Below are 72,089 nucleotides of genomic sequence, written 5' to 3'. Positions count from 1 at the left end.
AAATAGTTTCCAAATTACAGAACGTTGCATTTTGCTGATCACCTGCCCTGATAGCTACGGGGCTGGTTCCCTTTGGTCATTAAAATTTGAGCTTAAACATCACCACTTTGAGACACCTGTCACTCTTAACTACTTCACCTTATTTTAATTCTCACTATCTGATATTTTCCTTTCTCACTTAAAAAAAAATACGTTTATGGTCTATTTTATTCTGTCCTATACAGGGCTTGTACATAGTAGCTGCTCAATAGAGATTTAATGAATTTTGTTAAGTGAATGAGTGTGCTGACTTCAATTCTGTTCAGGTCAGTATTTGTTGGTTCATGGTCCTAGCTTTCTTCTTGTTTGGTATGTGTCTTGTCTTTCACATTGCTTTCAGTTTTCTCTTATATATTCTCCACTGTCTTTCTCTCCATTACTGTCCACTTATCTCTTTGTTCTCATTCTTACTAACTTCTTTCTTCTTGATGGGGTCTCTCTCATGCTTCCATGCTTGTTGCCAGTCTCCAACCTTCAGGAGACCTTACTCATATCGTTCAAAGCCAACTTTTCAATGAATAACCCCTGTACTCAGCCCCCTCCCACCCTGTTTGACATCCCCTTGGGCCATGGTCAGTCAGAAGCAGTGTGGATTCTATAAGACAAAGAAGAGCAGACAAAATCATCATTCATTCAAGTCATCTGCCAAGAACCCAAAGAAAGAGTCCTGTGGGTCCATGTCTTTCGTTAGAGGTAATTAACTCCAGAGACAAAAGGTTCCTACTGTCTGGAGCTCATTTAAACTTAGCCCTCCTCACATATCCTGGCAAATTTCACAACACTGATAATGCAATAGCAGCAAAGGGGGGTAAATATGTGTGGAAGATAGAGCCGTATGTCACGCAACAAAGTTTTAAAGGCAAATGAGGAAAAAAATATTACTTCTGTCCTGAAGCTGTGGAAGGAATCAATCTTTTTTTGTAATGCCTTGTCTGAACTAAACTCCCATGTTACATCTATATTGAAAATGCACTCAGAGAAAAATTTGGTTTTCATCGTATGTTTCAAATATTGTTTTTTTAAAAAATGATTGTTGTGTGCTGCATGAGCCTGGCAGATTCACTACATGCTCCTTCCCACCCTCCCTCCTAGAATCTTATTAAAATGACTGCAAAGGTAGTAAAATATAAATAAATAAAAGAATCCAAGAGGACAAAGTGAATTGGATACGAAACAGCATCAGATGAGAGAGATTTCAACACAGTTTTGGGTGATGGAGGATTTGCAAAGAAGGCAGCAGGATGGGAAGCCAAGGGTTCCTCTTCGGACCCACAGAAAGGCTTCCCAAGGTATGCAGTCCCACAAGGCAACACGCTGAGAACGAGGATTTTCTGGAAGTCTGTCTATGGAGCAGTTTGCCGTCCTTCCCATCCTCGTGAAGTCTGGTAACTGCCCTCCCCACCCCTCAGAGTCTGGAGGCTTATTCTCTAGAGAAACTGACCTTAAGAAACTTGGGAGAATCATAGTGAAGTGGGGTGGGGAGAGATAGGATACAAGTTGAAAACAAGGGACTTAAGTGAAAATCTGCCCATTGAACAGTAGGCTCTCATCCCCCACCCCACACTCCGGGGATTCTTCTCTGAAGCCTGTGAATAAACCAAGAAAAAAGATCCCAGGCACCAACACTGGAGGACCTCCCTCCCCCCAAATGAAAACGGGAACTTGCCAATTGATCTCCCGGGGGTGACGCCCCACAAATACTCACAACTGAACTTGCAATTAGCTTCATGCTTAAATGTGAAAGAATAGGCAAGATCACCAGGCATTTTGTGGGTAGCTACAAAATGGAAGAGAGAGAGAGAGAGAGAGAGAGAGAGAGAGAGAGAGAGAGAGAAAGGAAGGAAGAAAGGGAGGGAGGGAGGGAGGGAGGAAGGAAAGAACAAATATAGAGGAAACAGATCATGCTGAAAACAGAAAAAAATAAATTAACATTCTATGGTGGAGGAGGGAAGGTAAGATTTTAAAGGGATAGCACAGGCTGATCTTGGTGGTGATGTATCTTATGTGATAAAATAACATAGACTTATACACACACATTGTACCAATGTCAGTTTCCTGGTTTTGATATTGTGTTACAAGTAAGTTAACGTAAGATATAACCATTTGGGGAAACTGGGTAAAGGGTACTTGGGACCTCCTGGTGTTACATCTTTATGCATCTTTGCAACTTCCCAACCATCTATAATTATTTCAAAATAAAAAGTTAAAAAACGAATATCCTCAGTGTGTTAAGAGAAGGTATTGCATCCCAAACAAGAATAAGATACTATGAAAATAATCAAAAGAAGACAAATTTCTTTGAGGTTAAAAATGATAGTTCCAAAAGAGTAAAGGGCTGAAAAATAATACTGAAAAAGTCTCACATAAAACACAAGTGGGGCTTCCCTGGTGGCGCAGTGGTTGAGAGTCTGCCTGCCGATGCAGGGGACACGGGTTCGTGCCCTGGTCCGGGAAGATCCCACATGACGCGGAGCGGCTGGGGCCGGGAGCCACGGCCACTGAGCCTGCGCGTCCAGAACCTGTGCTCCGCAGCGAGAGAGGCCACAAAAGTGAGAGGCCCGCATAAAAAAAAAAAAAAAACAACAACAGAAGTGAAGGTAAAGAAATGAGCAAAATTAAAAAAAAAAAAAAAAAAAAAAACTCTTGTCCGTAGGACAAGAATAAAGGGACCCACAGAGTATAGATAAGTCGTATTAAAACCACAGCCCAAGAGTGAAAGAATACCACAGCTGCTACTCAGACCCCTAGGGTGTCTGTGGATCCAGAAACCCTCTCCAGATCCAGTCCCGGTAAGAGGACGTGCTTTCAAGTTTGAAAGACAGCCCACCTTCCCTATTACTTTATTCGTGTCCTATATGAAGTCCCTTTATTTGAGTTAGCTTTAAGTCTTGTGTTGCTTGCAACCAAATGAGTCTCACCAGAAGAAACATGAAATACGCCGCTGAGACTTCGTTGTTCACAAAAGAAAGTTTTGTCATGAGTTTCATGCAAATGCAAGAGGAGAGTAAATACAAATGCATATGCAATAACTATGCTGGTACAAACAAGGCACTAAAAGTACTAACAGTATTGATCTTCCCGGACAAGTAAACAGTACACCGTTGGTGTTCTCCTTCTGTATTGCTGATCTCGCGGGAGCTGGAGGGGCTTTGGGCGCAGCCGCTGCCCCGCCTCAGCAAGAGAAGCCGGCAGAGCCATGACAGTGCGCGTGCGCTGAGTCAGGCTCCGCTCGCCCTCGGTCTCCAGCGGGAAGAGAGGCCTGGTGCCGCGTGCAAATGTAACTCCTGTGGTTTCTCTCTACCTGGACACCTACCGGGAAGGAGATGCTGGAAAATGCCGTTTAGCTTAGCCATGTTGACACCTGGAACCACCAGAGGTATGCCACTAGTATTCTAAGTTTGCCCAGGGATTTTCTAAAGTAGCAAACTAAGATGGCGAATTTTGAGTTTGGAAAATGTTTGGTTTTAACAAAATCTCAGAACTGTGAAGGGAGTGGCTGGAGGATGCCAACTCCAATGATGAAGCTCAGGGGATGAGAACTTTCCAAACCCCAAGAAGAGTTGAAGCTGGACTTTGCCCTGGACAGGAAAAGGGCGGGGGTGGGGGGGGCAGAGTTGGCCAACGGAGTCGGGGGTGATCCGATATGTTACCTAACTGAGTACGGACCCTCTTCCGGGTCCTAGCCCCACAGAGGCCCACTGTCTCTGCAGGGGAGGGTTCTTCTTCCACTTGGGTTCAGTAGGTGAATAAGGAAACCGAAGCGGAGATAGCAACACAGCACAAGCTTTATTCAGTGGCCAAAGAATGGAGAAGCGGGAACTAGGTTCACAGATCAGCTTCTCACCTACCTGGGGAGAGTGGTTTAATTTTAAACACTAAAGGCAAAGGGAGGAGGAGCGAGGGGAGGCATGTGCATTAGTCCGCTGGAGAAGGGGCAGGGCTTTTTCAGAGGGAGAGGGGTGCTACCCCCTTTTTATCCTTTTTGGGTCCTTATTCTTAGGTTTTGGCTGCAGGAGGGTGTGTTATTTTATGTGCTAATGTAGTAAAATCAGCGTATAATGAGACTCAGGGTCTGTTGGAGGTCAGATTCCTCAGCATCTTGGTCCCAGCTGGTCCCGTCTGGTTTTGTCTGTTTGTAGCTTCCTTTCTTATCGCTGGACCCTTTAACTTAAAGATTTATGGTATACTCTAATAAAGATGTTAAAAAAGAAAGAAAGAAAGAAAAGAAAAAAAAACCAGAAGAAAAAAAGAGTGTAACTCCCACATCAATGATACATTATTAATAATAATAAAAAATAATAAAATTTAAAAAAAGAAAAAGATTTATGGTAACTACTGCTAAAGGTGGGGGAGTTGGCAGGTTTGGAGCAAGGACACTCCTGCTAAAAATGGAATTTGAAGGGCTGTGAGCAAAGCCCTGGAGCAGTTCTGGAAATAAATACAATATTAGAAAAATGTTGGCCACTTGCTTGAGGAAGTTGTGGGAAAATTAATCATATCTATGGGCACGTGGGGGAAAAAGTCACCCATGAAAAATGAAAACTCTGGGCATGAACCACAAACAGGCATGACTTATCAATGTATCCTGCTTGTATGGATTGTGAAACTCAAGCCAAGAAGTGAACGTACAAACTGATCCAGAGGCATCGAAAGGTCTAGAGTCACGGCCAAAACAAATGAAATAAACATATTTATAGTGACCAAATTTTTAATAAGCTTAGAAATCATAATAACAGCATACGTTCTATGAAAAAGAGAGTTAAGAAAGAATCAAATAGAATTTCTAGAAATAAGTCATTGAAAAAAACTTGTATGAATTAAACAGCATGTTAGGAACAGCTGAAATAGTGGAAGATAAATTTGAAGAAATCGTCTTGAATGCAGTACACCAAAATAAAGAGATGGAAATATAAATGAGAAAAGTTCAAAGACATGGGGAACTAAATAAGAGATTTTAAAAAATTACATCTAGAAGGGAAGCATGGAGGGAAGGAGGGAGAGGCCAATGAAAAGCCAATGGCTAAGAATTTTCTAGAGAGGAGCAGTATGCAGTCTCAGTTTGAAGAAGCATTCTGAATTCCCAAGCATAAAAAATAAAACCAAGTCCACACTAACTATATTAGGGTCAAACTTCAGAATATCAAAGACAACAAGGAAATACTAAACACAATGAGAGGATCCATAGGTTACCTACAAAAGAATAGTAGTCTTTTGTAGAGAACAGAGAGAGAACAGACTTATCAACAATAGGTACAAAAGATAAATGTCACAGTGCTGAAGTGAAATAGTCATCAGCCTGGAACTCTGTACTCGCCTAAATTATTATATGAGAGTGAAGTGAAATAAAGGCGTTTTGTACATCCATGCCTACCATGTAACAGAAAGTCTTCCTGTAGAAATTCTTCCTGTATTTAAAATATAGATTTGTTTCTAAAAATAAGTGTTTCTCATAATACACTTTATAAATGTTACTACTGTTGATTCAATTCCCTGGGCGGAACAAAAAAGCAGAGGAAAAAACGCCAAGTTTACCAAACAAGTTGAAGACAAAAATCATTGATCTTGGACTTCCAGCTCCAGAACTGTGAATAATAAACTTCTGTCGTTTACAAGCTACCCAGTCGGTGTTGTGTTGTCGTAGCAGCCTGAACGGACTACCAGATAGGTAACAAATAGTCTGTGGACTGACAGGGAGCCACAAAACATGCATCGTGTAGCACTGTCCTGCAACACAGTGGTTTCACCCAGAGGATTATTCGATTTTAGAATTTTAGAGCTGGAAGGAATGCTAGACCCCATCCAGTCTAAATCCTTGGTTTTACAGTGTAGGATACTGAGAACCTGAAAGTTTTAGTAAATTGCCTAGAGTCACACAGTGGGTGCAATTCCATATGAAGTCAAGGCCAAATGTCCTAAATCTCCTCACCAGCACCCCCTGAAATTCCCAAAGGAAGATGAATTTCCTCTGAGATTCCTGTTGAATAGTCTTCAGGCTCCATCTGACATGGGATTTAGTGGAAGGGCCAGGGTTGCCCTCCTGGATGTGGAGGATGAAAGGGGTCATGTTCCAGCTGTCTCTTACTAGAAGAATATCTTTGGGAAAATTATTTAGATTCTCAAAACCTCAGTTTCTTATATCGTAAACGTCCCACCTTGACGTTTGCTGTGTGGATTAGAGATACAAAACTAACGTCTCTGGTGTTCCCTCTTGTGGTAGGCAGAATAATGGTCCCCCGAAGATGTCTCGGTCCTAATCCTCGGAACCTGTGACTGTGTCATGTCACATGGCAATGGGAGAATTTAGGTTGGCAGGTGGAGTTAAGGTGTGTTAATCAGATGATCTTGAGATGGAGAGATTATCCTGGATCATCTGGGTGGGACCATTGTCAAGAGGATAAGAATCCTCAAAAGACGGAGAAAGAAGAGGAAATATTAGAGATGACAGCGAGAGACAGAATCATCGCTGGCTTTGAAGATAGAAGGGTGTCATGAGCAAAGGAATGAAGGCAGCCTCTAGAATCTGGAAAAGGCAAGAAAATGGATTCTCCCCTAGAGCCTCCGGAAGAAACGCAGCTTTGCCGACACCGTGACTTAAACCCTAAACCCAGTGAGACCCATTTCAGACATAAATCCTCCAGAACTATACGATAACGAAATTGTGTTGTTTTAAGCCACTCATTTGTGGTAATTTGTTACAGTAGCTCTAGGAAACGAATATACCTTTCATCTGAGCGTGATTCCTGCTTTCCTGGAGCAGCCTTTACTTATCTTCTGGAAGACATAGCTCTTTGGAGGACATATCTCATAGTGGTATTTTGGGGCAGAATATGCTCTAACAAAGCCAGCCAGAGCAGAAAGCCAGCTTCTTTTGAGGGTGTAGCTTCTCTCCTGCTGTTTCTCAGTTGCCTTTAGCTATGTGGGTTAGAAACAGTGATTGCGTTTGGGAGTCATCACACTTGGGAATTCAGATGTATTCTAAAATAGCTAATAATCTGATTTTGTTTTTCTCTTGCCTGATTGTACATTTTAGTTAGAGCTGCCTTCTTGCAATGTGTCAGGCGCTGTTTGCCAGGAAAGGGTTAAGGGAGCAGCAACAATGAGGTTCCGTGGTGCCTGGCAGTGGTGGCCGCAGACGGTTTGTGGTCTCTGCCCCTTGCAACACCCATCATCCTGTTTGATGCAAGCCTTTGATGCAGTGTGAAAGGGCAGCGACCTGCTCTGTTTGACCCACTTCCTTATACTCGAGCACAGGCATTGGGATTTGCATGTTTCATAACTGGGTATTCATTACATTGCATAAAATTCTCAGCGTGTGGAGACACCATAATATGACCGTTGCCAGTGATGAGTTTATATAAAAAAAGGAGAAAATGCAGCGTGAGGCTCAACCCAGTTTGGACACATGCTTGTCTGCTCGCTTCCAATCACATGGGTGTGTCGCCCTCAGCTTCTCTGGTGATACTGATGCTGGTGGGGACCCGCTGGCTGTTGAGAAGAGGAACAAACTTTTTAGTGGTTTCTCAGAGTAAAGAAGCTGTTTCTGTTTCTGAAACAAGCTGTAGAAGTGTGGGATACTTTTAGCTTCCCCCTTTTCTAATTTTTTTAGAATAAAATAGCTAAGTCTGGCTCCAGGTAAAATAGTGAAGCATTTAATCTATTTCCTTAAGATTTATGGCAATCAAATTTATTTAATTTTATTACAAAATTAAACTAGTAGAAAATAGGAAATTTTAAAAAGACAATTCAAATAACCACAATAAGATACCAGTTTCCCCTATCAAATGATTAAAAATTTTAAATGACAGTCCTTAGTGTTTTGGTGAGTGTGTGGTGGAAAAGGTGATGTAGATGGCTGGTGTGTACATGAGTGAGCACACACATTTTCCAGAAAGCAAACTGGCTTTCTGTGTCAAGAGCCTTCAGCGTGTTTATATATGTAACCCTGAAATGATACTGTTCAGAATTCATCCTTTTTAAACTCATCCTTTCAGTTTCCTTATCTCTAAAATAGAGATATTAATAGAGACTATTTCATAGGGTGATTTGAGAATTAAATAATGGAAAACTGGCACACAATGTGTGCTAGACAAATGTTAGGCAGAATTATTGATGAAAAAAATAAGAATCTTTCCAGATAAAAATTATTACAACATGGTGGCATAGAACTTTCAGATATTGGTACCCTGTGTGCTTGAACAAACCTAAAAAAATATTTTAGGAAGAGAGCTTTGGTCCACCCACTGCTCATTCAGCTCTGGAAATAGATCTCTTAAGATGTCTCAAAGTTACGTAAACTGGAGCTTTTGATTTAATTCAGACATATTGTCATAAAAAGGGTTAAGGACTTCTTTTTTTTTTTTTTTTTTACCGTACGCGGGCCTCTCACTGTTGTGGCCTCTCCCGTTGCGGAGCACAGGCTCCGGATGCGCAGGCTCAGCGGCCACGGCTCACAGGCCCAGCCGCTCCGCAGCATGTGGGATCCTCTCATACCGGGGCACGAACCCGAGTCCCCTGCATTGGCAGGCGGACTCTCAACCACTGCGCCACCAGGGAAGCCCAGGACTTCTTTGACGTAAGAAAACTACACATATAATTTTTATGGATTGCTTTTAGGGTAAACTTTGTTTATTTGTTTTAAGATTTTTTTGATGTGAACCATTTTTAAAGTCTTTATTGCATTTGTTACAATATTGCTTCTGTTTTATGTTTTGGTTTTTTTCGCCATGAGGCATGTGGGATCTTAGCTTCCCAACCAGGGATCGAACCAACATCCCCTGCATTGGAAGGTGAAGTCCTAACCACTGGACTGCCAGGGAAGTCCCTAAACTTCGTTTTCTGAGGGAACATTCTAGTGAGCACTCAGTGCCTGGAATTGTGCGTTTCATGTGGGCTGATTGAACTTTATAAGCAGCAGGTGTGTAGGATTAGGGTCTGGGTCTATTTGAAGGTTTTCAAAGGTCTTTGATGACGAGCCTTCCTGGCCCCTAAGGAACAGGAATTCAGATTGCTTTGGCTGGTAATGATTGGGCTGTAGTTTGGATGAGCAAATCAAAGTCTGTTGTGAAAGGAAAGAGGAGAATTCGGCTGTTTGGGAAGACAATAAAGGGAGTGTGCAACAGGAACTCACAGAAAACAGAGAAGAGAACGCTGCAAGTAGTGTTTATGGGATGGAGAGCTAGTTACCTGGGACTTTAGAGGGGATGCTCAGAATGCGGAGGGGCTGCCCGGGGAGGGAGAGGGGGAATTGGGGAGGGGAGTAGACTGATAGACCTGTCCTGGGTCCTTCTCATGCAGTTGGAGCCGCCTTGAATGGCGTCTCCATCACTGACCCACAAGCGTTCACACGTGTAGAGACCTCCGTCCCCTCCACCGCTGAGCTGCATATAGGGTAAACCTGGGTTCCACCTGCCCTGTGTTTTGTCAGCTGAAAGAGAGACCCTCGGGCTGGGACAGTGCTTAATGGCATCCCCATTACCATTATAAGGTAATATTGTTTTCCTATCTTTTAAAAACCTGTTTGTCTTTTACACAGGACATGCTATCTGCTTGTGTCCATTGTGAACTATAAATAGTGGTAATTCCATTTGCTCTGTAAAAAGGAGGTCAAGGAGATAGATCCAGCAGTCATGATAACAAACACCCTCTGTTATCACAACGCAATGAAGACAGCTGCAAAGTAAATTCAGGGACGTTTGGGGGTTCTTTGAGAAATCACCAAAAGGAATACTGTACATCATTTTGGGTCTCTTTCTTGGTGTATTGCCAGGCGGACGGGGAAAATGAAATTGGAAAGTTCCAGTTAAGGCAGTTCTTTCTATGACACGTGATGTTACAAAACAGCGCCCTTTCCTGGACGCTGTTTCAAGGACTGTCTGTTATCGTGCTTTCTGGGCCAAGAGCCTCTTCAGTTAAGGTCAATTGGAAATCTGGTGGCCGAGCAGATATTTCCCAAATAGATAATGACTGTTTGTAATTGCCTCTGTATCTGTCCTAGGCCTTATGGAGACTATTGATCTGTGAGCTGAGCCAAGTTTTGCATTACTATAAATTACCGGGGTGATTCTTACTTTTTAGTGCCTCGCTCCTTAAGTGAAAAGTGTATGACCAAAGCAAGAGTGACTCAGGGATCAAAAAACGCAATCAGTGTGCATCTCTTTTTAGTACAGAAAACACCCACCGTTTAAAGGCTGTGTGAAATTGAGCTAAGAAAAAGTAAAGGAAGAAAAGCAAGATGACTGTCATTTGTACAGTTTCAAGTAAGCCCATGGTTCTCACTGAACTTTTTAAAATTATTGGTAAGTGGCTTAGCTGAGTTGCCAAGGGATATGCCACTTGTCCCCGTAAAGTTTCAACTCTGGCTTCTGCAGAATTTTCTAACATCAAATTCCTGTATTTGAAACCCAGTGAAAATTTAGTTGGTTCAGGTGTTCCCAGGGATCAAACACACTCAGCAAATTGCTGTGGAAATGCTGTTAAGGCGGGTCAGACAGCATTTCAAAACTGACACCGTGAGGAGGCGGAGCCTTGTTCTTCTCACGCTCCAGGCGCCAGGAAACATCCTTTCCAATTTTCAGAAGCAGCCGGGGTAGAAATTCTCTCAAAAGGGACAGGTGGTCCCAGCGTCCTGCACTCGTGCATTGTCCTTGGGCCACGAGGGCCCGATGGCGAGGGGGCTGCAGCTGCCCTTTTTGAGCGAGTGGGACCCGGTGAGGGCGGAGGCCGTTGTCGGGAAGGGGGCGGCACCGAGTAACTTGACCCTTTCTCAGCACAGCCGTTTATATCCACGTCCGAGGGCTAGTTCTTTCCCTGCCCCTGCATGGAATTTCTTCTAGATCCCCAAGTCCTCCTGCCCTCTGTGTCCTAAGTAGTATCCTTTCAGTACCAAAGCAACCAGTCCAGTGAGATAATCACACTGTGAGCTCTTCAGCAAGTAAGAACATATTGGGTCAGGCCTGGAACCCATGGAGGGGAGGGGCTGCATCTGTCACCCCTCACTACCCTCCCCCACCTTGCTCTCTGATTGCTTAGCTACAGTTTCTGACCTTTCAGAGAGGTGCCCCGGGGGGGGGGAGGGGATGAGGAGAAAAGGACAGAGTCTCGTGTCGCTGTCATGATCTGGCAGTGTGCCATGTGGGCTTGGTGGATGCTCGAAGCCCTCTCTTTCTGGCAGTTTTGGGGGTTTCTTGGAGAGTCCGCCACGCCCAGGAATCCCCCATTGCGGCTCCCACTAGTCAGGCAATGTTTCCTTCAGTTGCCGCTTCCGTCTCCCTCAAGCCCTGTACCTACAGCAGTAGATCCCCCTGCAGAATCATTTGACTCCACACCCCAGTAGAGCTCCCAGAGAGAACCCTTTCACAATGACTCCAGGCCTGATGTTCCCTCTGGTCACCTGACTCAAAGGGAAACTCCTGCATCCTTGCGCCTGAGTGTGGTCCTGCCGCTCGCGCCCAAGCTGCCCTGTCTCTTTTATCTTTGCTTGGCCACCTCAGGCCTGTAGCCACAGCCTCTTCCCTTTAGAATTCTTTGTGCGTGTCCTTCACCAGTGCCTTGTGTTCGTGAAGTTCCAGTGAACGTACAACTCATCAAGCAGGCCCTAGAAACCTCTCCCAGGTGCCTTAAGGCAAGGGGGAAGCTACCTCCACGATTTCTTTTGGGTAGCTGGAGGATACCTGTCTGTCTGCTTGTCTGCGACGGTCACAAATCTAGTTTTGTCCGCCTTATTTCCAAGCTCTATATAACGTTTTGACTTGAAATGTTATGTGTAACACCTCAATTTGGAAACTTATTTTAAGCATTCAGGCCCCCGCAAAACAAACACCAAGAGTCCCACTTTAGCATCCTGTTACAGTTGCTAACCAGTATCAAACAATAGATTAGAACCCAAGAAGTGATATCAAATGCATTTATAAGGTGCTAACATGTAAACAAAGAAAAACTTAGTCTGACAAGTTATACTGATAAGGATTCAGAGGTAGGTCAGGACCTAGCAGGTGTGAGTGTTAGGATTGATTAGTAATGCCTGCAGGGAGCTGGGGAATATGATGACGCGGGGCTAGGTGTCTGCCGGTCCCAGAAGATGTTGGGGGCTCAATAACAAAGCAGATCTTACATGCTGTTCCCAGTCTATCTTGGTTTGCTCTTTAGAAGATTTTTTTTTCTTTGAAGAGGTGTACAGAGGTACAAAAAAGAAAGTAATTGGACAAGGAGTGGTTGCTTTCTTCCTTGCCAGTAGGCTAGATAGACCAGTGTCTGGTGAGGTGAAAGACACGAGCCCCCTGCCCCACCCCACAAGTGGGATCACAGCAAATCAGTTTGCTTAACCTTGTTCCCAGGCTAACATTATAAACCTAAGTGAAATCAGGTTTAAAAGAGCAGCTTCAAGGGAAAAATAAGTGAGCTCAAGACAGATGACTTTAGCAGGGGGCATATTACTCTTTGCTGGTATGGTTGATTGGAGTCACACGACAAGCTATATTTGTTAGGGTTAGGTCTGGCTGGAGATAACAGCAAATGCAAAATATCAGTGGCTAAACCAAGCTAGAAATTAATTCCTCTCTCATATACAAGATATGCAGTACCAGGTCTGACATTGTGGTTTATGGTGTGATGAGGTACCTGGGATCCTTCTTTCTATTCTCGAGGTCACCTCATGGCCCAAAATGGCTCCAGTTGTCTGGTTTTCATCCTAGGCTGGAGGAAGGAGGAAAGGGCAGAAAGGGTCTTCTCTGGGATCAATCTGATCCCTTTAAACAGACTTCCTGGAGCCCTGTGGAAACTTTCATGTCTCATTGGCCATAATTTCGTCATCAAATCTAGCCTCAAGGGAGCCTGGGAAATTCAGTATCTTATACTGGGAGGCAATGTGCCTAGCTAAAAATCAAGATTCTGGTCCTAACGAGGAAAAGGAGAAAGGAAATGCTGTGGGTTATCAGTCTTCTGTGCCACACAGGTAATACTAGAAAAGCAATGGCTTTAAAATCCCTCCATTCTTTTGGTATATGAAAATGCTTTGCAAATTATAAAATATTTAGGCAATGTAATCTGGTTTCTAATGGGTTGTAAGAGTTTGAAGTGATGCAAAGACAGGGCACTATTTGGTGAGAGGTTAAATGAGCAAATTAGGAGTATTCAAATCGTAGTGTCTTTTTCTCCTGATAAATAACTTAAACATTGTGACCATATATCTGAATTTTTTTTTTAAATGAGAATGTATAGTCTGGCATCTCATCTGAGTCTGGCAATAGATCAGAATATTGTGAAGTCATCTTACAATATGTTATTAGACTCACTTTCTGTTCTGTTGAAAATTTATTCAATATAAAAACATAGAAGGTGCCTGCTATGTGTAAGGCATTGTAGTAGAAAATACCTGAAAAACTAGCAAAAGGGAAAATGGCATACCCTATTTTTAAAAAGGAAAAAAAAATGGCCAATCCATTAGAATGTGAATTTCATGAGGACAGGAACTTTTGTCACTTTCATTCACTGCTATAACTGAACGGTCTAGGACAGTGTCTGACATACAATAGGAACCCAATAAATATTTGTTAATTGAGTGAATGACTGAATGCATCCTAGAAAATACTGACCTGCCTCCTACTCTAAAATAACAAAACATAAATCAACTTGAAAGTATATATATATGTATGTTTTTCTTTATTTTTTTTTAGGCCACGTCACGCGGGACCCTAGTTCCCCAACCAGGGATCAAACCCATGCCCTCTGCATTGGGAGCACGGAGTCTTAACCACTGGACTGCCAGGGAAGTCCTTATATATGTATGGTTTTATAAATATGTTTCTGAGGAGTGGTATATTAAATCATACTTAGAGCTAATAATTTAAAGATGCCATATAAAGATTTTCAAAGAATGCTTTTATTAAGAGAATAATCACCCTTACTTTGTTTGACAAACCTAGATTTTTTTAATATGTGACACTTGCATAAAGTGGCCTCAACTCCACTTCAGTGCCCAGAAGAGAACAGAATATGACTTAAAACTAACATAGTTTTTAAATATCATATCAGCTCTATAAAACTAATTTTTTCCTATGACAAAGTTATAGTCTTGGTGAATTAATGAATGAAATAAAGATTTTTTTCATACTTCGTCCTCCTATGAAGTATAAAACAAGGGAATCATTCTAGAGACTTCCCTCCCTCCATCATGTTCAACATCTACTAATTTTATATTTTTAAAATATTTTTTATATTTATTCATGTTAATATTTATATTTTATTTATACTTATATTTTTTATATTTTATATTCTATTTTTTGTGCCAGTACCATACTGTCTTGATTACTGTAGCTTTGTAGTGTAGTCTGAAGTCAGGGAGCCTGGCAGGCAGATTCTTAACCACTGCGCCAGTAGGGAAGCCCCTATATTGATTGATTTTTGAAGGTTAAACCAGTCCTGCATTACTGGGATGATCTTTATAGATGGGATCTCAAAGATGACAGTGTATGGCTGAGATGGAATGAGAAGACAGTAAAGTATTTTACACCAAAATCTGCATCTCTTATTTAATCAGCATCTGTCTGTGAGCCTTCTGGCCTCTGGAGACCAATGATTCCAGCTTCAGTGAGCCTTCGAACAACCTGGAGAGATAGTAGTTATGAAGATTCCTGGATACCATCCCCAGAGATTCTGATCTAGTAGGTTTGGGGTGGATCTGAGAATCTGCATTTCCAAGAAGCTTACAAATGATGCTAATATAGAATATAATGCAAGAAACTGTTTTTTAAGCCTACTGGAATAGGGGAGGTTCTTCTGTATACAAATGCATGCTTATATGTGCTTGTAATTTCTCTGGAGCTGGTAGCATTGTTTGCCTCTGAAAACTGGTTTCTGAAAAAAATTCATATGAGGCAGACTTACTTTTCACTCTCACCTAAATCTTTTTTGAACTGGGTATTATGTGCTACTGTTATTCATTCAAAAGTAAATAAAACAAATATATATCCCCTATTAAATATAAACACACATACCTTTTGAACCAGCACTTTCACTTCTAGGGATATATCCCACAGCTATATCTAAGCATGTGCAAATGACAGGGTTATTCACTGCAACATTTTCTTTTCATAACAAGAGTTTACAAAAATTTGAAAGTTCACTACTAAAGTGAACTGGTAAAATAAACTATATACAGTGCTCAGCGGAATAATATGCAATCATAAAAAATAATATAAGCTAATAATATGCTGATGTGAAACTATCTCTGTGACATAATATTAAATGGAAGGGTGCAGAAAGGAACGTGTATTATTTTAATATTTTATAAATAGTAGGAAATATATATATTTATTAGCTTACATGTACATAAAGTATCCTGGAAGAATATAAAAGGCTTGATATCATTGGTTGTCTCTGAGAAGGGAAATGGATGACAGGGCACTGGGGTTAAAGAATTTTTAAGATATACTCTTTTGTATCTTTTAAATTTTGAGTTACGTGATTTTAATACCTGGTAAATATTTCTCTAACAATACTTGGTAGATATCTTTTCATGTCAGGCAAAACAAAGCTATCTAATTTTTTAAGTGGCTGAATGATACTACCTTGTTGGATTTACCATATTTAACCAACTCTCCACTGATGAAAACTTAGAATGTTTCTAATTTTTCACTATTGTAAGTATCATTGCAGTGAATATCTTTGGATATATTTTTGCATACATGTACAAGTTTTCTTTTTTAAATTATTTTTTAATTTTTGGCTGTGTTGGGTCTTCGTTGCTGGGCACGGGCTTTCTCTAGTCGCAGCGAGCAGGGCCTACTCTTCGTTGTGGTGCACGGGCTTCTCGTTGCGGTGGCTTCTGTTGCGGAGCATGGGCTCTAGAGTGCAGGCTCAATAGTTGTGGCTCACGCACAGGCTTAGTTGCTCCGTGGCATGTGGGATCTTCCCGGACCAGAGCTCGAACCCGTGTCTCCTGGATTGGCAGGTGGATTCTTAACCACTGCGTCACTAGGGAAGTCCTGTGCAAATATTTTTGAGCAATAAATTCTTACAGTTATTAGGATAAAAAATACACATACTAAATTTTGATTGTTATAGCTATTTAAATATTTAGTTCATCTTTTTGTTGTTATTTGTAAAAAGTCTCTGATAGCTCTAGATTTTAGCTGCCCAAAACATTTTTCCTTTCCCCAATTTTCAGTTCCAGAACTCTTCTTCCTTGTAAAGAATGTATTTCATGTGTTTGGGGAGGGGCTAATTTCCCTTTTCCCAGTTACAGAAATGGGCATGTGACTCAGCCAATCAGAGTATTCCATTCATGCATCTAGAATGATTTGTTCATATATGGACATGTGAGAACCATGTTGAACCAGTGAAAATCATCCCTAATGTGTTTTACAGTAACAGTGGAGATAGATAGTGCCCTTTTCTCTGAGGTTCCTGACATTCCGATACACGAACCTGGAATCATCAGTTGTCATCCTTGCTACCTAGAAATGAGACAGACTGACAGAAAGGTGTTACTAAGAGGTAGATGATAGATAGATAGATAGATAGGAAAATAGATAATGCCTTGATGACACGGTTTGAACTGAATTTGCTTGCCTGAAGACTCATGCACAAATGACTACTAATACATTTCCTTTTGTTGCTTCCACTGGTTCTAGTGGGTTTCTGTCATTTACAATCAAGATTCCTGGGTGAATAGTCTAGTTCTCTGTCAGTCGTATGTATTACAGATGTTTTCTCCAGTATGCTGCTTTGTCTTTTGGCTTTATTTGTGGTGGTTTTGGCTGTACAGGAATTTTTAAAAATTTTACACAGTGAATCTGTTCATCTTTTCTCTTGGGTTTCATTTCCTACTTAAAAAGATCCTTCTCATTCTGAATTTTTATTAAGACCCTATTTATCTCTTTATATTTTCAATTTTGACCTTTAGGAATCTGGAAATTAATTGTTATGTGTGGTGTGAGGCAGATACAGATCCCATTTTTTTAAGTAGAGTAATACATTATTTCAGTGTGCACATATACACATATACCTGTCAGAATGATTATCTCTTGTTCATTGTGTGGTGGCATTACAACAGAGATTTTGTTTTCCCTAGGTTTAGTTCTATTTTCAAATATTTCTGTAATGTATGCCTTTTTAAAAAAAATTATTTATTTTAGGCTACATTGGGTCTTTGTTGCTGCATGCGAGCTTTCTCTAGCTACAGTGAGCAGTGGCTTCTCTTGTTGCAGAGCATGGGCTCCAGGGCGCGCGGGCTTCAGTAGTTGTGGTGCACAGGCTCAGTAGTTGTGGCTCGTGGGCTCTAGAGGGCAGGCTCAGTAGTTGTGGCACACGGGCTTAGTTGCTCCGAGGCATGTGGGATCTTCCCGGACCAGGGCTCGAACCCATGCCCCCTGCATTGGCAGGCGGATTCTTAGCCACTGCGCCACCAGGGAAACCCCTCTATAATGTACGTCTTACTTTCATATTTAAGAAACACACTGTAAGTTATTTTTTTAAAGATCTATAAGAGATCACTTAGATTCTGGGTTTGTACTGAACATGAAGAAATAGCGAGATTGAGCTCTAAGTATGTTTCATGTTTGTCCAAATGTCTAGGTATATTTGTTTCTCTGCAATGTCTCTAAGATATTGTAATTTCCCATGAACCCTATTCTTTCCTGTTTATTCTTATTTCAGTATGATACCACCCAGTTACTCAAACCAAGAAACAACATTATTTTAAATAAAAAATAAATATACTTTTCCTCCAAGAAATATTTCAGGGACAAGTGTAAGCGTTAGTAGGCTATATGCCACTAGGATTTAGTGAATTAGGATTTATTTTTTTAAATCTTGTTTCACAATTATGGGTATATTACATTTTTAATGAATTTATTATCATGCTGTAAATATCCCCTTCTGGATTACATGTGTGATATGGTAGTTACTTCTCCTACATTAATACTTTTATTCTTTTGCTGGACAATACCTTGTATACTTCTCAGGCAAGGTTTTCCTATTTCTGCTTAAAATTGAATTAATTCTCAAGGAGAAGAATACAGGCATCCCAATTTATTGAATTCATTAGTCAGAAAAATTATTTTGCCTGGCCTATTTTTTTAATTTAAATGATATTACTACATGATACGCACAAACTGACATAAAATGTATTTTCTGACATTCTCTAATGATACGATAGTTGTATAAATTTAAGTCGTTTCATTTCATCAGGTTTCATTAGCAATGACATTTTAGATTTAAGTTACCTGCACATAAAAGATACGCCGTATATGAAACAATTCTATGCCTTTCTAAAATTGTTTGTTATCTCAAAACGCTCTTTTACCTTCTTCTTACTAAATACTAATTCTTAAAGCCTCAAGTTCTACTGTATCCATATGTTGCTTTGCAATGTAATTTTGTACGTTTTACTTTATTTTCTTGCCAGGCTGTCACTGAAAGCCTGCTGAATGCTGGCACTAGCCTGTGGAATCAGGCTTTATGAGATGGCAGTCAGGATAACTGAAAAATTGTACCAGTTTTCTTAGAGCCTGGATAATGAATTCAAACAACTAAATATAGTCCTGGAATTAATCTTTTATTCCCCAAAGCAATCCACAGTTGAGATGGTTGGCACTGGACAAATTTCCACAGAAATGCACAAATATTGAGAACTTGGGTACATGACTTCGAATCCATATGAGGCCCAAACCCCAATGATGACTTTGATTACTGTCTTATCCCTGAGAATGGATGCACAAAAAGGCCAACTGTAAGATAAACACTTTTTGCAAAGGATTCTAACATTTTTCTTTTTATTGTAAACATGCTCTGAAAGAAATTTTCTAGATCTTCTTTGAAATCCCCGAAGACCTTTTTACTAATCATTCTTAAGGAAATATTCTGCAAAGATTCCCTAACAATCGCAGACTTTCATTAGGAGCTAGGATTACAAAGAGGATTCACATGAGAAGACACTTATCTTCCACACAGAACCTGTGCTCTCAAAGACATGAATGATTATATACGTAAACTTTAATGGCTTTCAAAGTGGGACTCATAAATCACTGTATGATTCATCAACTCGGGATTTAGAGATATTCTTTTACCAGGAACATTATAGAAAACAAAATTGCTTTCCTTTACTTTTCTGTAGCAGGAAGAGGAACAGACATAAAATATAACAGGAAACTGTGTTACTCCAAAAGTATTGCAGGATCGGATGATGCGAAAACCTTCACCGAACATTGGACCATGACACCATTCACATCGGGATGTGCTGCAATGAAGGAAACATCAGATCTACTAAAGGAAAGACATTTTGCTTGATGCTATGTAAGACTCAAAGTAGTATAAAATAGGGCCTTTCTCATTATCGATCTTACCATCTCCTTGAGGAGCTAAGACATACGCAAGTGAAAAACTAAATGCTAAAAAATAAATATATGTGTATAAAATAATCCTAGTTCTCTAAAACAAAAAAAGTATAGATTCATAGTTAGAAAACACCCTAAGGATAAACCCCAAATGGAAGACAGTAATTATCCTTGGACCTATTCTCCTATGTGATCACAGGGAATTTTAAACTTCTTCATAATGTTTTTCTGTATTTCCCAAATTTTCTATAATAAATACATATTATTTTTATAACTCAAAATAAATATATCATTTTAAAAATAAAGGGACTGTTGTAACCTAGTGTAGGATTAGTGTCCATGTATATTTTTAAATGCTCACAAATCAGTTAAAAAAAGACATCAGCCCATTAGTATGTTAAGAGTAGCACATGAATGGACTATTCACAGAAGATGAAACTTGAACATCCAGAGAACCTTCTCAATTTCATTAGTAATCAGGGAATACAAAACAAAATAACAAAAGAATACCATTTCATAAATCATCAGATGGGAAAAATGTAAAAGTCTGATAGTGCCAAGTGTGGTGAGGATACATATAAATTGGTGGAGTATAAATTGGTGTAATCACTTTGGAGCAACTTGGCAATTTCTGCTTAGGTTGAAGATGTACATACTCATAGAAAGAGTAGAGTGATGGTTGCCAGGGGCTGGGGGAAGAGGGAAATGGAGACATGTAGGTCAAAGGGTACAAACTTTCAGTTATAAGATGAATACATTCTAAGGATCTAATGTACAACATGGTGACTATAGTTAATGTGGTATTATATACTTGAAATTTGCTAAAAGTAAACCTTGAATGTTCTCACCTCATAAAACAAGAGTTAACTATATGAGGCAACGGATGTGTTAATTAACATTATCTTTGTAATCATTTCATGATGTGTATGTATATCAAATAATCCTATTGTACAATTTAAATATATACAATATTGTTTAAAAAAAAAAGACAAAAACAAGCCTCCTCTGGCCAGGAATTGTTAGAGAAGAAAAATATCTTTTCCTCTATACATCTTAGGTTCATTGGCTGGGGCCCTGGAAATTAAATTTGTCAGTTTAAACTTGTCAAACAGATTAACAAGAGAAAAAAACAGTTTAATTATGTACACATACATGGGACTTTCTCAAAGAAATGAGACTCAAAGAAGCAGCCAAATGATTGAGGCTTATATACCATCTTAGGCTAAACAAAGGAAAAGGGGATTTGGGCTTCTGGGCTGAGAAGCCCAGTTATGGGAAGGCAAAGAGTGGAAATATATGGTAAATAAGGGTTGTCTTGTTATACAGCTAAGAGTCTTTCAGGTGATAAGGGTTGTCTCCTGAAGTAGTTCTCTTCCTGGTGTGAAAACATTTTACAAATGGAAATTTCCAAAAGGAGATATTTATGTTCTATTTTAAGGTAGTTACTGGGAGGTAAAGAGCTTTTCCTGCATCTGCTAGATCTCAGTTGCCTTAAGCTCAAAATAATACCTATGTCAAAGAAGCATATTTTGGGGTGGCATATTCTGGTAGCCTTAAGAAAGTGGAAAAATTCAGAAGGTCCAATATTTGCTATAGTCCCAGAAAGAGCACAGAAAAATAGAAGATAGAATTTTCAAAGTAATAGTGTAAGAACATTTTTCAGAATTAAAATACATGGGTTTCCAGATTGAAAGGATACATCAAGTACTGAACACATTGAGTTAAAAAAAAAAAAAACACTCACAACGGCACATCATCTTGAAAATTTTAAACAACTAGCAAAAAAAAGAGAAGATTCAAAAAGCTTCCCCTTCCAAAAAAAAAAGGTATAGGTTATATATAAAGGATCAGGAATAAGAAAGCTGTAGATCTCAAATAAAAAATAGAAAAGTAGAAGATTGATGAAGCAATGTCTCCAAAATCCTGAAGAAAATGATTGAACCCAGAGTTTTATACCCAGCCAAATTATCAATCAAGTCTGAGTGCAGAATAAAGACATATTCAAATACACATGGTGTTAAATTTTTATTTCCATGCATTCTTTTGCAGGGAGACACTGGAGGGCTGGCTTCACCAAAATGTGGAGGTAAACAAAGAACAAGGTATCCGATGTGACTATAGTAAAGGAAATTCCAAGATAATAGTGAAGGGAAGTCTTGGAATAACAGTTGTGCACTAGATCTAGACAGCAACATTTCTAGATTAGGGCAGAAAGACACAGGGCTCCAGGATGATGTATTAAAAAAAATTAATAGGACTGATAGCCATATCTGATACATTCATACTGATAAAGATTTAAATAATTCTATTAGAATTTTCATGGCAGAATTAATGATAAACACATAAAGCAAAGTAAATGAATAAAAGTCAATTACTCTTTCTAGGAAAAACAAAAAGTTGTACAGTAAAAGAAATATATTCATAGTACACTGTGTAGCCTAACTATGCATTACTTAGATTTTATAATAATTTAAATAATAATTATTGATTTAACTTAAAATCATTATTTTACTTAAGAAGTATTAATCATTTATTATGTCACCAGAACTATCCTAGGTACTGGAGATAACATTAATGAACAAAACTGTCATGTGTTCTTCTCTTCATGAAGTTTACATACTAGAGGACCAGCCTGATATTAAATAAAATAATTAGGTAAAATATAAAATGAGGTGATGGTAAGTGCTACAGAGAAAAATTAAAGCAATGAAGGGGGAGGAATAAGGAGTGCCAGTAATGTGAGGCATAGGATGCTTGAACTTTTAAACATTCTATAAATATATTGTGAGGTTGGAGGAAGAAGACAGGTATATATGAGGGCTGATAAGAGTCCTAATACCTATCTTGCTTAGTAGGAAATTTAGAGATAATAGCTAAAATTGAAAACACAAGAAGAATGACTCAAGGATGCTATTTAAAAACATAGAGGCAGCTCCAAAATAAATCCTCATATATCTGGTCAAATGATTTTCAGTAAGGGTGCCAAGACAATTCAGTGGGGAAAGGACAGTCTTTTCAACAAATGGTCCTGGGAAAACTGAATATCCACGCATAAAAAAAATGAAGTTGGACCCTTACTCACACCATATCCAAAAATTTACTCAAACTGGATCAAAAACCTAACTGTAAGAGCTAAAACTATGAAACTCTTAGAAAAAAATATAGGGGAGGGACTTCCAGGTGGGGCAGTGGTTAAGAATCTAACTGCCAATGCAGGGGACACGGGTTTGAGCCCTGGTCCGGGAGGATCCCACATGCCACGGAGCAGCTAAGCCTGTGCGCCACAACTACTGAGCCTGCGCTCTAGAGCCCGCCAGCCACAGCTACTGAAGCCCGCGTGCCTAGAGCCCGTGCTCTGCAACAAGAGAAGCCACTGCAATGAGAAACCCATGCACCGCAACAAAGAGTAGTAACACATAAAGCAAAGTAAATGAATAAAAGTCAATTACTCTTTCTAGGAAAAACAAAAAGTTGTACAGTAAAAGAAATATATTCATAGTACACTGTGTAGCCTAACTATGCATTACTTAGATTTTATAATAATTTAAATAATAATTATTGATTTAACTTAAAATCATTATTTTACTTAAGAAGTATTAATCATTTATTATGTCACCAGAACTATCCTAGGTACTGGAGATAACATTAATGAACAAAACTGTCATGTGTTCTTCTCTTCATGAAGTTTACATACTAGAGGACCAGCCTGATATTAAATAAAATAATTAGGTAAAATATAAAATGAGGTGATGGTAAGTGCTACAGAGAAAAATTAAAGCAATGAAGGGGGAGGAATAAGGAGTGCCAGTAATGTGAGGCATAGGATGCTTGAACTTTTAAACATTCTATAAATATATTGTGAGGTTGGAGGAAGAAGACAGGTATATATGAGGGCTGATAAGAGTCCTAATACCTATCTTGCTTAGTAGGAAATTTAGAGATAATAGCTAAAATTGAAAACACAAGAAGAATGACTCAAGGATGCTATTTAAAAACATAGAGGCAGCTCCAAAATAAATCCTCATATATCTGGTCAAATGATTTTCAGTAAGGGTGCCAAGACAATTCAGTGGGGAAAGGACAGTCTTTTCAACAAATGGTCCTGGGAAAACTGAATATCCACGCATAAAAAAAATGAAGTTGGACCCTTACTCACACCATATCCAAAAATTTACTCAAACTGGATCAAAAACCTAACTGTAAGAGCTAAAACTATGAAACTCTTAGAAAAAAATATAGGGGAGGGACTTCCAGGTGGGGCAGTGGTTAAGAATCTAACTGCCAATGCAGGGGACACGGGTTTGAGCCCTGGTCCGGGAGGATCCCACATGCCACGGAGCAGCTAAGCCTGTGCGCCACAACTACTGAGCCTGCGCTCTAGAGCCCGCCAGCCACAGCTACTGAAGCCCGCGTGCCTAGAGCCCGTGCTCTGCAACAAGAGAAGCCACTGCAATGAGAAACCCATGCACCGCAACAAAGAGTAGCCCCCGCTTGCCGCAACTAGAGAAAGCCTGCGCACAGCAGCAAAGAACCAAAGCAGCCAAAAATTAATTAATTAATTAAAAAAAAAATATATATATATATGGGGAAAAGCTTCATGACATGAGATTTGGTAATAACTTCTTGTAAATGACACCAAAAGCACAGGAAACAAAAGAAAAAATAGATTAGGTTGTACTTCAGCAAAATTAAAAACTTTTGTTCATTAAAGGACATCATCAACAGTGGGAAAAGGCAACTGACTGAATGGGGGAAAATATTTGTAAATTGTATTTTAAAGGGGGTTAATATCCAAAATATATAAGCAACTACAACTTGACAAGAGAAAACACAAACAATCCAATTTAAAAATAGGCAAAAGACCTGAATAGACATTTCTTCAAAGAAGATACACAGATGGCCAAAAAGCACATGAAAGGATACTCAGAATCACTGATAATTAGAGAAATGCAGTGAGAACCACGGTGAGATCCCACCTCACACCCATTAGGATGGCCAATATAAAAAACAAAAACAGAAGCAAAACAGAACATAAGTGTTGGAGAGGATGTGAAGAAATTGGAACCCTGTGCACTGCTGGTGGGAATGTAGAATGGTGCAGCCTCTATAAAAAGCACTGTTGCTGTTCCTCAGAAAATTAAAAATTCAATTACCATATAATACAGCAATTTCACTTCTGGAAATAGAAGAAAAATGGAAAGCAGGTATTTGTACAACCATGTTCATAGCAGTATTCACAATAGCCAAAAGGTGGCAGCAATGCAAATGTCCTTCAGCAGATGAATGGATAAACAAAATGTGGTGTATCCATACAATGGAATATTATTCAACTTTTAAAAGGAAGGAAATTCTGACACATGCTACAGCATGGATGAACCTTGAGGACATCATGTTAAGTGAAATAAGCTCATCACAAAAAAACACTAATATTACATGATTCCACTTATATGGGGTGTTTCTGGAGTCGTCAAACTCATAGAGACAGAAAGTAGAAGGCTGTTTTCCATGGGCTAGGGGGAGGGAGAAGTGGGGAGTTGTTCTTTTATGGGTATAAAGACCGGTTCCAGTTTTGCAAGTTGAAAAGACTTCTGGAGATTGGATGCACAGAAATAAAAATGTGCTGATTGCTAAACAGTACACTTTAAAATGACCAAGATGGTAAATTCTGTGTTATGTGTATTTTACCACAATTGAAAATAAAATTTAAAAAAATATGAGAGCAAACACCCAGAGGAGAATTGCAAAAAGAGTTTGGCAATAGGTGACTCTGGAGGTAAAGAGTGAAGGGGGATAGAGACGCGGGCAGGGGTGATTTTCATGGAAAGACCCGTAGTAAACATTTGATCTTTTAAACTAAATACTTGTGTTGATAAAAGATAAAATTATTTTAAAGAGAAGAAAATTTGGTTGAGCAGGTCACCTAAACTCTTGAGGAATGTCATCTTCAGAATAAGGGAGTTTAGTGGCCTGAGTTGTTATTTCCTTATTTCCTCTAACTAAATAGTTCTATTACTGTCCCCAAGTAAGCGATATATACTTGAGAAAATACGCTGGTACTAATAAAATCATATGGAAAATTAAATTGCAATATTTAATATAATTTTGTCAAAAAATTCAAAGACTTTTGCACAATAATGAAAAATGGAAGGCTATGAAGATGTTAAAAAAAAACATACTGAGCTATCTCTAGTAAAGATGACTTCCAAGTATTAAGTATGATCAAGGCTTTATAGTTTAGTGAAACTGAATAATACTTTTGAAACTTTAGTCTATATCTCTAAGTAAACATTTCTATCATTCTCGTGCGCAAGGAAGTTAAGGTAAAATCCCATGGAACGTGAGTCTTCTGACCCAGCTCTCAACAAAGGCAGATTCTCTGTCTGATTGCGGTGATAGAATGCAGGTAGAGACACAGGGAGGCAAAATGCAAAGAGAAGTTGTAGGGGTCAAAAAAGAAGCTCACAGCTGCTAATGGGTAGGGCCCAAATCACTGGGGTAGCGGCAGAAGCTGGGCTTGGAGCAGCCTAGGAGCAGACGTTGTACAGAGCCCAGAGCTGAGCCACCATCCAGACTCAGCAAACATAGTACTCGGGACGGAGGTTGGAAATTAAGGATCAAAGCCAAGAGTAGACGTTAGAGGATGAGGGTGGGGTTGGGTGACAAATGCCTCCTTCGTTGTTTCTTTATTAATATGACAGTTGTCCTTGATGAGATTGAACCCCTCATCGTTTTTACTCCTGCCTCTTTTACTTGCCTCACATACTCAGGCAGCCATTGAGTTCATTTTACCTTCATAATTTGTCTTGTGTCATTTCCTACCCATTTACTCCTATGCCTATTACTTTAGTTTAATCTCCCCTTACCAGTTACAAGAGCACTTTAAGTGAGCTCCACCCAGCCTCCCGCTACTCTAGCCCATCTTCGACACTACTGCCAGGTCTTGCTATCACCTGCAATGGCTCCCATGGCCTAAAGAAGAGACCCCATCAGTGGTCTCCATAAGCTAGCTCTAACCTTCCTTTTTAAACTTACTTTTTGCTACTCTTCATAGATGTTTTGTTCTGGCTGGACATTCACTTTTCTCTTTGCCCAAGTTCCTATTTTTACTCAACTTCGGTTCATTTCCCCACTTGGTTCCCTCTCCCTGGAATGTCTCTTCAATACAACACATATTTCCAAATATATAAATTTTACCTGTTCTTCTAAGACTCTTTTCAAACACCGTTTCATTCCTAAATCTTTTCCCTATTTTCCCAGCTGTAGTTGTAATCTTTCCTTCCCTAGCCCCTTTTATTTGTAATTCGTCACTTTATTTACATGAAAACCCATCCTTGTAAAATTTCCCAAAAAATATAGACGCATACAGGAAAAAAAGCACAGAAGTTTCCCTTTATTCCTCCTTTAAATCATCTAACTCCCCTTTGTAGAATAACTAAAGCTCATATTGGTGGTGTTCCCTCTAGCTCCCAGACACATGACTCTTCTCTACATAAATGGAATCTCTCTTGTGTATGTGTTCTCTCTGTATGTGTCTGTACATACAGCTTGCTTTTCTGATTTAACAAGATGCACTGGACAGCTTTCTGTGTCAATACATTTTGTTTTACTTCATTCTTATTAACAGCACCATAATGTTCCAAAATACGGATGCACCATTTTATCTTACCACTTTTTTATTGATGCCTGCTTGGTCTGCAGTTATCATCCCTCTGCCTAACTGTGTGTTCACATATCGCTATTTCTATAAGACATATTACTAAAATTTAAATTTCTGTTTTAAGGAATATGTAAGATACTGTCAAATTAACCTTCCACAAAACTTCCACCAACCTGACAGTGCCACCAATGGTGCGTGGTAATCTTGTTTCTGGGCATGCAAGGGCAACACTTAATATCAATCTTTTTAATTTTGATAAAACAGGTAAAAAGCCCTATTGTTGCTATTTTACATTGCAGTTCCTTGGTTACTAGAGAGATGTAACATTCTTTGTTTATCATCTATCTATGTATTGTCTTCCATGAATTACATATTCCTATCATTTAACCACTTTCCTATGGGTTATATCTTTTCTTATTGATTTGTGGGAGATATATGTTTAGACAGTTATAAGCATTGCAATATCTTCTTTCAGTTAATAGCTTGCCTCTTAATATTATTGATGGTTATAATATTATGTAGAAACATCTTTTGTCAAATTTATGAAACTTTGCTTTACTGTTTATATTTTTGAGGTTTGTTTAAGGTATCTTTCTCTACCTTGAAGTCATACAGATAGTCTCCTATACTTGCTTGTTAAGGCTTTAAAATTTTGCTTTTCGTATTTAAGTCATTAATCCAACTGGAAATGATTTTGTAAGTGATGGTAACATATACATAGCAGAAACATAATTATATACTTCTTACTTACAGATGATCAGATGTTTCAGTGTCATTTATTGAAAAGTCTCTCCTTTCCCTACTGATCCACAGTGCTATTTTTGTCCAACGTCAAGTTTCACATGTACATGAGAACATAACTGAGCTATGTATTCTTCATTGGTTAGATTGTCTTTCCTTGCATGTAATATCAACTGTATTTCTCTGATTTTATAAGTCTTTATATCTAATAGGGAAGTGCCTAATGTTAGGCTCCTTTTTCAGGCTTGCTTTGGCTATTTTGGAGTCTGTGCTTTTCCATACACATTTTATAATCAGCTTATCAAGTTTCTCAGAAAATTCTGTTCAGATTTTGACCAGAATTGCATTTAATCTGTAGCTCTATTTGGGGAGAACTGATATATATATCTATATCTCTCTATATATATATCTCTATATCTCTATATATTTTTGTCCAACGTCAAGTTTCACATGTACATGAGAACATAACTGAGCTATGTATTCTTCATTGGTTAGATTGTCTTTCCTTGCATGTAATATCAACTGTATTTCTCTGATTTTATAAGTCTTTATATCTAATAGGGAAGTGCCTAATGTTAGGCTCCTTTTTCAGGCTTGCTTTGGCTATTTTGGAGTCTGTGCTTTTCCATACACATTTTATAATCAGCTTATCAAGTTTCTCAGAAAATTCTGTTCAGATTTTGACCAGAATTGCATTTAATCTGTAGCTCTATTTGGGGAGAACTGATATATATATCTATATCTCTCTCTATATATATCTCTATATCTCTATATATCTATATGTGTATATATATTTTTTTTTGTTATTTTTGTTTTTTTTTTTTTTGCTGTATGCGGGCCTCTGGCTGTTGTGGCCTCTCCCGTTGCGGAGCACAGGGTTCGGACGCGCAGACTCATTGGCCATGGCTCACGGGCCCAGCCGCTCCGCGGCATGTGGGATCTTCCTGGGCCGGGGCATGAACCCGTGTCCCCTGCATCGGCAGGCGGGCTCTCAACCACTGCGCCACCAGGGAAGCCCAGAACTGATATATTTTTGGTATTAAATCTTATTATACCTGAGTGTGTGTATCTCTCCCATTTAATTCAGCCTTCTTTACCTTTTTGTAAAGTTGTAATCTTTTTCTCCATAAATATCTTGGACATACTTCACTTGATGTATTCCTAGGTACATTATGTTTTTTATTGCTATCATAAAAGGTATCTTTTTAAAAATCACATTTCTAACTGTTTGATGTCTGATTTTAGTTACATCTTCTTTTTAACACCACACCATAGACTTTGTTGTTACTATTACTTTATAGGTCGTAGAGATCATATTTGTTTAATTTCTTTTCCCTCCATCCCTTCTTACATCTCAGAACATACTTCTGGAGTTATCTTCCTTCTTTCTGATGCACATTCCTTGCAAGTTTCATTTCACTAAAGTGAAAATCTGTGGGGAATAAATTCTCTGTTTTATTATATGAAAATCCATTTTTCTCCCTTGTTCTTAAAAGTTAGTTTTGCTGGGCTAAATAACGTTTCTTCAGTTATTGTTCCATTGTTGCTAGCAGTTTATTTGTTGTACTTTGTAAGTGACTTTTTTTCCAGCTGATTTCTAAGTCTTTGTCTTTGGTGTTCTTCACTTTCACCACAAGGTGTTTTACTTGGCTTGTGTAGAGTGTTCAATCTCTGTGAATTCACTCCTTTCATCACTTCTGAGAATTTACAGTCACTACCTCATTGAACAATGACTCCCAACATTCTCTGGGACTCTAAGGATATGTGAAATTTTCTCCTTTTACTGTCCGTGTCTCTTTGCCTCCTGTCCACATACACACAATAATTTCTCCAGATTTCTCTTCATATGTGGATAATTGTCTGTTAAACCCATGCACCAATTGTCTGTTAAACCAATGCACTTTTAGTCTCTAGAATTTAATTGTGTTTAAAATTTCTTTCTCTTATTTGCCTGGTCATAGTTGATGGTCTTTTATTCCTTAACAATTTAAAAAATTATATCTTACTTCTTTAAACTCTTAAAGAAGGTAATTCATATTCTGTCAACAATTCTAATATCTTGGATCCTTGGAGATTCATATCTGTTGATTGTGCTAATTTTTACTCTTGGTGGTTTATTTCCTCATGTATTTGAAAGTTTTAATTTTGAGATAATATTCATTTGAAATTACTTTTCTGGAATCTTTAATGTCTAAATTGACGATGTTTCTCTCAAAAACATTTGTTCTGCTGAAAGAGAAGTATTCACTGCTCTGGGGCCACCAGCCCCTTTGGCGGTACAGCTTTCACTCAGGAATACCATTTTCAGCTTCCCTGCTTTGTGGTGAATTCAAATCTCTTGGTCCCATATATGTTTACAGTCACTAGTTAGGTTTTAATTCTTTTTAAATGTTTCTGTCCTTGGTGATTTTCTTACTTTCTTATGTGCATTCAAACTCATAAACGTTGACATAGTGCATTAAAATTGAAAACTTTGGCACCTGGTTCCTTTTTTTATTGATCGATTTTTAATTACTTTTTCAGTTTCTCCAATGGTTACTAGTCTGTTCAGGTTTTCTTTTATTCAGTCAATATTGTTGACTAATATACTCCTGGAAGACCATTTTACTTAGACATACAACAAATATTTGTTATATCAGGGAATTCCCTGGTGGTCCAGTGGTTAGGACTCAGCACCCTCACTGCTGTGGCCTGGGTTCAATTCCTGGTCAGGGAACTAAGATCCTACAAGCCATGCAGCACAGCCAAAAAAAAAAAAAAAAAAAAAAGTTATATCAGTAATACAAGCACTGATCATCGGTAGTGCAGTAAAAAAATAGTTTTACACCATCTGAAAGGAAATAAGAGGTGAGCCTGAGTGGACTCTTAGTGTGTGGGCTTTGAGAATCCTAGTCCTGAGAGAGGCAATAATTCCCACACTGGCTTTCGACCCCTGAGGAAGAGAAGTTGCCCTGTGTGTGTCTGCTCTATTCCTCGTCTCTGTGAAGTTAGAGTAGAATAAAGCATTTCCCTTCATAGTGTGCCTGGCACTAAAGAATCTTTTTCTGGAAGAATCCCCTTCTTTGTCCTTAGGGGTTCATAGAAAAGACTTAAACTACAACTGTATAGATATTGCCACTATACCCCCAGCAGTCTGTACCTCACATTGGATTTAAGTAATAACTTGAGAAGGTGGGCTGAATTCAGACTACAGCATTATGCCTGAAGAGCCAGAAGGAGCAGTCTGAAAGATTGCATGGATGTTTTGGTGTGTGGTGGTGTGTGTGTGTGTGTGTGTGTGTATGGTAAAACTATCATCTGGCCCTGTAATAAAGAATATTTTAAACCCTAAAAGTGTGTCTTGGTAAAAAGAGCTTCAGAATTTGCTCACCATTTTAGTAACTTTTGAATTTCCACTGGGATCACATTATAATATTTATGTAGATTATTCTTTAAAAAGAACAAAGAAGTGAGTTGAGTAAGACGTTGTGGACTATTCATAGAATTCTCTTTCCAAAAACTAGGATGAGTGAAATTTTTCTCAAATAGGATTTTTTTCAGGTTAAGCTTCAGAATTGCATGTGGAAAACTAGTCAGTTCATTTCCATCAGCGATCAGTGTTTCAAGTGATCTGCAAATAAAGGAAACCATATTTTAAAAGATAGAAGAAGAAATCTGTCCCAGTGTTCCCAAAAATTGGTATAAAACTTAGTAGTAATATGTGTTAAGTATTTCCTTAAAATCAAGAGAATTAACTGAAAAGCAACCAAACCAATATATTATCATGGAAATAAGTGCATTTGTGTAAATAGTAGAGTTAAAGCACATATTTTGGGTCTTTGCAACAAGTCATCGCTATGGAAAAAGAAATAATCACAAACAGAAGAATGAATGTTACACTACATAAAATATAATATAGTGTAGTACAGTGATACAAAGAAAGAATTTATTTTCATAGACAAATTAAACATTAACACGTACTTTTTATTCATTCGGGTAAAGGTCTCAACTATGGGTGGAAGGCAGCAGTGGGGAAACAGACCATCATGCTGGGGGAAGCTTTTATCTTGCTTTTATAAAATATTAAAGAAAAATGTGTTTGTGAATTTTGGGGAAGGAAAGATAGTCTGCAATAGACTCAGAAAGTTCAGTGGAGTTCCAAAATTAACAAGGGAGAAAAAAAGAGAACAGATAGAATCCTGAAAAAAAATTCTCCCCCCCCCAAAAAAAGAAATATGAAAAGGAGAAAGTGAATAAATAGTAAATACAAAGTAAAACAGAAGGTAAAAAATTATAACAAATATGAACAGGCTGCATTCTATTAAAGTACAAGGATTGTTACACAGGAAATTAAATAATTGGTATAAATATTAGAAAGCAGAAACAAAATGATCTCATTTTACTGAAGATAAGATAATGCTTCTAGAAACCAAATAAAATCTAGTAAAACTCAATCAGAACTAAGATAATTTTTTACATAGTTTGATTTTAAAATGTAAAGAAGTAAATAGCTCTTCTCTATTCTGTTGTATTCTTTATTTCTCTATTCTCACTGGCGATAGTCAACTAGAAATGGAAATTACAGAAAATACTACATTCATAGTAGCAACACAGTTGTATGTTTTTGGGGGGAGGAGGGGCTTAGAATGATATTAAATGATTTTAAAGATCATAATCTAAAGAGACTAGTTGAGACTATTATTGAAAAACAATCTCCATACTACTTATTAAAATTATTCCAAAGTCATAATCAAAATAGTATGGTACTGACCTAGAAGGTCAGAGATCAACTTCAGAGACTTTTTAGAAATTAGTACAAGAAAGAATCAGATCTTAGTATTAAAGCACTGTGTATTACTAGCATTTTGTGTATATGTATTTCCTTACAAAAAAATCAACTGATAAGGATTCCACGTGCACGCATGGATAAATGGACAAAAGCAGCTTGTCATTCTGTTAAGGTGGTCATCAATACTAGCTTTTAAATAATTACTGAAAATGTTATGTCTTAAAAATACTAAACACCAGTCATTCACTTTACATTTCGGTAAACCTTATGCTTCACATATTATGTTTTATGGCTACTGAATAAATGAAAGGACTCAATTTTATCCATCACAATCATCACCTAATATATCCTTAAGGGACATATGTCTTATGGGTACTTACTACTTCCAAAATACCTGAGTTTCTGGATTTCGTTTGGAATAAAAGCAATACTATTGTAGGAAATATCAAGTTCCTCAAGATTAAACAAGCAAAATAACCTTAAATAGAAAGAGAAAATGATTATATGTTTACAGTTACTGAGCATTAATAAAGAATTTAATTCTTCAGTAAATAGAAGCATAGAGAAACTGTATTTTTCTAAGATTTTTCAACTTATAGACTTTTTAAAAAATTATAGATGGTATAATTACAATGAAATTTCCTAAAAATGATTCATCTATCCCTTAAGACTGGTTTGAAATGTTTAGAGTTCGTAAAGCCCCATCTAGAAAAAACCACCTCTATTAGTTCCCTAGGGCTGACATAACAAATATCACAATCTGGGTGGCTTAAAGCAACAGAAATTTATTCTCTCACAATACAGGAGGCCAGACGTCTGAAATAAAGGGGTCGGCAGAGTTGGTTCCTCTGGAGGCTCTGAGGGAGAAACTGTCCCTTGCCCCTCTCCTAGCTTCTGGTGGTTGCCAGCCATCCTTGGTGTTCCTTGGTTTGTGGCAGCATAACTCTAATCTCCACCTTTGTCTTCACATGGCCTTCTTATAAGGACACCATTTATTGGATTTAGAACCCACCCTAATCCCACCCTAATCCAGTATGACCTCATGTTAACTAGTTACATCTGCAAAGATCCTATTTCCAAATAAGATCACATTCTAAGGTTCTGCATGGACATGAATTTTTGAAGGGCACCATTCAACCCAGTGCAGTTGCATTAAGATTTTCCTGGTGAAATATCTTTGGTCTTTCTTTCTATTAAGCAAAGTACTTAAAAGTAAGAACCAAAGAACACAAAGGCTAACGCAGAGAGTCCTGTCTCCTGGGGGGTGGGAGTGGGAGTTGCTTCTTGGAGACTGGAATTGAAGTATGACATTTACCAAAATCCCTAGTAAATATTCCCCTCTTTGTGAATGCTCTTCTCAAATACCTTCCTGTTTTCCTTAAAGGATGAAAAATTACTTGCGTGATTATTAACTAAGGCATCACGAGCACAATATTTCATTAACTTCGTACTATTTTAGTGTGGATTATAATGGTCCTCATGATCTGTCCCCAGACTACTCTTTCAACTCACCTCTCACACTACCCAACTTTCACCTCAGGCCCAGAATTTATTTGCTGAATTTCCCTGAATTAGCCCAGTTCTCACATATCTCCAGTTCCCCCAAATTTGATCAGTGTCTTTCATTTTTTAAGTCTTGGCTTAGATGTTACCTCTTCCAAGGAACTCTTCCTGCATCTTTCAGAATAGGTGAGCTGCCTCTTCTGTACTTCTCTGCTTACCACTATCATAGAATTTATCACACTGTGTAATAAATGTCTCCTAAACTATGACATTCTGGAGGCCAAGGATTCTATTTTACATTTCTGTATATCCAGTGCTTTGGCCAGTGCCTAGCACATCAAAAGTGCTTATGAAATCACAATTGAATAAAAGGTATGGTGACCCCAGTTAATATAAAATCATTTGCTCTGAGAAAGTAATGAGATTGAATAGAAAAGCAAAAAAAAAAAAAAACTTTTCAGTTCAGTGTTCATCTCAGACTTTTTTTCCACCTCTGTAAAGAAAATATTAGTACCATCTGTTCCATTTTTTTAATTCAAAATTATGTTATTTCATTTTCTTGCCTTAGGCAGTTTCTAGAGTCATTTTGTATTCCCTTATTACTTCAGTACAAGCAAACTAGTCTGGTTCTAGGCTTTCACTGTTGATGATAAATTCCTATTGATTGTGATGTTTAATTGGGCTTGTAGACAGCACTGAGAAAGCTAATTAAGAAATTTCATAGGCTCTAGAGTTGAAATTTATCTCATCTATATATGATTTTAGAGAGCACATTTGTTTAGACAGCCTTAGTTTGGTTTGATACTCTATACCCCACTAGCAACAAATCTATCACAATTTTCAGGGTGTATAGAATGTTTTACATTTATTTCATTGTTTTATTTATCAGCATATCATTGAGCAATGAGATGCTTAAACTAGACGCTTGCTGTTGGCTTGGAAGATTGTGCTAGCATTAATATTTGCATGTCATAACATTAATCACCACCACAGCAACATAAATATTATTTATTGAGAGCCTACTATGTGTTTGTGGCAGTTTAGAATGGTCTTTCATTGGACCACAGCAATATTGTTAATATTATTTACAGATTTAAAAAATGGAAGCTACCTTGATTCCTTGCAGTGGTAAATGAGAGTGTTCAAAAAGAATAAAATACCTAGGAATAAACCTACCTAAGGAGGGAAAAGACCTGTATGCAGAAAACTATAAGACACTGATGAAAGAAATCAAAGATGATACAAACAGATGGAAAGATATACCATGTCCTTGGACTGGAAGAATCAACACTGTGAAAATGACTATACTACCCAAAGCAATTTACAGATTCAGTGCAATCCCTGTCAAATTGCCAATGGAATTTTTCACAGAACTAGAACAAAAAATTTTACAGTTTGTATGGAAACACAAGAGACCACAACTAGCCAAAGCAAACTTGAGAAAGAAAAACATCTGGAGGAATCAGGCTCCCTGACTTCAGACTATACTACAAAGCTACAGTAATCAAGACAGTACGGTACTGGCACAAAAACAGAAATATAGATCAATGGAACAGGATAGAAAGCCCAGAGATAAACCCACACACATACGGTCACCTTATCTTTGACAAAGGAGGCAAGAATATACAATGGGGGAAAGATAGCCTCTTCAATAAGAGGAGTTGGGAAAACTGGACAGCTACATGTAAAAGAATGAAATTAGAACACTTCTTAACACCATACACGAAAATAAACTCAAAATGGATTAAAGACCTAAATATAAGGCCAGACACTCTAAAACTCTTAGAGGAAAACATAGGCAGAACACTCTTTGACGTAAATCACAGCAAGATCTTTTTTTTTTTTTTGCGGTACACGGGCCTCTCACCCCTGTGGCCTCTCCCGCTGTGGAGCACAGGCTCCGGACATGCAGGCCCAGCAGCCATGGCTCATGGGCCCAGCCGCTCCACGGCACGTGGGATCCTCCCGGTCCGGGGCACGAACCCGTGTCCCCTGCATCGGCAGGCAAACCCTCAACTACTGCACCACCAGGGAAGCCCACAGCAAGATCTTTTTTGACCCACCTCTTAGAGTAATGGAAATAAAATTTAAAATAAACAAATGGGACCTAGTGAAACTTAAAAGCTTTTGCACAGCAAAGGAAACCATAAACAAGATGAAAATACACCCTCAGAATGGGAGAAAATATTTGCAAATGAAGCAACTGACAAAGGATTAATCTCCAAAATATACAAATAGCACATGCAGCTCAATACCAAAAAAACAACCCAATTCAAAAACGGGTGGAAGACCTAAATAGACATTTCTCCAAAGACATACAGATTGCCAACAAACACATGAAAAGATGCTCAACATCACTAATTATTAGAGAAATGCAAATCAAAACCACAATGAAGTATCACCTCACACCAGTCAGAGTGGCCATCATCAAAAAAATCTACAAACAATAAATGCTGGAGACGGTGTGGAGAAAAGGGAACCCTCTTGCACTGTTGGTGGGAATGTAAATTGATACAGCCACTATGGAGAACAGTATGGAGGTTCCTTAAAAAACTAAAAATAGAACTACCATATGACCCAGCAATCCCACTACTGGGCATATACCCTGAGAAAACCATAATTCAAAAAGAGACATGTGCCACAATGTTCATTGCAGCACTATTTACAGTAACCAGGACATGGAAGCAACCTAAGTGTCCATCGACAGATGAATGGATAAAGAAGATGTGGCACACATATTAATGGAATATTACGCAGCCATAAAAAGGAACGAAATTGAGTTATTTGTAGTGAGGTGGATGGACCTAGAGTCTGTCATACAGAGTGAAGTAAGTCAGAAAGAGAAAAACAAATACCATATGCTAACACAGGTGTATGGAATCTAAAAAAAATGGTACTGATGAACCTAGTGGCAGGGCAGGGATAAAGACACAGTCTTAGAAAATGCGGGGGGGTGGGGGGAAGGGGAAGCTGGGACAAAATGAGAGAGTAACATTGACATATATACACCACCAAATGTAGAATGGATGGCTAGTGGGAAGCTGCTGCATAGCACAGGGAGATCAGCTCCTTGCTTTGTGATGACCTAGAGGAGTGGGATAGGGAGGATGGGAGGGAGGCTCAAGAGGGAAGGGCTGTGGGGATATATGTATACTTATAGCTGATTCACTTTGTTGTACAACAGAAACTAACACAACATTGTAAAGCAATTATACTCCAATAAAGATATTTAAAAAAAAAAGAACTGTAAAAAAACAAAAAGGAAGCTATAAGAAGTTAAGTAGTTTATCCAAGTCAGTATGAAATCAAATTAGTACTCCCTGTTCTTCAAGTATATGGATACAAAGTAATTCAATCCCTATCTTTAATCAATACCAATATGGGAAAATAAATTTGTGCATTTTTAGAATCAGCTCTTACTTCAGGGTTCACAAGTATGTTCTTAAATTCTTTATTCCAAACAGCTTCTCTTTCCCAAAGAACATGCTGGCTAATTAAACTGAACTGAAACAAAACAAGGCAAAACTTTGATTCTGTTAGTTAAAAGTAGTAATTTTCTATGTCATTTTCCTCCTGGTATCCACTGAGAAAAAGATAAGAGCATTTTTTTTAAACTTTTGTTACAGTTATGGCTTCATAACTTCAGGGAGTGAGGTGTGTGTACAAAGATGTACGTGTGTGTGTGTGTACACAGAAACAATTATAGATATGTGTGTACACAGATTAGTATACATACATAAGTTATCTATCTCTGTCCACTGAGAGTGTCTAGAAGCAATATCATCCCAATAGCAGTGGGAATATCCAGCACCCAGATCTTGTTTTTTAAATACCATCCTCCAATAAAAAGGAAATAGGGTTTCCTAAGAGAAATGGCTGATTCTAGTATCAAGGCAGGGAATCAAGGCAGTACAGTTTATGTTACTGTGGAAAGATAGTCAAACAAAAATAAAACTCATAATGCAATATCTTTACTTAGTATTTATTCTTTCTTTTAAAATACACTTTATGTGTAATGTGTGATGTGTATATAAGTGTTTTTACACAGAAATGATATAACTTTTATATACTTTTTAATTTTTCAAAATGAATAGTTTTACGGTGTTTTAATGTAGATCTTGGATTGTTAATTACAAACAATGCTGGATGAACAGTTTTATAAATGAATTTTGATGCACTTTCTTAATTACTATAAGAACCTTCTTTTGCAAAATGTTATTCAACTATTTAAGAGTCCCTGTGCTCTTAACTTTTTGCCCTTAACCTACATTCAATTTGTTAAAATCTAACTGGAAGAGATATCTTGTTTTGGCATTTGGTTAAGGTTTTGGTTCAAAACTTTCATTAAGGCTTAAATAATTACCAGTCCATATGTGGGGAAAAAATCCATCTCTTTTATACCTGGATATCAACATTCCTATTAGAGTTTAAAGGATCTTAGACATCATACAGGTAATTTCTTAGTTCATAGATTAGGAAATTGAGGCCTAGAATGGACTTGTGTCTTTCTCCAGATCAAATAGATAATTCTCAACTTTGAAGTTAAAAGTCTAGAATTCTTTTTTTATTCTTGATCTTTTTTTTTAAAATAAATTTATTTATTATTTATTTATTTTTGGCTGCATTGGGTCTTCACTGCTGCGTGCAGGCTTTCACTACTTGTGTTAAACAGGGTCTACTCTTTGTTGTGGTGTGTGGGCTTCTCGTTGCAGTGGCTTGTCTTGTTGTGGAGCATGGGCTCTAGGCACATGTGCTTCAGTAGTTGTGGCTCGCGGGCTCTAGAGCACAGGCTCAGTAGTTGTGGTGCACAGGCTTAGTTGCTCCACTGCATGTGGGATCTTCCCAGAACAGGGCCCAAACCCATGTCCCCTGCATTGGCAGGTGGATTCTTAACTACTGCGCCACCAGGGAAGTCCCAAGGCTAGAATTCTTAATTCCAAGTTCAGAGTTCTTTCGATATCCAAAAAGGCTTCCAAGGGATACGTGTAAGTTTCTCACCTGAGCTTCTTTATATGACTTAATCCATACTCAGATAATGCATGTCTAGATATGTATTTACTAGCCCCAGATTAATTGCCATCTATGTAGCTGGTAGGTGTTTTTTTTTTTTTTTAACACAGTAATTAGAAGCAAATCAGCTAACTGGAACTGAATAACAATTATCAAATGGCTAAAAAGTAGCTAGCTGCTTTCAGAAGGGAAATTGATCCTTTTCTAAATTACATGCTCTTTATTTTCTGTGTTTAGAATCTCAGACTATCAACCTTACCCAGGTGGAAGCGTAGTAATCAAATTAAAGGCGATGTTGAAAGTTCTAAGGAACTTAAGTTGTTGAATTGTAGAAGGGATTTCTTTGATAGGATTATTTCTCAGATTCAGTATTTGTAAATTTTTAAGACAGAATATCTGAAAAATGGAAAAGAGAAATAAGCATGAGTAGAATACTAAAGTGTGCGAATCCTTATTTTTTCCATTTTATAAACCCTTTGAACTAATGCAGTCAAATCGGTATGGTAACACTAATTGGCTGTGTCATATATCTCAATAAATACCTTTGGTAAGCCTTGAAAATAACTAACCAGCATTCATATGTATGATATGGTAAGATAGTGCAGCTACTGTACTCATAGGCCCTTGACTCAAGAATGTTCCTTTTCTAAATGGGAAAATCATGCTGTTTGATCAAGCTCACGGTTTCATAAGAGGCAACCATGTCAAGAATGAGGAGTGTAGGAGATACCTGCAGAATCAAGAAAATAAGTGGAATTAACCATAGCAACCATGGGGTGTCTGATGTCATAGCCAGCTTGATTCACTCTGATATCACAGTTATTTGTAAATAACTGATTTTTCATATGAAATTTAAAAATAGAGTATGCCATTTAATTCCACAATCTTTGCTTGATTTATATATTTCTTCTTCTCTAGTGAATCTTAACAAGCTTTTACATTAGCTCTCTTTAACATTAAATTAAAACTTTTTATATCATGAAGATTTAAAATTGGTGGAGTAGAGCATGCTTATTCTTGCCATCAGAAAGTTTAAGTCCTCCAAGTCTGTTTTTTCCTTTCAAGATTGTTTTGGCTATTTGGAATCCCTTACAATTCCATATGAACTTTAGGATCAGCCTGTCAAATTCTGAAAAAAAAGGCAAGTTGTAATTTTCATAGAGAGTGCAATGAATCTGTAGATCAATTTGCAAGTATTGCCATCTTAACAATGTTTTCAGATCCATGAACATGGGATGTCTTGTCATATAATTATGTCTTCTTTAATTTCTTTTAACAATGATCTGTAGTTTTCACAGTATAAGTTTTGTGCTTTTGTTAAACTTCTAAGTATTTTCTTCTTTTTCGTGTAAGTAGATTTGCTTTATTAATTTTATTGTCAGAATTGTTTGTTGCCAGTATGTAGAAATACAATTGATTTTTGTATATTGATCTTGTACATTGCACCCTTGATTAACTCACTCATTAGTTCTAATAGTTTTTAGTGAATGCCTTAGGATTTCTATATATAAGACTGTATCAGCTACAACAAAAAATAGTTTAAACTCCTTCCTTTTTAGTGTGAATGCCTTTTACTTCTTTTTCTTGTCTAATTGTCTTGGCTAGAAACTCCAGTACAATACACAGTGACACGAGTAGACATCTTCGTCTTGTTCCTGATCTTAGGAAGAAAATTTTCAGTTTTTCACCATTAAGTATGATATTGGCTATGGGTTTTTTGTAGACACCCTTTATCAAGTTGAGGATGCCCCCCTTCTATTCATAGATGTTGAATGCTTTTGTCATGAAAGTATGTTGGATTTTGTAAAATGATTTTTCTGTCTCTGTTGATATAATTGTATAGTTTTTTTTAACCCTTCACTATATTAATGTGGAATCACATTGATTGATTTTTGTATGTTTAACCATCCTTGCATTCCTGGAATAGATCTCACTTGGTTATGGTGGAAAATCCTCTTTATATGTTGCTGAATTTGGTTTACTAGCATTTTGTTGAGGATTATTGCATCTATATTCATGAGCTATTGTTCTGTAGTTTGCTTTTCTTTCTATATCTTTGTCTAGTTTTGGTATCAGGGTATTACTGGTTTCATAGTTTGAATGAGAACATTTTCTCCAATTTTTCATAAGAGTTTGTAAAGGATTGGTGTTAATTCTTTTTAAGACATCTGGCAGAATTCGCCAATGGAGCTATCTGATCCTGGACTTTCCTTTGAGGAAAGTTTAAAAATTACTACTGAAACTCTTTCTTTTTTTAGAGAACCATTCAGGTTTTCTATTTATTCTTGAGTCCATTCTTGTGTCTTCCTAAATATGTGTCCACTTCATCTACATTATCTAGTTGGCTGGTATACAGTTATTTGTAGTATTCTCTTAAAATCTTTTTAAAAATTTTCTGTAAGGTTGGTATGATATCCCATCCTTCACTCCTAATATTAGTAACTTGAATCTTCATTTTTTCTTGGTCAGTTTATGTCAGGTTAGTCAATTTTGTTGATCTTTTCAAAGTAACAGTATTAGGTTTTGCTGACATTGTTTTTCTGTTCCCTGTTTCACTAATTTTTATTATGTCCTTCCTTATTCTTTCTTTAGATTTATTTAGCTCTTTTTCTCTTGTGGCTTAAGATGGAATGTTAGGTTTCGATTTTTTCCTTTTTAATATAGTAACTGATAGCTATAAATTTCCCTCTGAGCACTGATGTAGATGCATCCCATAAATTTTGGATTGTTGTGTTTTGATTTTTATTTATTTCAAAGTAATTTTTAATTTCCCTTTTGATTTCTTCAATGACTCATTGGTTATTTAAGAGTGTGTTGCTTAATTTCCATCTATTTCCAAATTTCTTTCAACTACTGATTTCTAATTACATTTCATTGTGGCCCAAAAATATACTTTCTGTGACTTTCAATTTTTTAAAAAATTTTTTGTAGACTAACCTATGGTCTCTTCTGGAAAACATTCCATGTGAATTTGAGTATTATGTATTCTGATACTTTTGGTTGGAGTGTCCCATAAATGTCTGTTAGGTCTTATTGGTTTGCAATGTTGTTCATGTCTTCCATTTCACTTTCATCTTCTGTCTAGTTGATCTGTGTGTTATCGAAAGTGGGGTATTGAAGTGTCCAACTATTATTTTTGAATTCTCTATTTCTTCCCTCAGTTCTTTCAGTTTTTGCTTCATGTATTCTGGGGCTCTGTTGTTAAGTACCTAAATGTTTATAGTTACAGCATCCTGAAAGATTGACAAAATGTCCCTCTTTATCTCTAGTGACATTTTTTGTTTTAAAATTTATTTTGTCTGATATTAGTATAGTCACTCCAGCTTTCTTATGATTGCTATTTGCATGATATATCTTTTCTTATACTTTTACTTTTAACCTCTTTGGATCTTTCACTCTTAAGTGTATCTCCTTTAGACAGACTACCACTGGGGCTGACAAACTGTATTTTATTATTGGATTGTTTCATGTATTAACATTTAATGTTATTGACATGGTTGGATTTATATCTCAATGTCACTTATAGTTTTCTAAATGTCATGTCATTTTTGTTCCTCCTTTACTGGCTTCTTTTGCATCAACTGGATATTTTCTAGTATAACATTTTAATTACTTTAATGATTTTTTTTCCCACTGTATTCTCTTCAGTTATTTTCTTAGTGATTGCTTTAGGGGTTGTAATATACACCTTGACTTACCAGAATCTACTTCAGATTTACACTAACTTAATTCCAGTGAGATATGGAGATGTTGTTCCTAGATAGCTCTATTCCCTCTTCCTTTTTTGTACTATAATTGTTATACATATTACATCTATATATGTTACAAACGTAACAATACATTATTATAATTAATTACTATTGTATGTGATTTTGTGTCTTTTAAAGAAGCTAAGAGAAGAAAGGAAACCAAGTATATATTTATATGGTTTGTTATATTTACCATTTCTGCTTCTACCTTTTCCTATCCTAAACTGTTTCAGTAGGCTCTGTCTCTGCCAGAGTCTACCATCTTGAATTTTCCATGAAACTTGTCCAATCACCACATGTATGCCAGCCTCTAGTCTTCTATTCATTTCACTTACACTATGCTAATAGCTTGGCATCATTTGCCTACCCCTAGTACGGCCCTTCCAAGCCTGGATATTGCCATTTTCATTGGAACATTTTGTCTATAGCTGTACAACACTGATCTGCATTTTAATGGCAAGTTCTACTTATTTCTATCACTTTAAAAATGAGCGCTTTATATTTTACACCTGAAAATCTCCCATATGGTTATACATTCTGCTTGAGTGGTTAGAGTATTCTTTGGCAGATGCACAAGTCTCATATATGACTGTTGAGAAGAAAGGTTAAAATTAATGTGAAGAACTAAGATCCCTATATTCCTTGGGAATTCTTGTCAACTTGTCTTAGTCAAATTAATAAAACTAGTGTGATATACTAGAAAAGAACAAATAACTCTTCTAGTGAAAATAAAAACACAATATCATAGAAATTATGGAAAATATATGTTTCTAATACTACGTGTTTGAAATAGAAAGCAAGTCAATTTGCTAGAAATCAATTCACTAAAAGTTAATACTCTGGAAATCAATTCACAAAGCAACAAAACACCCCGTGACCAATGAAACAATGACTAAAGACACTGAAAACATAATCTGTCCTAATTACTTATAATGACTTGTTTATACAATGACATTGAATCATCTCATCCCATATCTGATTATCCTTGGTATGTTTTATTAAGCAGAATATCCTATTTCAGCCTATTGTAATTAAAACTTGTTACAACATCATATTACCTTGTCACTAAACATTGCCTTTAAAGCTTCCAATTAACATGGATAAAGTATATCTTAGGTTTTATTCAGAATCAGAAAAATAAATAATTTTATACACGTTGTACAATTATGAGAACATATTTGAGAGCCTGACCATAACACAGTCTTTGAGGATTGTGTCATGGGACTTGCTAAGAAAAATGTACTATACTTTTGGTACTTCTAAAAATAAGCCTTTTAGGATACAATCCAAAATATATTTATTTATAGTAACTCCAGGGTATCATAAGTGTCTATTTTTAAATTATTATTAATAATAAGAAATTATGACAATATATACAATAATAAAAATGGACTCACTTCTGTGGGAAAGCAACAGATGTTATTATATGATAAATTAAGATATATCAATTGGAAAGCCAAAGGTGTTAGGTCTGGACAATTCAGGAGAAAAAAGCCCTAAAAGAAAGTGACAAAAGATAAGAATTAATTATTTACCATGCACAAAATATTTTATACAAGTGTTTAAAAAATGAGCACATAATCTAAATGTGTGACCTAATAACAAGCCTATAATAATCTTCCATTCATTTATTTTAGTCTTTCATGGTAATAATTTCTTAAATATGTAAAGAAACAAAATAGAAAAACTAAGTATTTACATATGTAATAAATATAGTGTTACATGTGTGAAAGGCATTATTTCAGTTAATAACAAGCAAACATTTATTGACTGTCCACTACATGCTGAAATGTCATTAAATATATTTTATATTTAATTCTCTTTACCCCCTCTTTTTTTCATGTTTCTACTTCTATTTCTCTGTTATCTGTCTATTAATCTAACATCTTCTTAAAGTTTCTTGCTTAAATATGCCAATTTCTGATTGAGGAAAACATATGCCTTTGTTATGGACTAAATGTTCGTGTTCCCCCAAAATTCATTTGTTGAAGCTCTAATCCCCAACATGATGGCATTTAGAAGTGAAGTCTTTGGGAAGTAATTTGGGTTAGATGAGGTCTTAAGGATGGAGCCCTCACGATGGAATCGGTGTCCTTATAAGAAGAACAGTGGACCAGAGATCTCTTTCTCTCTGCATGTGAGGATACAGCAAAAAGTCAGCTGTGAAAAAGAGAGCGCTCACCAGGAACCAAATTGGCTGACACCTCAGTGTCAGACTTCCCAGCCACCAGAACTGTGAGAAGTAAATGTCCCTTCTTTAAGCCACTCTATGGCATTTTGTCGTAGCAGCCCAAATTGACCAAGACATGCTTAGTGCCCCCAGTATCTTAATATTCCAGTAAAGTTGGTACATTTGTTTCTTAAGTATCATAGGATCAGTAGTGTTCAACTGAATGAACCAAGGAACTCTAATGCTGAAGGATCAAACCTCAGCTTATAGTGAAGGGAGGCATTGCTACCAATGCATTGGGTTATGGCATGCACTGTATGAGAGAGATGAGGTTCATGGCTAAAGAATCTTGGAATTGACAGTACTGGTTTCAAGACTGACCTCTTATTAAAGTATCAATATTTGTAAATGTCTAGATGTTGGTAGACATATACACCTATAGAAGAGTACGTGTTCTTTCTTCCTGTCACCAAACATTCATCTCTTCTCGACATAACTAGTAGTACACTAAATTATGTAGCAGGAAAGTGTCTGTCACAGTCTGTAATCATTCCACTAAGTGTGCTCAGATAACTAGTGCCTTTACATTTTCTTCTGCCTGGAAGGCTCTTCCCCCATCTGTCCTCATGAAGTATCTTCTCACTTCATTCACAGGTTGCTTATAGGCAGCTGTCTGCTCATAAGTCATCACATCCTATCACAAATAGCAACCTCTCAAACCAGTACCCCATTGATGGCTCTCTGTCCCCTCCACTTGCTTTATTTTTCTTCATAACTCTTATCACCAGAGGACAGACTATATATAAATGTACGTATGTATGTATGTATGATCTCATCCTACTAAAGTATAAGCTCCATGAAATAGGTTTTTTTTTTCTGTTTTGCACACTGATACATAATGAGATACATAGTTTACCACTGGGTACATAGTGGGTTATTAATAAATATTGGCTGAATGAGTGACTATCCAGGACCTTCTTGTTGCCTCATGGAATCCCAGGAACCTTCACTGTGGATATACTATGAGGTCTGCCCAGCATAGGTATGCTGGATCTCTCTTTTACCATCCCATCATAAAACCTGTTTGCTGCAGTTACCACAATAAGGATGTGAAGAATTAAACAACACCAAGAAAGTGGAGGCTTTCTCAATCTCTTGAATTGCTCTAGCAACATTTAAGCATTGATGCACTGAGTCTGTATTAAATTAATCAGTACATTTGTTTTGTGTAAATTCTATTCATATAAAATCTGTTTCCTTAATAAGTCCATGAGATAGATTAGAAATTATTACTTTCAATTCTTTTATATCACCCCCACAGAGCTCAGGATTCTACTCTGGACTCAAATATTCTTTTAAAGTAATATTGATGACTGTGTAAGTAGATGTTTCTCTTGACTAGCTCCATTTAACTCTTTAGAAGATATACTCTTCCTCAATTTAAAGCAGGAATCAGTGAGCTACAGTCTTCCACCTGTTTCTATAAATAAAGTTTTATTGGAACACAGCCACACTAAGTTTGGGTGTTGTAATATGGCTGTTCTTATACTACACAACAGAGTTGAGTAGTTATGACAGAGACCATGTAGACTTCAAAGTCTAAAATTTTACTTATCTGTCCCATTACAGAAAAACCTTGCCAACCTCTGATTTAAAGTAATTCACTTTGGGACTTCCCTGGTGGCACAGTGGCTAAGAATCCACCTGCCAATGCAGGGGACACAGGTTCAAGCCCTGGACCGGGAAGATCCCACATGCTGCAGAGCAACTAAGCCCATGCACCACAACTACAGAGCCTACACTGTAGAGCCCACGAGCCACAACTACTGAGCCCATGCACCACAACTACTGAAGCCCATGAGCCTAGAGCCCGTGTTCTGAAACAAGAGAACCCACCACAATGAGAAGCCCATGCACTGCAACAAAGAGTAGGCCCCGCTCGCCGCAACTAGAGAAAGCCTGTGTGCAGCAGTGAAGACCCAATGCAGCCAAAAATAAATAAATCAAATAAATAAATTTATTAAAAAATAAATAAATAAATAAAGTAATTCACTTCAAAACCAGATAATCTGATTTTTTCACTTATACTAATGGGCAACAGCCTTGTTTCAAACCAGCCCTTCAACTAAAACCAAAAAGGGAAACAAACACAACAAAACAAAGGCTTGGAGAATGACTAAAGTAGCTAGGTCTTAAGAAGCCAAAATTCCAGAAAGAAGGGAATCTCAGGGTGTTAAACACAGCACTCAACACTATTTTTCTCCAAAAGTCATTTGCCTAATCCAAAGCTGTGGTGGCGAACTACAGCCAGTCTCACAGGGCTAGGGAGACAAAAATTGGAATTCAGGGCTTCCCAAGGAGAAGGGACTTCAGACTTGATACAAGGTGGCTTAAAGGCTACAGCCTTAGGAAAGAAGTTTAACAGGAAATCTCTACAAAAATTAAAGTCCAGCATTAAACCAGCTGATTTTGATTAGATTAAGATGAACATCCCCTAGCCTCTTGGCCTGTCAGAAGCAACAATAAAAAATTTTTGGAAGAACATAACATTATCTAGGGCCTCAAATTATTTCTACACAACATCTATCATGCAATCAAAAATAAAAAGGCATGCAAAAAGATAATACTTGGACAAAAATCAAGAGAAATGATAGACCATAGAAATAGGCCCTGGAAGGTCCATATTTTGGATACGTCAGATGTGTTAAACAAAAAAAAAAGTTAACTGTGATTAGTAGGCTCGAAAAATCAAATTATAAGATAAAGCATTTAAAGTTCAAAGAATTAGATTATAAAAGAAACCAACCAAAATTAAGGACTTGATAAAGGGTTTAACAGCAGATTTCACAAAGCTGAAAAGAGAATGAATGAACCAGAATTTAGGTAAGAAGAAAATGCTCAGAATAAAGCACAGAGGGTAAAAGGGATACAGGAAGAGAGTAAGGGATATATGGGACAAGATGAAAAGGCCTAAGATACATGTAGCTGGAGTCTGATAAGAAGAGGACAAAAGGAATGAGACAGGAGCAATATCTGAAGAGATAGTAGGAGAGTTACACAGGCATCAAACAATGAGTTAGCAAGTGTTCTTCCTCGTCTGATTTCTGAAGGAGTTAGCCTAAACTGATATTATTTCCTTCTTCATTGTCTGATAGAATCACCAGTGAGGCTGTTTGTGCCTGGAGCTTTCTCTGTGTGAAGGCTCTTAATTAAAATTTCAATTAGGTTTTTACAGGTGCAAGACTATTCTGATGTTCTAGTCCTTGTTGTGCCTGTTTCAGCAAGTTGTGTTTTTCAAAAAATTTTTCCATTTCATCACAGTTGTTGCATTTATTGGGAAAATGTTCTTATTATTTCATTATTTTCTATTTTAATGTCTGTAGGAAATGTGGTGATTTCCCCTTTTTAAATTTTGAATTTGGTATTTAGTGTTTCTTTTTTCTTAATCCTATCATGGATTTAGCAATTTTATTAATTAATTAACAAAGGATATTGATCTGTAGTTTTCTTGTGGCGTCTTTATCTTCCCTTGATATCTGGGTTATACTGATAGCATAAAATGTGTTATATGTTGTTGATATTTTTACTTGTTAAAAAATATATTTGGTCATCTGAATGACCAAAATCCATTTCTCATATGTAGTTGGACTTTATCCATGGTTCCTCGCTACCAGCTCCCAAAACCCTTGGAATTTCCTGAACAATAAGAGCAATGGGAGCGTCTTTTGTCATAATACTTATTCTCTTATCTTCAGCTCCTGAAATTGCTTCAGAACCATAAAGGCAAAATGGGTGTCTTGTTATTCATAACAAACCCGTTTCCACCACAACTGGATTTATGTTGATGAGGTGACTTTTGAAAGGGGCTGGGTGTCAGAAGAACCAACCATGTGATTAGAAGGTTGGAACTTTCAATCCCCTCACCTCTGAAGAGGGAAAGGGATTGAAGACTGAGCTCAATCAGCAGTGGCCAATGATTTAATCAATTATACTATTAATGAAACCTCCATAAAAACCAGAAGGACAGGATTTGGAGAGCTTCCAGGTTGGTGAACACCTGGAGATTTGGGGAGAGTAGCACCCGGAGAGGGTGTAGGGTCTCCACACCCTTTCCTCATACCGTGTCCTGTGTTTTTCTTCATATAACTGTTGATTCACATCCCTTAATATCCTTTGTAATAAACCAGTAATCAAGTAAGTAAATAGCTTTCCTGAGTTCTGTGAGCCACTCTAGCGAATTAATCAGGAGGGGTCGTGGGAATTTCTGATTTATAGCCAGTCGATCAGAACTATAGGTAACAACTTGTGATTGGCATCCTGAGTTGGAGGGGGTCCTTGGAACCTCCAGTCTGTAGGTGGTTGGTCAGAATCACAGGTAACCACCTGGGCTTGTGATTGGCGTCTGAAGTGTAGAGCAGTCTTATGGGACTGAGCACTTTACCTGTGGAATCTGATGTTATCTCGGGGTAGATAGTGTCAGAATTGAGTTGAATTGTAGGACACCCAGCTGGTGTCCAAGAACTGTTGGGTGATGTGGGATTCCCACCCCCTCCACCAGCACAACAGTGGAATTGGGTGGTGTTCCTTCCTCTTTTATTTTCTGGAAGATTTAGAGAAGTATATATGTTCCTTTTTCTTTAAACGATTAGCAGAATTCACCCATAAAGCTATCTGGACCTGCACTGTTCTTTGTTGGGAGGTTTTGATTATTTTTTCAATCTCTTTACTTTTTATAGGTCTGCTCAAATTTCTGTTTGTTGTTGAGTCAGTTTTGGTAATTTATGTTTTTCTAGAAAATGTTTCATTTCATCTAGGATATTTAATTTGCAGGCATGCAGTTGTTCATAGTATTCTCTTATAATCCTTTCTGCTTCTGTGAAGCCAGTAGAAATGTTTCGATTTTCATTTCTGATTTTATTTATTTGGACCTTCTCTCTATTTTTTCTTAGTCTAGCCAAAGGTCAACTTTGTCAGTCTTTTCAAAGAACTAACTTTTGGTTTCATTGATTCTATTGCTTTTCTATCCTCTGTTTCATTTATCTCTGTTCTAATCTTTATTTCCTTCTTTCTGCTAATTTTGGGTGTAGTTCGCTCTTTTGTTCAAGCTCCTTAAAGTGCAAAGTTAGGTTACTTATTTGAGATCTTTCTTTTCCACATACCCCTTCCCCACACACATCCAGTACTTCTCCCGACATCAACATCTCACACACCAGTATATTTGTCACAATCAATGGACTAACATTAGCACATCATTATCAACATAAATCCGTAAATTATGTTAGAGTTCAGACCTTTTGTTGTATATTCTATGGGTCTTGACAGACGTATAATGAAATGTGTATCCATTATGACAGTATCATACAGAATAATTTCACTGCCCTAAGAATCCCCTGTGTTCCTCCTATTCATCCTTCCCTCCCTCCCTCCAAAATCCCTTACAACCACTGATATATTTACTGTCACCATAGTTTTACCTTTTCTGGAATTTTTGTTGTTGTTATTCCACGTTTACTACGTTACTGCCTCCTTGGTGTTTAATTAATTTTTTGTAATCTGTCATGTTGATTCCTTTCTCATTCCCTTTTGTGTACATTTTTAAGACAGTTTCTTAGGAGTGGTTACCATGAAGATTACGATCGGCATCCTAAATTTAAAACGTCTAGTTTGGATTGATACCAAGTTAACTTCAATAGCACACAAAAGTTTTGTTACTATACAACTCCATCACTCCCTCAGCCACCACCACTTTATGTTGTTCCTTCAATACCATGGAGAATAACCTAAGTTAGGAAACGTAAAACAAAAATGACCGATGATACAACAGGAAATTGCCATTGAGAAGATGTAGTAATACCTTAAGATTAAGTGCATTTCTTCCATGAATTTGACAGTTTACTATGGCCAGCTTGGTCATGGCTGTTACTGTTCCATAGCGTGTTGCCACAACAGGCTTAAAACCGTCGCCATGTACGATATGTGCCACTGAGGTTTCGATTCTTCTAGATTTAATGCTACCTAAATAAAACAAGACAGGAAACGTAAATGTGTCATCACTTAGAGTGAAAGTTAAAAGGTATTCATGTTATGATAACGGTAAGTCATCATAAATAGGTTACCTGGATGCCTCCTTTGGAAGAGATTGCCCATGACTTTCACCCACCCAACCTCACGTTGGAGATTCCCTATAACCTCCATCCACCCAACCTCAGTTGGTTCTGTTGGCCAAACATTTTAATATTAGATAGCAGACTAATATTAGATAGCAAACTTTTCTTCCCAAAAGAAAACCATAAGCTCATAGACTTCTACCTCAATAATTTAGATTCCATCAGTCTGAGTCTTGTGCTGTATGTAAAAACATCTTATTTTATGATGAATTACATAAACAACTTCTTTCTTCACAAAATGAATAAAGGACACCATATAAGCATATCTCAGATAGAGATCATATCCCAAGGAGAAATCTTGCTTTTTGCTTTAATAACGCATTGATGCATGATTCAAATACCCTATGTAACTAAGCTCTTCCCTCAGTTTAAAGACCTCACACAAGAAAGGCGGGGGGAGAAAAAGCAGACAACTCAGGAGTAGCCAAACAGCGACCACCTACATTTACTTTATCACAACCCTCGTGGGTTTCCCCTTTTGTCAAAAATGGCATGTTCAAGCACACACCCAGGTGTGGCGGGAAAATATTTTGAAATATATTTTACACTCCCAGCCATTCTTGCTGTATTACTTGCTGCAACATATTTTATCATCTCAATAATTCTTATACCATTGCTTCAATGAGAAGAAACGAGGCATCCTAGACCAAAGAAAACAATGTTCAGTTGTTAATTTCTAAAACAGGCCTTTGTGCCCATTTCAGGTCAATCGATGTGAAAGTTAACCACAGAATGAAGAAAGATGTGTGATGTGATATGGAGATTCCTTGTCTTGTGGGAGGGGATGGAGCAAGAGGAATGGAGAATGAGTTAAGAATTAAGTCTGTGGCCTGCTTCCTGCCCACCCACACTTATGGGCTAAGCTCAAGCAGTTGATTTTTGAGTGAAAAGGAGGGAGATGGAGGTGCAGAGGTGGTTAGAAATTCCCTGAAAGATCTCTGAAGGATCTCAGGATGCTTAGACTTCCCTGGGAACTTTTCAAAGAGGGAAACACCAGAGTGGAATAAACTCCCTAAGTCAGAAATGGTAACATGACTTGTTTAGGCCTATGATGTGGAGGAGACCCAGTGGTTAATTTATGTCACAGACAGGGATAGGGAACTGCTGGAAGGGTAGTGTGCTCAGAAGGTCTTATGGTTGCTGTAGTTAATGATACTACAGTGTATATTTGAAAGCTTCTGAGAGAGTGAAGCCTAAAATTTCTTGTCGCAAGAAAAAGTTGTCAGGTGATGGATATTAACTGAATTTATTGTGGTAATCATTTCACCAGACTGTATATTCATGGATCAAATCATTATATTGTATACCTTAACTTTATACAGAGTTGCATGTGACTTGTATCTCAATACAGCTGGGGAAAAAAGAGAAAGTTTTATGGCTGGAGTGTTCTTCTGTGTATCATCTCCTACTAAACACATCTGTGAATCATTAATTTGTTATATTACTTTTTCTGTTCTAAAATTTGATATGACTCTAAGTTTTAAAAGCAGAAATTCCAGTTCTCTGATAAAATTCTTCAACTTTTTATTTTCTTCAACATAGTAATCATAGTTATTTTAAACTCCTTGTTTGAAAACTCCCATATCTGATCCTATGGTTCTCTTTCTTTTGCCTCTTTCTACTGGTTTCCAGACCTTTAATCCTGTTTTTAGGATGCCTTGTGATTTTTAAGTTTAATGCTGGACATTGTGAATGAAAATTTTAAAGGGTCTGGATAATATTATCTGTCTCTAATAAGTGTTAGGTTTTCTTTGACTAGGCAGGAAGTACCACTTTGATTTATCAAGGACCGGTTTTGACTTTTGTAGGGGATAACCTATTTTAGTTTTGTCCTTTCTCCTACAGCGTCATTCTTATTCCCAAGGCATAGGTCTTCTGGGTCTGCAACTGAAAGCCCAGTGTGTTTACCAAGACCCCTTCATTTCAGCAGAGCTTGAACTCCAATAATTGTCTTCGGTGCAACTGTCAAAATCTAGGCTCACTTCCTTAGCATCTCAGCTGATGGTTTCTGCTGTGTTTCTTAGCGTATTGTCCTGTACATGCGCAGCTTAGAAATCAGCCAACACTCTTAAGGGAGTTTGTATGCAGATATTTGAATTCAGTTCTCTCCTCTCTGATATATTACCCCTCTATCCCAGCTATCTTGTCAACTCTGAAGTCTGACTGCTATCTCCTCAATCCAGTAAAACTATCACCTTCTTTCTACCTGTGCCCTGTTCTCCAACACCACAAATCCCCTCAAGCAAAAGCCAAGGTAAATGTACAGCTAATTCAGCTTATTTCAAAGATGGTAACCACTCAAGTCATGCTTGCAAGGGTTACTCTCCAGTAACCTCAATGGTTATTTTATATATTTGTGGGCAGCTTTAATAACTGATTTTGGTGGGAGGGATTGTCCAATACAAGCTACTCAATCTTGGCTAGAACCAAAAGTCATTAGGTTATTTAAAAATCTGAATCTGATCATTCTAATAGCTGGAACTCCTGTGGGTATGTTTCTACTGCTTACTATTTCTGCTAGTTTTCATTCATTTTGTTTTTCTTTGTGTACCTGATAATGGTGAATTGTTTGCTACACACTGTATTTGTGAAATTGTTTATAGAAATAGTGTGAGATGTAGGATGATGTAATCTTTCTTGAAAGATGATTTTTCATTTGTTTCTGCTAGGTAACTAAGGTCAAAGCACTTAAAACAGTGCTGGCACATGGCAAGCAGTTAACTGTCATGATTGCATGTCTATCTTCTCCATCCAGATTAAGAATACTCCATCGTTTATGTTCCCAACATCAGTACAAAGTTGGGTTTATAGTCAACACTCTAAAAATAGTTGCTCAGTAAATAGCTTAAGGAATGGAAAATGAGGTGGGACATATGTGTGAATCACATATACACAAACACACAAAATCACAAATACTTTTATGGAGAGATAATCATATATACAATTTTTAAAAGAATGATATAAACCTAGCATTTACCTTCACATACGTTCAGCATGCTTTGCTTTGGGACACTTTCTACATGTTCATATTCTGTTACACGACTTTCTAGGAAAAAAATTTTAAATAGGATAATGTTTAAATCCGTGTGAAAATTCATGTTGAGGGTATTATGACTTCATTATAATTGTTCATCTTTTAATGAATTGAGGTTATCCATGGAAAAGTGCCCATGAAGGCATCCATGAGCACTGGCATTCTGCTTCTAGAGTTCATCTAGACCACCTTACGGATGACTGTTCATTCACACTCCTCCTTTATGTGAGCTTTTCTGATCCTTTGAACTGCTTTATCTGGTTTCCATCACCACCATCTGGGTGGAGTTCCCAGTCTGCCCTTGGCAGACCTGCAAGGTCAGGATTTCTGCTACTGCATTCTGCCCCATACATTAAATGTACAGGTGAAAAGGGATCCCACCATCCTGTTCTGCAGACCCACGGGGGAACCACCATATGCTTGGATGCCTTCTCTCCCTTTTGCTCTACTTGACCCCATTATTACAGACCATGTTCAGACTGGATTTACCTATCACAGACTGTCTTCGAGGTTTCCTTGGTAAAACCGGCGTCGGTATGAAAATGGGACCTGGAAAATCTTTAATATTTAGTGTCACCGTACGACATTGTAAACGGTCAGACTGCTGACTTTCAGCTTTAACAGGTATAGTCCTCGGTACAGGGATTGGCACTGTTGCACTTAAACATAACAGGGGCTGCTTAAAAGTATAGGTACTGCTCATTTGTAAAAACTGGTCAGAATGAACTTCCTTGAGTTTGGAAGTGGGCACTGAAGAAGGCGCACTTGGTAGTTTGGAGAACTCTGAGGAGAGAATCAGAATCTCTTTTAAAATGTTAGCATAAATATTTGTTATTTTTAATGGCTCTTCTGATTTTCTGGAACTTTCCATCTTGCTTGTTTCTTTCCCAAAAACTCGACTTGAAGCTGAACGACACTTGGGAAAAAATATGAAACCAGTAGCAGTCTCTGGAATGTGCCAATAGACACGCTTAGAAGATTTTGTGGTTGTTGAAATAGTAGTCACTCTTTTTTGTACACGATGATCAAGAAAGAGATTTTGAATATTAACAGGGGGTTGTGACTGATCTCTTGGAACGTCAGGAAAACTAGTTTTATCTCTTTCAAATGAAGCGGTTTTATCTGGAATGAACCGTACACGTGGTAGCTTAGTTTCACCAGTCTTTCCTAAACCAGAAAAAAAAAAATAAGGCAGAATTAGATTATGTTTATCAAGGTGTCAGGGGCAGAACTATTAACGTCTCAGCATTCATAGCTTTTCTTTATCCACTCACCCTCTCTCACCTTATAAAAACGTTTCTGTATACACTCACTCAGCTATCAGGACTTTTGCTTACCTTACTGGGATAAAGTTTGCATGAACAATTGGAGAATCAGGAAGGCTAAATTGTATTAGATTTAGAAAGATTAGGGGGCTACTCCTGGAAGAACAGAATGGATGAAGAAGAGTAGGACATAAAGGGAGATTTTTGAGCAGTTGCCACAGAAAACTGGCAATATGGAGAGGTAAAAATGACTCACTGAAGTTTCGCTATTTATCATTATCACTTCCTCATTTGAAACTTTCTGGGCAAAGATTTACATTTCTTTTCAAAGCCAGATATTAGACCAAGATGGCTTTGGAACATGATAACATGCTGATACTGGCTACAGGGTACCACGAGTTCACTCAGGTTACAACCAGAAGTATTCTTATCTCTCTTAGGTCCAGAAAATGCATTGTGTCTGCATTCTTAGGGACCTCACTATATCAAATCGTGCTTTCTCTTTCTTCTGTGACAGAATGTTAAATAACATTTTTGTCCATCATCTCAGTTGAGTACAATAAATGATGAGGACCTCAGCATTCTGATGAGAAGATAAGAGATTCATTGAGGCAAGATTTGCAAAGAGATGGCCAAAACAAGCCCAAGTCTCACCTGTTGTCTGTATATGAGAGATGGCTAGAGGTTGATCTACATTCGCAGAGAGGATTTCTTCTGAATTGAGCTATTGGCGTGCTATGTGTTTCTCCGATCTTCCCCTCCTTGTGGTGGGTAGAGGAGGATTTACCCCAACCTCAAACCAAGTGAGGGGGATTCTCAGAGAACCATCTACAGAGAACAGGAGTGTATGCCACAAGGAGAGGATAACATCTCATCACTCCCTGCCATGGTTCCCCCAACCCCCTTATACTTACAGAGTAACAGAAATGTATTGGCCCTCCCATTGCTGTGTCGCAACTTGTATAAGGCAAGAGAATCCTTGAATCTACTTGACCTCTACCTTCTGGCATTTCAGGGGGGTACAGAGACTGATGACGGATTCTCACCTTCACTCTTAACTCCTTAACTCTTTCCCACTCCTAGCCACACCTATGAAGATACCAGAAACTATGAGTTGGGGAAGAGAAGTAAAAGAACAAGATGGAAGCATTTATCATGCCCCTGTTTCCCTTGGCTTGTCTAAAAATTAGCAGACCTAGTCTGAGCTGGGAGAAAGGGCAAGGTTTAATTGCATGCTAGATGAAAGTATTGATTTAGATTGAAACGAGACAAGGCTAATAGATGAAAGTGACTAGAAAAGCCTCGGTAGAGAGATGTGTGCCATGTGAGTTTAAAGGGCAGTAGTAGGAGAAGGATAATGTTTGCTTCCTGCTTATATGGAACTTATCAAAGCTAGCTCATTCCATAAAATGGTTACACCACCATCTTCAACTTTCCTTTCTCTCTTTCTCATATTAAAACAAAACATAACATGAGCAAAATCTAGGTGATGTTAGGTGTGGCAGTGACTTTTATTCTTAATTAATTTTTTTATTGGAGTATAGTTGATTTACAATGTTGTGTTCGTTTCTGCTGTACAGCAAAGTAGTTATACATACACATCTATCCACTCCGGTTTTTTTTAGATTATTTTCCCATACAGGTCATTACAGAGTATTGAATAGAGTTCCCTGTGCTATTCAGAATGACTTTTTAGATATGACACCAAAACAACAATCCACGAAAGAAAAAACGGTTAAGTTGGACTTCATTAAAATTAAAAACTTCTACTCTGTGAAAGACATTCTTAAAAGAAGAAAAAGACAAGCCATGCACTGAGAGAAAATATTTGCAAAACACTCATCTGATAAAGGAATTGCATCCAAAATAAAGAGCTCTTCAACTCAACAATAAGAAAACAAGCCAATGAACACAGCTACTCCAGCTTTTTTTTCTTTTTTTACATCTTTATTGGGGTATGATTGCTTTACAATGTTGTGTTAGTTTCTGCTGTATAACAAAGTGAATCAGCTATACGTATACATATATCCCCCTATCCCCTCCCTCTTGTGTCTCCCTCCCACCCTCCCTATCCCACCCATCTAGGTCACAAAGCACCGAGCTGATCTCCCTGTGCTATGCAGCTGCTTCCCACTAGCTATTTTACAGATTGCCAACAAACACATGAGAGGATGCTCATCATCACTAATCATCAGAGAAATGCAAATCAAAACCACAATGAGGTGTCACCTCACACCAGTCAGAATGGCCACCATCAAAAAATCTACAAACAATAAATGCTGGAGACGGTGTGGAGAAAAGGGAACCCTCTTGCACTGTTGGTGGGAATGTAAATTGATACAGCCACTATGGAGAACAGTATGGAGGTTCCTTAAAAAACTAAAAATAGAACTACCATGTGACCCAGCAATCCCACTACTGGGCATATACCCTGAGAAAACCATAATTCAAAAAGACACATGCACCCCAATGTTCATTGCAGCACTATGTACAATAGCCAGGACATGGAAGCAACCTAAGTGTCCATCAACAGATGAATGGATAAAGAAGATGTGGCACATATATACAATGGAATATGACTCAGCCATAAAAAGAAACGAAATTGAGTTATTTGTAATGAGGTGGATGGACCTGGAGTCTGTCATATAGAGTGAAGAAGTCAGAAAAAAATATTACTGTATATTAACACATATATATGGAATCTAAAAACAAAAGTGGTTCTGATGAACCTAAGGGCGGAACAGGAATAAAGACGCAGACATAGAGAATGGACTTGAGGACACTGTGGCAGGGGTGGAGGGCGGGGGATGGGAAGCTGGGACGAAGTGAGAGAGTAGCATGGCCATATATACACTTCCAGCTTTCTTTCGATTAGTGTATGATGTATCTTTCTCTATCCCTTTACATTTCATCTATCTGTGTTTTTATATTTACAGGAAGTTTCTTGCAGACAGTATATAATTAGCTCTTGTCTTTTATCTACTCTGACAGTTTCTATCACTTAACTGGTACACTTAGACCATTCACGTTTTAACGAATTACTGACATCGTTGGCTTAACATCTACCACATTTGTAAAGTTTTCTATTCATTGCCGTTGTTTTACTTCTTTGTCTTTTTGAAATCTTCCACTCTTTTTCTGTCTTTTCTGGTTTTAGGTGAGAATTTTATGAGTCAGTGTCTCTCCTTCAGTTTCATTCCTTTCTTAGCATATCAATTATACTTATAAAATTTTTTTAAAAGTGGTTGCCCTAGAGTTTGCAATATACATTTACAGCGAATCTAAGTCTACTTTCAATAAACACTACACTGCCTAATGGGTATGGCGAGTATCTTTTAACAGAATAGTCCCAATTCTTCTCTCCATTCCTTATAACACCGCCATCATTCGTTCCATTTATCCTTGTGCTATAATCACCCAGTACATCGTTGCTATTCTTGCTTAGAACAGAGACTTACCTATTAGATCAAGTGAGATCACTTATCCTTCTCTGACACTCTTCTTTTTTTAGGTAGACCTGAGTTTCTTTTGTTGCTCACACGGTGTGGAATACTTTCTCTTACCAACCAATTTAAATCATTTTCCTTTGCCAAAGTCTACCTTAAACCTTATACAATCCATCCTTCTTGATTAACACAACCCATACTTACCGTTCTCATTACTTAATGAAACAAACATTTAACACCTCCCATGTGCTAGCTGTACACATAGTGCTGAGGGTACAATCACACAGCACAAACCTTACTACCATCAACGATCTCATGATTTAATATAGAAACTAGGCAGGTAAACAGTTACACTAGAGAATAAGAGCTCAGTAAGGGGGTAGATAGGGGATACTCTGGGACCATAAAGGTAAGCACTCTGACTGGGTGAAGAGAGAAGAGGTGCTTAGGGAAATCTGCCCAATGAAGATGATATCTGTCTTCTCAATTTAGACTTCCCTATTTTATTTATTTATTTATTTTTGCGGTATGTGGGCCTCTCACTGTTGTGGCCTCTCCCATTGCGGAGCACAGGCTCCGGACGCGCAGGCTCAGCGGCCACGGCTCACGGGCCCAGCCGCTCCGCGGCATGTGGGATCTTCCCGGACCGGGGCACGAACCCACACCCCCTGCATCGGCAGGCGGACTCTCAACCACTGCGCCACCAGGGAAGCCCATAGACTTCCCTATTTTTTGATACATTTCCCCATCCCCATGATTTCTTTTCTTTTTCTTCTAGTACGTTAAAATTCCACTTTTCCAATAGACTCCTCTGCCATCAAAAACTACATGGGTCTCCTCTATAATTAAACATATTTCATTTCACTTTCACTAATTCCTCAAGTCTTAGTTCACACTTAGACACTGAAATAATTAATCAACTAAAATCGGGGTAGAGGAGACTGAAAAGGGGAAAGAAGAGGAAATATGCTAATTTTACCATTGCTTGTAAGTAAGGAGTTAATAAATACCATATACAGAAATAGAGGATTAAGGGTATTATATAAAGTTATAATCATAAAAGTGGCTCATCTTTACTTCACAGCACTTACCACAGATAATTTTACATTTAGTTGTGTGATCAGATCATTGGATCTCACCAGAGGGTAACTAAGAAAGAGGAGTGGCAGACGTGGTTTTGCTCACTATTATATCTCCAGTTCTTAGCACTGTGCTTATAAGTACACTCAGTTCTCACGATTTGTGGCAGTTCTGTTCTGTAGTCTCAGTGAGCACTGAGTTATCCAACACTGAACCATTACTTCTTGGGAAAATACGGGGTTAGGTTCCTCCAAGCCTCTGGTCTCAACATTACCAGCAGCCAATCAATACATAACCTTGTTTTATATGTGCTTCTATTTCAAGACACTTTATTTAATATAGATCGTTCATTCATTAACATTGAACTCTCAGCCAACAACACTGTAACTCAGGCCTGAAGGAAGCTTCTCTAAGGCATATATTTTCTCCAAAAGGCACATCACAGCCTTCTTGTACTGTACTTAGGGGCTATTTTAGACTGTTAAATCACCAACAGAAAGTACAGAATTCAGAAAACATGGTACTAACTAGACCAGGAAAAGGGCAGTTATTTGTAATATGAGAGCTAAAACAAGAAGGCACAGCCATATCTTTCTTTGACCTCAGCTGGGAACATGTGTGTTTTCAATGCCCTGCATGTGTCCGAGAATTATCATATATACCCCCCTCCTGCACAGTTTCACTGTTATAAAAGGACTGAGAAAGAGCTCTATATACTGCTCCGAAGTGTTCTTCATGGTATATTTTGGAGCTAAAAAGACAAAATATAGTACAGTGTACTGATTGGGAGGTTACAAATAGATTCTAGCAGTTAGGTAAATTCACTCCTACAGAACCCACAAATGATGAGGATAAACTGTACTTGTAGAAATGAATTGGATGTTACCAGCTTACAACAAACATTTGTAAGTTGCTGGTTATTAGTGAATGTCCTTATTGTGATTCTGAGCTGTGCAGGTTGAGAGACTTCTGTAAAAAAATAAAGTTAAACATCTGAGTAATGCACATACCTGCACGGGCTTTCTTCTGACATAAAGACAGCTTAGGGAGATTTGGAGGTAAGGGTCTTCTAAGAAGTTGTGGATGGTTTTGCATTTTACTAATAAGCACTGTTTTTCACAGCTATTGAGAATTGAAAAGTTTTTGAATATGTTTGAATTGTTGCTGAAAAATAATTCATTCGAATGCAGATTACATCCTAATGAAACTTGTTCTGCACTAATACTATACTGGGTCCAAGCAGAATTCCTATAAAAGGAAAAGAGGGGAAGAAAATAATTTCTTAAAACTTCTAGAATCTAAATAAAATTTAGGTTTATAATTAATACAAAATTAAAAAATACATATACTGTTACCAATCAGGATCATTTTAAAATTTCACGTTAGCAAAAAGTTCAGTCAGTGTTATTTCAGCTAGTAAATACTGATTTTCCAGAACAGTAGAACTGACACTCATTTTTTTTCTACCTCCAAAATATTATCAATTTATAAATTTGGAAAGAGTTTTTGGTCAAAAAGGTGAGGAAGTCCTTCCATGGCCTCTGAAGACCCACAATACCTAACTCTTCACAGATAAGTTGTTTCCTTTCTGTAAAAATGACTTATTTTAAATTTCAGCCACTACACTTCGGCCATAACTATTTAACCCAAAAATAAAATGGTCTTCAGTATAATGAGATTTTCCAGGATCGCGGTCCCAATTAGTACTGTTTGAGAAATGACACCAGAAGATAGAACCAAATATGTGTGCTTAGTCGGGACAATATCAAAGTGCCTGGGACATCACTATTCCGTTGACAGTCTAGGCAGGTACGCTCTGGAGCTGCACAAATGGGCCGCTTTATACCCCCAGGATGACTTGCACACAGGCACTCAAGGTATGCTTCCTGGTAGTACGTCCCACTTGATGCCTGTAATTTTCCGTTCTCATTATTGGAAGAGATGCTTGGAAACGTTGGACTCGTACGCTCTCCTTTAGGGCAATCAGCTGCTTCTCAAAACAATCAGCTTTTCCTTTTTTTATCTCCTCTTCCTGGGAATTTAGGCAGGTTAAGGTCAAGTGAGGTCGCAGGTCTTCCCGCGGTATATGCTGTCCGGAAAGAAAGCACCCAGGCCACCCTCACCCAACCGCCAGGTGCGACCCGAGGCCAAGGAGACAGGCCCTAGCAACCGGAAACCGATAAAAGCGTCCCGGCCGCCGGATGCGCAGGCGCAGAGGGGAGGGCGGGCCGGGCGGGGCCGGGCGGGGAGCGCACCCGCCTGCGGAGCACTGCGCAGCGGGTCCCGCCCCACCGGGCGGCGCGCGCCGAGGCCATTCGCTTTGCCCAGCCGCTGTGCCGGGCTGCAGGAGAAGCCCGCTCCACGTGCACCTGCTGTACGGAACCCCGTGGTGACAATCGTTATTACTGTTTTTATTCTTAATGACAATGACCACTATTATGTATTTACTTTCCTCGCTTGCAAGGTGCTTAACTCGGGTGTCTAGGGTCCAGGCTGGCATTCTTTCATGCTGCACTTCTGCGCAGCCGGGTTCCGGGGCTGATTTTACAGGGCCCCCGAATAGCGAACATTCTGTTTTGTTTCTCTTCCTTTAATGCAACCTGTTTTGTCTTTCTGATCCTTTAAAGTGCCTGGATGAATAGGAAATGTGTAGGCATAGGGGCATTAAGGATCCAAGAAAGCTTTAAATGAAACCCATTTCTCACTGTCCTAGTTATTTGTTGTATCGTGTTGTGACTTGTGTCCTGTTGTTGATGAACCTGTAAGTACAGTGATCGATACATCGTGTGTGTTTGCATGTATGCGCATGTGTTTCTCTGGAGATTTGATGGAGAAAGTGCGAGAGAGAAAACTCATTAGGTAGGTGTGTAAATCCCAGCTCAGAAAGTGAAGTAGACGGAGCTACCTTCCAGTCTTGTGTTTTGTTTTGTTTTGCTTTATTTTGCAAGTACAAGTGTAGGAACTTCAGTACAGTTGTTGGAAGATGAGACTTGTGTGTAAATCTTTGTAACTCTGGGGTCTTTGAAGATTTACTCCCTAACCAAGTCTTCCTTTTTCTCCTTAGGAACAAGCATATATTTTTAAACAGTCAGTGAAAAAAGTGGAAAAGTAAAAAAGTATTTCCTCAGACTCTGGGAAATATTCTGCACCTTGTTTTCCTTTGTATGTGGTCTCTTTTCCTTGTAAGATAACTATGTCCCAATTAAGCTGCTGCTCAGCTCTATGAACTTATTCCACTCTTAATTGCATGGATTAATTAGCTTCTCAGAAAGCTAAGAAAGTTGACAATAGGCAGATCTGTTTGCTAGGTTTTGTCTCAAGTAATATTTGTTGTGCATATTTTGTAAGTGTGAAAAATGTTTATATTTTTAACCATGAAAAATATTTATGTTCCAATAGATAAATTGAGTCAGGTTCCTGTCCTCTTAAAAGTTGTTTGAACCGTGAGAACTACTGGGATTCAGTTTTACTGACCAATGCTTGGCCTTTAAAATTTGTACTTAGTACTGCATAGTCAAAATCAAAGCGATGCACTTATCAATAGTTTTTTTTAAAAATGCTTTGTCACACATGGAATCAGGCATCAGGCTTCATTCCCTGCAGATTTCTTCTAGCAAATAGCAGGCAAAACTAAGGCTGTTTAATATGTAACCTCCTTAGGTGTGAATGTTTTGTCTTCCACTACTCACTACTTCTGTTACTTAGCACCAAACATTTAGGTAAATGAGATCGTGATTATGAAAATTAAATTCATGGCTTGGTGTGTTTCATATGCATATATCAGTTTTTCTGACACAGATTACGTGCTTCATCTATGGAAATGATGTACAAGTGCAGGCCGGATTTAGAAAGTACACATCACATTCAATTTGGATTCTTTTACTGTTTTTATTTAATTTATTAATTTTTAAATTTGAGGGGGAAATATTGCTACCTCAGTCTCCTTTTCTTTTTTAAAAATAATCATGTCTCTTTAAATAATACAACTCCCTCTGATTTTAAGGGTCTCCTTCACCTGATACACAGTACAGTCATCCTTTTTGTTTGTCGCATTAGCTGTGTGATGAAGCTTTTCAAACTGAACCACAGCACTTTTAGCAGACTGTATTAAGGAGGCCACAGTAATGGTGAGCGCCAAGGTTGTATACATCCTGCGGTTTTTTTTGTTTTTTTTTTAATGTTGCTAAAATGAGATAAAAGCCTTATGCACAAGCAACCCTACGCACCCTGCAGGTAATGCTTTTGATTTTCCTAACGAGTGGGGAGTACTTGGGGAATCTCAGATTTGCTCTTGGTGAAAGGACACAGCTCTGTTGGAATGGTGCAGAAACTGTTGCTGGAAATCTTCTATATATAGAAAAACTATTCTCTATATACCGCTCTATTTGTTTGTTTTCCTTTTAAACAGGATGGAGGTTTACAAAATAGTTTGGTCAGTGTAGATTTAATTTAGCATTTTACTTTATGGAAATAACTGCAGTGATCTGTATTTTTGTGCTCATATTAGTTTTTTAGAAGTTCTTTTTAAAAAAACAGTTATTTTTGAGAGCACATTGAATAAACTGTTGAGTCCCCAGGGTAAACCAAGGCACAAAAAGCTTTTGAGAAAGAGGTATTTTCTTGATCTGAGTTTACCTGTTTTCTTATATATATACTGAGAAATGTCTTTACTCTTCACCAGTCACAGTGGCTTAAATGTATACTTTTGTTTCATGTGTTTTCATGCTGCTGCATAGAGAACAATTTTATATTTTCTTAAATGTTAATAAAGATATTTTGAAGAAGCTGCTTTTCTTTTTACCTCTCCTATCTCATTGCAAAGGCAAAAACTTCGTTTCTGTTCTTAATTATTTAGGGGCGGGTTATTTAGTTTTTCCTTTTTGTCTTTCATGATGATAGTCCTGGGATTTTTTTCAGAAAAATCATTATTAATAAGGAAAGGTCATGCAACCTGCATCATAGAATTAAGAAAAATTCCCAGACATAGTGAAAGAACAATGTCTATCTGTTATAAAAGCATATTCATGAATTCAGCCATTCATTCCAGAATGATTTATTGGAACCTGTGTGTAAGGCTCTTTGCTAGGTGCTAAACTTTAAACTTTATTAAAACAACATGTAATGATTCATTTGAGGCTTTATAATTTTAGACATTAAAATGAAATTTTAAATCTTTTCAGTCTTTATAATTATGACTACTTGAGGTTTTTAAATTTTTTTTAACATTTTCTTATTATGTTGCTCGGATAGAATACTGTTATGTATTCACAGTACCCCGAACACTTAGGAACAGTTCTGTATTTCCCTAGTTTCAGTGATTGTTTTAGACTGTCTGCGCCCAGCTGATACTAGATATCTGTGTATATTGTATGATTGTGACCTTCACCAGAAAAGGGCAGATGATACTTGTTTCCTTAATGTTAGGTTGACTAAGCAGCATTGCCTTTCATGCTGTGAGTGATGAAATGTCAATGGTGGTTACTTACCATGTGGAAGGCACTGGTCTAAGTGTTGATTTTATGTTTTATCTTACTCCACAGTTCTCACGTTAACTGAAAATTCTATGACCTGCATCATATGTCAATCCAAGGCAGCATAGCTCAGCTCGGCTGGGTTCAAATCCCTGGCCGCTACTTGATAGCTCTGTGCCCTTGGACCAGCTACTCAACCCATTAAAGCTCCTGTGGTCTCTTTACCTGTAAAACTGGGGTAAAATGGTACCTGACTCAGGATGTTGTGAGGATTTAGAGAGAGAATCTAGGTCAAGGACTTAGGTTCTGCTGGGTACAGGTGAGTCCTCATTAGATGCTAACCGTTAAAAACAAATAGCTCAGATTTCCTGTCTGCGTTGTCCCTGCTTTATGTGATTATAGTTGATGTTAAGCAAAGTATTTGGAGGGTTGAAGGGTGAATCCTGGGCATTTATCCATAAAGTATCACACTTGGTTTGCTAGCGTCTCTGGTATGTTGGTGAAAGAGGTCTGCACCTCTCAGATTGTGAACAAATGCAGTGCATGCTCCAGGGCAGGTCCCTACATTCTGTCACTGGTCCTTATACCCTTCTGGGCCGCAGAGGAGCCGCGGGACAGCTCATGCCTGAAAATGTCCCAGTGCAGTGATGTGAGTAAAGAGACCTTGACCTGTGTCATTCACGTGAGTTGAGTCCGTGAGCTGCTGTCAGCATTGACTGAGCTGGACCGAATCCATGATGAATGTCAACCTGTGACCCAAGGATGAAAGCCGCCTTGTTCTCGGTGTCCTCCAGGCCAGCTGGTGAGCCAAACAAAAGTGGAAAAGGCCAAAAGGCTGCAGTGTGTCCCTCCTCAGAATTGCTAGAGGGAAAGATGTTCTGAAAGTATATAATTTTTCTCAGGTTTTCTAAAGTGCTCACTGGACTTTGGGAGAATAATCTACTGAGTCCCTGGGACCAGCTAGGATTTAGTCCTAAACTTACAAGGAGTATGTGCCATACGCAGGAGGTGTAGGCGCTGTGTGCCTTCTGTTCAGTCCTCAAAAAAGACCTATGGGGCTTCCCTGGTGGCGCAGTGGTTGAGAATCTGCCTGCCGATGCAGGGGACGCGGGTTCGTGTCCCGGTCCGGGAGGATCCCACATGCCGCGGAGCAGCTGGGCCCGTGAGCCGTGGCCACTGCGCCTGCGCGTCCGGAGCCTGTGCTCCGCAGCGGGAGAGGCCACAACAGTGAGAGGCCCGCGTACCGCAAAGCAAAAAAAAATAAAAATAAAAAAAAATAAAAGACCTCTAGCATGTAGAACCATAGGTAAGCAGAAATGCTTTGTAATGACTTACTCTTCATTCTAAGGCAAATAGCAATTTATGATCTTAAACAGTAAATATGGTGGATTTGCTTTTCAAACTTACTCTGCTTTATGCTGACAGTCCTAAGTGTAATGAGGCCTGGGGATGGCAGGTGGGGAAGAGCACAGGTTGCCTGCACATGTCATGGTGCTTTATATTCTCCATGTTGGTGAAGAACTCACATTTCTTACACCACAACCGGACTAACAGAACCATCACTTTTGTTTCAGTGTCACACAGTGAGTTTAATATGCTCTTGACAGTTCTTCAAGAGTTACAACAATCTCAGTCCCCCCACCCTTATGTTTTGATGTTGGAGAGTATATCAGGATTGAACTTAGTAAATCCCAGGATACTGTTCCTTCATTTCCTCTGCCAGTTATTCCAGATGAGGTAATACCCTCCAATGGAAGAGATACGGTGTCCAGCTCTGTTCAGGAGCCATGGGGAAGACAGATCATGGGGCTTTGCTCTTCCCTCCACCGCAGTTCCAAGTAGAGCAACAACCCTTTTATCTGTTTGACATATTAATATGGCTCCGCTTAAGACTTGCTTTAAAGAAGAGGTTCGGTAACTACAAGAGATTTGCATGCAAACCACCAAATAGCATGAGAGTAAGTCTGTGCTCCTGCTTTTCATCAGATGGTACCTCATCCTGAATCATGGAGACCTCGCATGCCATTGCTGGTGGGGTACCTTCCTTGCACCCACGAACCCCACACTACCCACCCACCCGAATCAGACCCATGAGGAGACCCATAAGGAGATACCTCTACTCATCCCTTCTTTCAGTAGGAGCTAAGGAAACCAGACCATCCCCTTCTTCCCCAACACCCACTTCCCAAACCCAGACTCCTGGCATGGAAAAGGATTTGCATCCAGGGGAGTTGTACCTTCTCATATCACTTTGCCCAGGTGATCCCTTTTGGGAGGAGAAAAGCATCTCAGCCTCACACTCACTCTGCTTCTTCTCAGTACATGGTCGTGAGGCACTTGATGTCCCCAGTGAATGGAAAAGGGACTTATGGGGTCAGTGAGGAGCTAAGCTGATAGACCACAGTGACTGAAAGTGGAACCACAAGTATAACAAATCCAGCTTGTCACCATTTGCTTAGTAGGAGTTAGTTAGTTAGGAACCAGAATGGCCGGTTTTGCTAATCTTGTAGTGTAAGACGAGCTGTAATGAATTAGAGCAGCTGTGATTTTTAGACCCACACCTGAGGACTAGACTTGATCCAGAGTGGGGTTTTTTGTTTGTGTTTTTAAATATCCTCAAGGTTTTTATTTATTTTTGGCTGCATTGGGTCTTCGTTGCTGCGCACGGGCTTTCTCTAGTTGCGGCGAGTGGGATCTACTCTTCATTGTGGTGCACGGGCTTCTTATTGTGGTGGCTTCTCTTGTGGAGCAGGGGCTCCAGGCATGTGGGCTTCAGTAGTTGTGGCACGTGGGCTCTAGAGCACAGGCTCAGTAGTTGTGGTGCATGGGCTTAGTTGCTCCGCGGATTGTGGGATCTTCCTGGACCAGGGCTTGAACCCGTGTCCCCTGCATTGGCAGGTGGATTCTTAACCACTGTGCCACCAGGGAAGTCCCCCTATTTTTCTTCTAGAAATCCTGATTTAAGCATCTATCAGCTGTGTGTAAGAGTGTTTATTTCCCTTCATTCTAACTGATCCTGGGAATTAGTCAATTTTTTAAGCTTTGCTATTCTAGTAGGTGGGAAATAACATCTTATTTTAATTAGCATTTGATTATTAATGAGCTTAAACATCTTTTCCTCTGTTTATTACTGAATGTTTTCTATTATAAATGACTTACTCTAGTCTCTTGCCTATTTTTACATTTTAGTATTTATTATTCCCCCTGGTGATTTTGAAGGGAATCTTTGTATAGTATAGATACCTAATGTACCCAGTTTGTCTACCTCAGCTATTTAAGATGAGACATAAAGTGGTTACATATTTGGGCCCTAAAACCAAACAGGCATGGTTTGAGTACTGTCTCCACCATTTACTAGTTGTAAGACTTTGGTCAAGTTTCTCAACCCTCTAACTATTAACGTCCACATCTGTAAAATTGGGACAGTAATGGCGCCTACCCTACATAGAACTGTTGTGAAAATTAAATGAGAATGTCCTCAAAGTGCTTTAATACAGTCCCTGGAGTATTGAAAATGCTCAATAAATGTCAGCTATCATTTTTTCCCAATGATAATTCCAGAATCTAATAGTATAAAGAAAAGGCTACACTCCTGATCATTATTATTATAATTACATATAACAGTGACTTTCTTTGTTGCTAAATTAAACTGAAATGGATCTTGGTATCCGACGTGAAGTTTTAGGGGCCAGGCACTGGGATTGTACCACTGACACAGGAAGTAAAGATGAGCTCTCTAGTCTGCAGTGGGCAGAGAACTGAATCAAAACACTCTGAATAAAGTTGAGAGCCTCAAAACTGAGACCCATCCTCTGGAGCTAGAAAATCTACACCTTAGCCAGTGAAGTGTCAAGGAAGTTGACCATAAGGCTGGGCAAGAAATATACAAATATTGGGCAAAGTAGGCTCTCATGGACTTATTTTTTAAGGATGCAAGGAAATGATTCATCAAGATGACATGTCAACATGAGACTGTCTGTACCTAACAACATAACTTCTAAATACATGAAACAAAAATGGACAAAATTACAAGGAGATGTTATTGATACATTCATTTCTAAAATGGGGATTTTAAAAAAACACGTCTCTCAGTTACTAAGAGATCAAGCAAACAAAAGAGTACTAAGGATATAGAAAATTTGAATAACCCAATTGACAAGTTTGATCTGATAGACATATATAGATAACTGTATCCAATAACCAGAGAACACACAGTCTCTTCAGTACACAAGAAATATTGACCAAGATTGATGCTTACTTAGCCATAAAGAAAATCTCAGCAAATTCTAAAAAAATATTTTGCAAGTGTCTTTGTCTGTTCTGGCTGCTATAACAAAATTACCATAGACTGGTGCCTAATAAACATTTATTTCTCACAGTTCTAGAAGCTGGGAAGTCTAAGTTCAAGGCACCAGCAGATTCGATGTCTGGTGAGGCCCGTTTCCTGTTCCATAGATGGCTGTCTTCTGCTGTGTCCTTACATGATGGAAGGGGCAAGGGAGCTCTCTGGGATCTCTTTTAAAAGGGCACTAATCCCATTCATGGGAGCTCCACCCAAAGGCCTCACCTCCAGATACCATCACCCTGGGGATTAGGTTTTAACGTATGAGTTTTGAAGGGACACCGACAGTCTATGGCAAGAGGTATCCTAGTTTGACTAGAGAGAAGATGGGTAGGTAAGGCTGCAAATGTAAGTCTGGGAGAGACTTAAACGTCAGGATTTTGACAGGCAGAGAGCTACTGAAAGATTTGGAGCTGGGAATCCACGGGGATCTGCATTAAGAGATGTATCTAGAATTGAGACCAACTCCCTCCCTTAATTTTCAAGAGCTAATGAAAAAGAACCAGCTCCAGGTAATTCATGAGCTCATGCAAAGTGAAGGCCAAATGATGTCACTGAAGCCTGCAGTTGTTCAAAGAAAGCGAAGTGGGAGAACTGAGCAGAACACAGTAGACAACCTGGACGGTGAACACAGAAGAACTCACACAATGGGGGATCAGCGTCATGTTCACAAGGCGATTTAATTCCAGAAAATCACCAATATCCTCATTAAAATAATTTGGTTTTGTTGTTATTGTTGTTTTGAAGTTAACCTGATTTTGGATTTATACTTAGGCTCTGACGGCATTAGCAGTTTATGCCAAGTTTTATGGTTGCTCACGTAATAGAAATAAATACAACTTTGGGCGTTTCGGATAATTTTTCCAGATATTTATTCATGTTCGAGAAATTCTGGTCTAGCTGATGCCCCTCATATTTTACAGTTACGTAAAACGAAGCACAGAATCGTGACTAATAATAATAGTAACTATAATAAAAATTATCAAATACGACTTACTTTTGGTTCATATCTTGTATATTGGTCATTATGCTAAGTGCTCTCCATGCATCACTTCCTGTACACCTTGTAACTATGCTAGGCTGTGAGTGCTGTTTACTTTTCCCATTCTGATGAAAAAACAGGCTTACAGGGATTAAGAAGCTTGTCCAAAGGCACAAAGACAATAAACCTAGGAACCAAGTTAGGAACCCAGACCTTCGTAACTCCAGGGCATGTGCTGTTTATCACCTAGCTATACTGGCTTCATCTGGCCACACAAGTTGAAACAGCCAAATTTTGATCCAGGATCTCTTGACTTGTGGTCAGGTGTATTTTCCACCTCACCCCAGGCCTCCATTTCTTTGAGAGTATATAGGTGAAACCACAGAGTAGTTCAAGATCCTATTGCAAGAAAAATGTTTAATTAGGCATATCTACTGTGTCAGAAGTTTAGAATATTTAATCATATTTTTAATGTCATTTGGGAAAATATTTGACTTTTCATGGAGCCTCTGGAATGTTTTCATCAGATATTTGACACATCTTTCGTTTTCTCTGTCACCTGTAGCACAAACCAGGTATTCAGGTTTTGGACCAGATATTGGTCTAATAAGTATTTGTTGGGGGCTTCCCTGGTGGCGCAGTGGTTGAGAGTCCGCCTGCCGATGCAGGGGACACGGGTTCGTGCCCCGGTGTGGGAGGATCCCACATGCCGCGGAGCGGCTGGGCCCGTGAGCCATGGCCACTGAGCCTGCGCGTCCGGAGCCTGTTGCTCCGCAACGGGAGAGGCCACAACAGTGAGAGGCCCGCGTACCGCAAAAAAAAAAAAAAAAAAAAAGTATTTGTTGGATGGATGAATGAAAATCTAGAATCTCTTTTCTACTTATGAACAGGTTAGATTTCAGAAGGCTGTTTTCAAGTACACTTGTATATAAGTCTATAATGATGAAAGTGGACTGAAGTAGTATTTCCCGAAAGTCCCCAGAAGTATTTCCAGTAAAGATGGGTGTAAATCAACCAGTCCTGGAAAACTTTAAAATCAGGTCTGTTTATCTCCTTTGATAATCAATCTATCAAACATCTCTTCTATAACGGATTGTCTTGGTGTACTTTAAAAATCTTTTGAGGCAGTTAACCCTTCTCTTTGATGATATCTACAACTGTTTTAGTTATACCTTGGTTGAGGTCCTCACTTGATAAACCACAATATTAAATCAACCCTCCACTTACTCAGTACCTGCACCAGTGGAGATGAATGGGATGGGGAAGAAAACATACGGAATGCTTGTATTTTAAAGTCCATGATCGCTGTATTATTAATTATAAAGGAAATAGTA

At 38.3% G+C, this 72,089-nt stretch overlaps 1 protein-coding gene and 1 non-coding gene across 2 annotated transcripts; one reads left to right on the top strand and one right to left on the bottom strand.

The window, feature by feature from the left end:
* Positions 1-17,341: 17,341 nt before the first annotated feature.
* Positions 17,342-62,255, bottom strand: LRRC63 (leucine rich repeat containing 63). The gene is made up of 9 exons (XM_024755569.1): positions 60,971-62,255; positions 54,659-55,336; positions 54,113-54,181; positions 50,823-50,983; positions 44,196-44,294; positions 39,309-39,445; positions 32,931-33,014; positions 31,139-31,378; positions 17,342-19,273 (listed from the first exon to the last, which is right to left on the bottom strand). The coding sequence occupies exons 1-9, from the start codon at positions 61,053-61,055 to the stop codon at positions 19,030-19,032; spliced, it is 1,797 nt and encodes a 598-aa protein (XP_024611337.1). The 5' UTR covers positions 61,056-62,255; the 3' UTR covers positions 17,342-19,029.
* On the top strand, positions 30,413-30,484 carry TRNAE-CUC (transfer RNA glutamic acid (anticodon CUC)). The gene has a single exon. It is a non-coding gene; the product is annotated as a tRNA-Glu (tRNA).
* Positions 62,256-72,089: the final 9,834 nt, after the last annotated feature.

Source organism: Neophocaena asiaeorientalis, unplaced genomic scaffold (genome assembly GCF_003031525.2).
Source record: "Neophocaena asiaeorientalis asiaeorientalis breed wild unplaced genomic scaffold, Neophocaena_asiaeorientalis_V1.1 scaffold59, whole genome shotgun sequence".
Classification (NCBI taxonomy): Eukaryota; Metazoa; Chordata; class Mammalia; order Artiodactyla; family Phocoenidae; genus Neophocaena; species Neophocaena asiaeorientalis.
The sequence above is the reverse complement of the archived record's forward strand: the minus strand, read 5'-3'. Positions and strand labels throughout refer to the sequence as shown.

What these genes read in the sequence shown, in the direction of transcription:
- LRRC63 (XM_024755569.1), bottom strand. Translation starts at nt 61,055, where the DNA reads ATGCAAAACCATCCACAACTTCTTAGAAGACCCTTACCTCCAAATCTC. An exon ending in ATTACTACGCTTCCACCTGG is followed by an intron (nt 33,015 to 39,308) that starts GTAAGGTTGATA and finishes TTTCTATTTAAG; the next exon opens with GTTATTTTGCTTGTTTAATC. An exon ending in ATTCAAAAGTTACTAAAATG is followed by an intron (nt 19,274 to 31,138) that starts GTGAGCAAATTC and finishes CCTTCATTGCAG; the next exon opens with CACATCCCGATGTGAATGGT.